The sequence below is a fragment of the Anguilla rostrata genome, chromosome 3 (assembly GCF_018555375.3).
Source record: "Anguilla rostrata isolate EN2019 chromosome 3, ASM1855537v3, whole genome shotgun sequence".
In the NCBI taxonomy this organism is placed as follows: domain Eukaryota; kingdom Metazoa; phylum Chordata; class Actinopteri; order Anguilliformes; family Anguillidae; genus Anguilla; species Anguilla rostrata.
This window is the reverse complement of record NC_057935.1, coordinates 45,862,890-45,934,978: the sequence shown is the minus strand read 5'-3', so window position 1 is coordinate 45,934,978 and position 72,089 is coordinate 45,862,890. Positions and strand designations below refer to the sequence as shown.

General features: G+C 39.2%; 3 protein-coding genes across 3 annotated transcripts; 2 read left to right on the top strand and 1 right to left on the bottom strand.

The window, feature by feature from the left end:
* Window positions 1-28,585: 28,585 nt before the first annotated feature.
* Window positions 28,586-33,675, bottom strand: LOC135250995 (protocadherin-8-like). Its single transcript, XM_064327911.1, has 4 exons — window positions 31,119-33,675; window positions 30,895-30,995; window positions 29,923-30,053; window positions 28,586-29,279 (listed from the first exon to the last, which is right to left on the bottom strand). The coding sequence occupies exons 1-4, from the start codon at window positions 33,636-33,638 to the stop codon at window positions 28,936-28,938; spliced, it is 3,096 nt and encodes a 1,031-aa protein (XP_064183981.1). The 5' UTR covers window positions 33,639-33,675; the 3' UTR covers window positions 28,586-28,935.
* Window positions 33,676-55,889: 22,214 nt separating this feature from the next.
* On the top strand, window positions 55,890-60,470 carry LOC135250994 (protocadherin-8-like). Its single transcript, XM_064327910.1, has 3 exons — window positions 55,890-58,463; window positions 58,709-58,916; window positions 59,321-60,470. Exons 1-3 carry the CDS (start codon window positions 56,037-56,039, stop codon window positions 59,662-59,664), a joined length of 2,979 nt encoding a protein of 992 aa, XP_064183980.1. The 5' UTR covers window positions 55,890-56,036; the 3' UTR covers window positions 59,665-60,470.
* A 1,327-nt stretch (window positions 60,471-61,797) lies between these two features.
* On the top strand, window positions 61,798-69,008 carry LOC135250993 (leukocyte cell-derived chemotaxin 1-like). Its single transcript, XM_064327909.1, has 7 exons — window positions 61,798-62,018; window positions 62,567-62,707; window positions 63,068-63,208; window positions 63,875-63,988; window positions 64,491-64,644; window positions 67,139-67,374; window positions 68,171-69,008. The coding sequence occupies exons 1-7, from the start codon at window positions 61,947-61,949 to the stop codon at window positions 68,393-68,395; spliced, it is 1,083 nt and encodes a 360-aa protein (XP_064183979.1). The 5' UTR covers window positions 61,798-61,946; the 3' UTR covers window positions 68,396-69,008.
* The last annotated feature ends 3,081 nt before the right edge of the window (window positions 69,009-72,089 follow it).

The window sequence follows — 72,089 nt, the reverse complement described above, 5'->3', positions numbered from 1 at the left end:
TTTCCAACTTCTTTCAAAATGTTTTTTTTTACTCTAAGCCTGAGAGCATCCCATTTCCATTCCATTCTCTCTTCCTCACTCTCCCTATTTGTTTTTCTTTCTCCATATCTCTCTCTCACACTCTCTCTTTTGGCTCTCGTTTTATAGATGGGGGAGGGGGGGGGGGGGTCATCTGCATGAAATATAGAATATTTACCAATATTGCAAATAGTCTGGAATACAATATAGTGAGCCTCGGGATTCTATTAAAATGTAGGGATTGCATTTTGCAGAGAGTTGAATTACATAAATAAGCTCATAAATGGCTTCAGCTGCAACAGCATTTAAATTCAGAATACACCTTTGATGGAGCACAGTAGTTTGACCCAAGCTGTTCTGGGTGATGTTCAATTGCAGCCTTGTATCTTCGAGCTCTCTTATTTTCAAAACAAATTGTAGGAAGACAGGTAATGCTCCAGGATATTGATTACACTTTAAAACTGGAGACGAACCCTGTGCTAGCACTCATCCCTTACCACCTCTGGCATTGATGGTCTTCCACTGAATAATCCCAAGTGCCTGAAGCTGACAAAGTATTTTACTGAAGTCAAACAGCCAATTCTGTATATTCCTAATTGTAGCTGAGGCAACAAATCAACATTAACACCTTTAAATGTAGAAGAGGTAGCTTCTACTGTTGATTTATCCTAAATGCATTGTGATTATTTTCCAGAACAATGCTATGCTCAACTTCACTAGAATCTCTAGCAGAGCTTCAGGTCCTTTTTTATTGTTTTTGTTTAAGCCATACATCTGTAAGAAACTGATAGATCAATTTTGAAACTGGTCCCTACTATGAAATCTGTTCATTCCCTGGCAAGATGCTATAGCTAGATTGCAAGCATGTATTTGCCTGTCTTGTTTATGGACAATATCCCTTTTTTCGGCCCGTGCTCATGGTTTAAAATGACCGAGTTTAAAAAAGGAAGTATGCACAAAAGATTCCTGGACCTTGGCCTCAAATCACATCATGACCCTACATGAAAAACAATATGAAGTCAAAGCCACTCAACAGAAGAAAATTAATTACTCTTTCAGAAATGAAGCCTTTTCCAGCGATACAATATTTGTTTTAATAGCCGTTTCAATAACTATTTAAAATGGATTGCATTCAATTTAAAAGCCATTTTGCAATACACTTTATGCAGCATGGACCTCATGAATGAAAATAAAGAATTCTCGTTCATTGTATTAGTCATATGTCTGCTGTCTGAGACTGAAGACGTCTGAAGAACATGATCATATGAGAAAAAACAAAAATCAAAAGGAAAACCATACGTGATTCAAGCATCTGATGGCCACCTGGAGTTTTCAAGAGATCATGAACATTCAGCTAAAATAAATGTTTATTTTGTGGTCAGACATGACTAAAAGGTTTTATGGACAGAGTAGTTTTTTTTTGGTCTGACCCAAACTAACACCACAAAATGTGCTACTTACCATCATTCCTCATCAGCCAAAGTGGTGGTAGTTTAATGCTATGTGGATGCTTCTTTTTTTGCAAAAACTAGAAAAACTTGTCTGAACTGAAGGGAAATTTGTGAGCACAAAATACAAGGATATGCTTGCAGAAAAGTCAACCTTGAACAGGACAATGATTCAAAGCACAGGGCCAAAGCTACATTGATTTAGCTCAAAACTGTAAAGGGGAATATTCTTGAGTGTCTCAGTCCTGACCCATACCTTAGGTAGTGCTCTAGTAAATGAAAACTTTGAAAAAAGTATTTATGCCATGATCTATAGAGTAAGCCTTCTTTTCTCAAATGAGCTGGAAGTCACAAGGCCCTTGGAGTCATTTACATCGTCTTTGCTAATATTTAGGGGATTTAGTTTTAAGCCACCATAGCAATTAAAGCATGTTTGTAATGGTAATGCCAATATGACAAGAAGACTCTAATTATCTAGCACTAGAATTTTTGGGGAATGTTGTGCATGAGAGGAGAAATCAGATACTACTGTCAGCCAAAATTAACTCTTTGGAGGTGTCCTGCCCCCTAGTGAAGTTTCTTATACATAAAAATAGCTCTGCAAGCTAATACCTTTGCATAGCTGATTCAACATCAGACTAAATATAACGTGTGTAAAAGACGACTCAAATGACAAATCAGTTTTGTATCAAACATTCTAGTTAATTTCAAGTTATTAAATTATAATGAGTTTTCATGTTAATAAATTAAAACATTGTTAAACAGATTAAACAAAAATGAACATAAGAAGCTGGCATCATTAAAAAATAAACAAAATATGACACATATAAAAACAAACTAAGATAAATAAGCACAATTGGCCAAGGAAAGCTTGGAAAACAATGTTAACAACACCCCCCTCCCTCTCCTTGTGGTAAATGTAGCTTTCAGGCCATAATAGAAAGAAATATTCGCACAGAAGAAAGCGCAAAGGAACTGATTGCCAATTGTACATTGATTTGCAAAGACAGTAATGAAGACTTTTATCCACAGCACGAAGCAAGACATAAACTGAACGAAATGGAGTGAACATAATGCACTTGGCAAATGACATCTGGCAACTCACATCCATGGTATTTTGAATATACTGAAGATGAAGTGAACAAAAAATAATTAAAAACAGAATTGCTCCCCCCCCCCGACCTCATGTTCAGTGAGAGACTTCCTGTAAATGAAAATACCACAGGATAGGTTTGTTGTCGTATGAAAAGAACAAGATTGGGGTTGTAAAAATGTTTCATTCATTCATAAGGTAATTATATTTCATTCCATTTGAGAACAAGAAGAGGAAAAGGCAAATTCCCCAAACAAGTTCATACTGTCTTATCCAGAGAGGTGGGAGTCGGCAACCACCACAATTCAAAGTGACAATTTAATGGCGGGCATTTGGGATTGACCGCATGGGCACTAAGAGGTTCATAGCCACCCAACACAGCAGGAACAGGAGTAGAGCACTGAGAGCTGATGGAAAATTACCAGCACAGCAAATTAAGATTGCAGGTGGCTCAGTCGTCCCCTGCAGTTTGTTTTATACGGAGCCTCGCGTGTGTTGTGTCACAAGCAGGGGCGAGAATTACAGAGCACATTAAAGCCCCGCTGCATGCTTTGAAATGTAGAGACTTCCTGATAGGTTTAACAACAAAATAAATGGAAAAAACATACCACTTTATGAATGAGATATATACAGACTGATTAATGTGCTGCACAATATATGTATGTGGGATGCCTATCTTAAGACAACTAAATCCTTTGTTCAACATGCAATGCTTTTTCTGTAGGTTGGAAAAGAAAATCTGAACAAGTGCACTTGCCCACACAATCAAACACACACACACACAAACACCGTTCTCCTTATGACCTTTTTGTGATATGTTACACACTCTCGGACTAAAATTAAAATACCGTAGAACCGTAGAAGTTTTATTTTGTTTTCAATAGTTTCTATTGACTCCCAATGTACTACTGACCCCAGAGTAGATATTTCCCGGTATCGCATAGACAAAAGTAACACAGTATAATGCTTGAAGAACCCACGCCTCGGTTACAACAGAATGGTCTCATGTATGAAGATACAGCAGACTGCTCAGGAGGAATAATGACTGTTTATCTTGTGTGAATAATAACTCATAATTGCATATGGCTGTGCAACCCCCTCAGGAGTAGGCAGCGAGGAACCCTCTGATTGTGGTATTTAACGTACGCAGTAAAATCCACAGTGTTAAATCAACACTGCAGAGTTCATATGCGTCCAGCAGGGACCAAATGTACTCAATTTCTGTTTTACCCCCCAGGCCTCTGGGCCAAATAATTGTTGGCCAATGACAAACTGCAGTGGAAATGTCTGTGGACTACTTTGACAATCAGCCTCTTATACGCAACAGCAAAGAAGAAGGCACACAAACATTGTCAAGAAACTATTAATATTGATAACGTACAGCAATTTCTTTTTTTTTTTGCCTCACTTTTATAATATTAGTTTTCTTTTTGTGCTCTTCAATGAGATCAGTTCTGGAGAGCTGCAGGTCTGTAGCTGAAGTCCCTGATTGGCTACAGAATCCTGCCACCTTGTTCCCAAACATCTAAATTGGCTGCTGATTAAAAGGAAACCACAAAAGCTTGGCAACAATATGGCCCTCCAGGACCTCATCTTGATAGCCCAGTCCTGGCAGAATGTTTGGCAGTGTGAATCCAATGGGACACCATGTGAAGTGTATCAACAGTGTACACACATCCTTGTAAATCCGTGCAGTTTGCTTAGTTCCATGAAGCATGTATATCAATCACCAAATGCTCTATTCAGTCATGCTCTATGCCGCTATGTGTTTCATAAGATTTATAAGCACCTGATTGGCTGGATTTTGGCCTAAATAGGTGTCCATGACACATTGCATGTAGTTGCAGTCGAGTAGTTCCTGCTGTGTAGTGATTGATGGTGGTACTCCAAGGCTATAGTGTATGAATTGTATCAGTTTATGTAGTTACTTTACTTTTTGCCAACTTAAGTCTGGAGTCTGTGACTCTGGTCGTGAAGAGCTGCAGGGCCTGCTGGTTTTCATTGTAACTCGGCACATAATTAATCAATTAAATTGATTACTTACATCTCCTGGCTTCCTGGGTCTACACTGGTTGCTGATTTAAAGGTGAAAGCAAAAGTAAGCAGGGCATGCAAGATCTGGGCTATAGAGGCCCTGTCCTACGTCAAATATGACCTTCGCCCATGGTCCTGTAGATTCTCTAGGCCAGTTGCAAATAATAAAAATAAGAATTAATTAATTATTATTATTATTATTATTATTATTATTATTATTATTATTATTATTATTATGCCATACAAACTGAGTCTAGGTTTGTGACACCCACACTCACCTCTGACTGTTGTTCTCGTGCAGCAAAAAGGGCCTTTGATACATTACATCAAGAAAGCTATTTTTATTCCGGTGTGATTGACAAGACGAATAAAAGAAACTGCTCGAGAGTCTTCTGTGAGAATGAAATCATGGAATCATCCTTTAAATGTAGAGACACAAAGAGTTTACAGCGTTCAGCTGCCACAATTCCTCAGGTCACCTTTCTAAATGAAATATACACTGAGCCTCAGAGTGTATTGATTGTGACTTTAGATGGCAAAGATCTATTCGTGTTTCACAGACTAGGAGAGGAAACTACGGTTCAAGGAAGTAACTCTCAGAAGTGTATATATATATATATATATATATATATATATATACACACACACACACACACACACACACACACACATATATGTGTGTGAGCGAGTGTGTGTGTATACACATACACGTCTCAAAGTTACTTTCTTGAACCATGCAACTCTTAACACAGTGGAATATGAAAGGATGCAATGTGCTACAGCACACATTATTCTCTCTGTGTGTTTTTGTTCCTTTCAGTAATATATGAAGGCTATAAAGATGGTGTGCTGTGCACTCGATTGAATAGCCCTATAAGTGTTCATCTGCTCTGCTAAAATAACATGAATAACACTTGCCCATTATGTTTGAAAAGGAGATGGAACAATTACACAACAAAAGAAACAACATTTAAAATTACTCTCATCTTCCAAAATGACCTTCTCTGACACTTCAAACCGTTATATGTTTTAGACTGAATAATGGAAATGCTATATAAAACAACATTTCTGACTTACACAGTGCTTATTGCATCTGTCTAATTTGTAGCTCTTATGAATAATGTATTTGCATTGCTTCATTTCTCAATAAATTTCCTTGCGGTTTCTCTGCAGGCCCCTGATGCAAGAGGGTTTGCATTCAAGCATGTGCCTCGTCAGAACAAAAAAAAAGATGAGAAATCGTTGAAAATTCTGAAGGATTATACAGTACTATCAGAGTAGGCATTTTGACAAATGCTCTGTGATGCATGGGGGGGGGGGAGTTTCAAGGATCCAGGCTTGCAGGCCATAATGTCATATTTGATGCTGCATTATTTCCTGCCCCATAATGTTCTCTCTTTTTTTTTTTTCTTAAACAATGTTTTACAAACATCTCAGAGCAAAGAGCTTAGCGGTCTTCAGACTGAACATTATTACACTTGCTAATGCACAGCTATCTCCTGTCTTCAAAGTTCAAAGTCTTTTTTTTTCACCTCAACTAAGGCATTCGTTTACATCCATCATTGTCACTGAAATGAATAACTTGCACTATACAAACTGAACAAATGTAATTTTATGTATGCATATAAAATGTCTCCATTTAGGATATATAAAGAGATATCCATAAAGGACAATGCTTATGAGTTTAGGGTTAAACCTAATCTCACAATAGAGGTATCCTTATTCATGAACTCCCTAAATCTTGGCCATTGACAAGGAATACAGGTTAGTACAGTGAAAATAACTACATCCATCCATCCTGAGCAGGGTCGTGGGGGGTGCTGGAGCCTATTCCAGTGTGCATTGGGCGAGAGACAGGAATACACCCTGGACAGGCCGCCAATCTATCGCAGGGCACACACACCATTCACTCACACACTCATACCTATGGGCAATCTGGAGTCTCCAATTAGTCTACCTGCATGTCTTTGGACTGTGGGAGGAAACCAGAGTACCTGGAGAAAACCCACGCACCCACGTGCGACACGGAGAGAACATGCAAACTCCACACAATAAGACCTCAAGCCGAGATTCGAACCCACAACCTTACTGCTGTGAGGCAACTGCACCACTGTGCCGCCTGAAAATAACTACAACAAAGTGAAAAACAATTGTCTAGTGAATGATCCCCGGTATCTACACACAGGTAAATACAGTATTGAACTGAGACCAAGCCAGCCAAAGCCAAGATAGCAGACATTTGGAAGTTTCCTGATAGAATGGGAGGAGTGAAGGCAAGTGTATTAATTCTCAATCGGCCTGGCTACATGCATGTTACATGTTATATATTATGATGACATTCTTCACTGTTCACTCAATAAATGCATTAGTTAGGATGACATACTCTATATTGTGCCAACAGCTTTATAAAAATACAGTTTTATGCATGTATTCGTGTTAAGACTCATACTGATTTCAAAATGGTGGACAGAATATTTATAATAACATATCATTGAAACGAAGTGGTTCAGTGGACACGTTAGTGTTGCATAATACACTAGGAACCTGTCATAGTCATCAAGGTTGCTGGAAAATGGCAATTCCAGATGGTTTCATTGTGAAGAATTAATTGAATTTGAGGAAGATTTCATTCACGTACATGAAAATGAGTATCTCGGAATATCTTGCAAAAAAAAAAGTTAATTAACAGCCACATAAATGATAGTGTTAACACCCTTTTCATGAGCATCAATAACCATTTTCATTTTGCCTTCTATAATTGGAAATTTGTTTGCGACCACGAATTTCAGCCCTTGGAAATTAAAATCTGAAAATCTCACGAAGCTGTTCACGCATTATTGACTGTCGGTTCACGTTAGGCTCTTGTAACTCAGAAGTGTTATTTTCAGATGAAGAGTGGAAGAAGTGCATCTTCTGGGCCAAGGCAATGTGATTGCAGGTGGAGGGACAGCACCAGCCCCATCCTCTAAGCTTAATAACGATCGGCGCATGCGACTACGCAGTGAAGTGGAACGGAGTGAAAATAAATTGTTATGGAAATAAATAGAAAAAAAAAGAATAAATCTGTCATCCTCTCACTCTGTGTGGGAGACTAAAGTGCCCTGCAGACTCACTTTTCCTCCAACCAATCCTGTATCTAAATATGGTGAATTGTTTTGTTTTTTTTACAACATCAAAGCAAAGGAGGGTAATAAAAGCAAGATTCAAGCCTGTTTCAGCAGTGCCAGAACCCTGTCAGATGTTTTGGAGGATGAAAATATGCTGCACATTTTGGTTTGGTAATATCAGGAGCGTATCACAGCATGGAAAAAAGTACACAGAGTACTTTATGGGTAAGAAACGGCAACACACCAAATGATAATTTCTGTTGGAGCGCAAGCTAAACAAATACATTTATCGATCTGCCACAAAATAAAAGATGCAAGATCACAGAATAGTCTACCTCTGTATTGCACTACAATTCCATTATCAGCTGTCCTAGTACCTGAGCTGAGACTAGGAGTTCTAAATGTTAATAACACCCGAGAAGATTGCCCATTCACACATTGTTATTGTTTTTACCAAGCGCTGGGGTACATAAAGATATTTACAGCTTCATTCAATGGTAATTCTATCAATAACCCATGTAAACATACCAGAATTTACTCTCAGCAAGCAGAGCAATAACATTGTGTTAAGTGTTTGTTCTCGTAGTGACAGGGAGCTGTACGCAGAATAAGCAATCAATCATGGGCTAGATTCAACGATGTTGACAGAATTACAGCCTTGGACTGTTCTCTTGCGGGGAGGGTAAGGTAGGTCTGTAGGAGCAAGTGCTTTTCAAAGCATGGGTAATTGATGCAGCTGTATTGCAGCCAATTACTGGGAAATAAACCTGGACTCTGATGACAGCAGCTTTCAAGGAACAGGGAAGGAAAAAAATCCCAGAACTGGTTGGTTGTTGGCTGTTATAAGAGCATGACATGTAGTGTTGAAACATTGCACAAGGTAAATGTTACACAGTTCTAGATGCATGCATAATTTTATAACTATGCACAGTACATAATATGCCAGTACATACCCACCCCCACACACACACACACACACACACACACACACACACACACATTTATCATTCAGGATAAACAACAGATTTTTCCATCTATAAATACAGTTATCTATAGATCATATCATATGTTTGGTTCCATCTATTTGGAATATGATATTCAGCCATTGAACCTAAAACAAAATTTGTACGTAGGTCTTACTTTCCTACATTGTTAAATGGGAAACAAAGAAGAAAAAAATCTGGTGCTTCTGCCATTATAGTCTAGCAAAATGTGTTCTACAATGGTTCCAGTCCAATCCTGCAGTTATTATGGGGACCTTTGTTTATTATACAGTGAGTGCTATGCCCCATATTTAACATCTTCCAAATAAAAGACCTGACAAAAAGTACTTTGTTTCCCTCTGTCATTTTCTGTCATAAAACTGAATTGAATGTTTTATGAAAACAAAAGATGTCAAGCCAGTATTAAAATGCTCTTATGACAACAGCCATTCTGAAGTGTTCTTCAGAACCAAATGCTGGTATTTACTTCCATTGACAAAAGCATACTTCCTATTTCTGAAAATGAAAGGATAATAAAAGTCAATCAACAGTCTCTTCGACAAGTTAAGAATGTATACAAAAATTCAATTGACTGCATACAAATAACTATGAAAAGAGAAGTCAAAATGAATACAGTGGAAAAATAAATGGTCTGCTGAGATAGTGCTTTGTGATTAAAGTTCAATTGTAAATAATTTAAAGAATATGCCACCACAATACATGCGTTTTAAATCTCTCAAGAGAGGGAGTCGGTTAACAAACATGTCAAATAAGATGAAAGCTGTAGTTCATCATATTTTAGAACTATAAATATGCGGGCCTTGGTTTTGGGGAACAGATGGACAGTGGAGCTTTGAGAACAGCCATAAACTACGAATGAGTCATTCCATGTCAGTGTGTCACATACTTATAAGCTCTCTCTCTCTACCCTGTATACAAACGAGATTGTAGTCAGAGGAAAGGCCGGAAGTTATAAACAGCAATAGAGCTGTTACACTGTGTCTACTCACTCCAACCAATACTACAAAATGAATTCACTATTTTACAGAAACGCACAATAAGATATGTTCATTATTGCACTGTGTAGGGCCAGTAAAGGAATATCAGGTCAATATTCATATATATATATATATATATATATATATATATATATATATAGTCTGTAAATATTCTTATATGTACGGTAAAAACAATCAAATTAAATTTTTTTGATTAAATTTAAAAAAGGATTGTGCCAAAGCCTGTTGTTGTTCTTGTTGTTGATTTTTATAATATGTCTTTCTTTTCTTTCATTTCGTCATGTTATCATTGTGCTGCTTTTTATCGCAAAACCATCAAGGAGCTGACTGATGGTCATTTGAGCTTTGATTTCTAAAGGCTTTTTGATGCTTTGCATATCTTTATCATCCTCATGAATCGTCATTTAAAGCCTGAAGCTAAATATTTTAAAATGTATTTTGTGGCCACAGGACAGTGAGTCAAGTGCATTTGAAGATCAAAAGGACAAGCTCTCATGCCTTAAGTACAACCTTGATGTGTACATTGTGTTTGTATGCCAGTGCAATCCATAGAAGTGTCATCATCAAAGTAAGTTAATAAACAAAAAAAGAAAGCCGCAAGACAATAAGTTTAAATTCTACATTAAAATGTTTGCTAATTAAAATACTTCAAGGGTCAGATTCTGATACCTTAGAAAACCATATTAAATAAGTCATTAAAACCTGAAAAGTGAGTTCCTTGTCTTGCTGAGATCTACTTTCAGAGTGCAAAATGGAATCTCCTCCAGCATAACAAACGGCTTTTCTGACCGTAGTGGGACTGTGACCGTTCCTGTAATCTCTCGCGGCGGCGGATGAGAACACATCCCCGAGCGGACGTAATTGTTCCATCCTTTACTCGGCTCGGACAGAAAACACCGAGAGGCCTCCCTTCGCCGGCGCGGTCCCTGCTGATATCCGGTCTGGATCAGCAGAGTTTTTCGGGCCGCGTGTTTATCGGACCGCTCGCGAAATAAGAGGGTCACGCTTCCATGTTTCTCCACAAATAAAGCGGTCACTATATTACCCCGGGGCGGTGTTCCCCTCCCGAAGCGCACGTGCGAGGGACGATGCCTATCAGCACGCCGTTCCGGAGCTTTCCATGGCGATACGCCCGCTCCGCCACCGGGTGCCCGCTCCGGCAGGATATTGCTTTGCGATATCTGTCAGACACACTCTGACCTCGCAGAGAGACATTCATTTCACACGGCAAAGCTGATAGAATTCCCTTGTCCTCTCCATCTTCCCACCTAGCCTCCAAAAAAAAAAAAAAAAATATGGAGTGGTTGTGATTGATGGTAAGCATACATACAGAACTGAGCACAGAAATCACCTTGAAGCTCTTCTCATATGAAATGTTTGGTAGGGCTTTCGTCTCCAAATAAAGTGCCAATCAAAAATTGCATTCAAATATAATTACAGCACAGTGATATTATATTTCAAAAGGCTATAATCCATTTATTTTAAAATGTTCTCTTTCACAATTATTTTTATAATGCTGGCACTTCCTTGAGCACAGCAGAAGTCTTCGGTTGCATGCACCATAATAAAAGGTTTCAACCAAAAATAATATTGAAAGAATATTTCAAGAACATTTTTTAGCCTTCCTGTGGGCAAGTTCAACGTAACAAAATAGAAAAAATATGACACGACCCAGACACTACGAAGATCAGGCCAGCCAACCAAACAAAGCAACCAAATGAGAAGGGCAGTTGTCGGAGAAGTGACGAGTGGTCAGGTATAGCACTAAGAGAGTTTCAGAGCTCATTGGCTATAATGGAAGAAATTGTCCAGTGATCAGCAATCTCCAGCACTTCACAATTTAGCCTCTTCTGGAGTGGCATTACTGAGTCATTAGAAGCCATGTTACAGACCCTGAGACTATTCTGTAAGAAGATCTTGTGGTGTTATGAGACTAAAATTGAGTTCTTTGGCCTGAAAGCAAAGCACTATATTTAGTACAAACCATCTCCCAGGTAACACCATCATCCCTACCATCAAGTAAGATGGTGTCAGCACCAGGATATGGGGTTGCTTTCCAGCAGGAGGTTCTGGGAAGCTTGTTGCCAATCATGGGTAAAATGGATGGAGCCAAATACAAGTAAATCCTTGAGGATAACCTGTTTCAGCCAGCATATCTGCATTTAGGGCAAAGATTCATTTCCAACAGGACAATGATCAAAAGCACATGACAAAACCTATAAAGGAAAACAAGAAAATAAGACCAGATCAAAATCTAGTATATGGCTGGACTGGCCAACCAATGGTGTAACTTCATAACTCGGCCGACCAATGGTGTAACTTCATCACAGTCACAGACATTTGCGGTTGTAGGCCCCAAAAAACTGAATAAAAAAACAAGGTCAAGATTCTGAATAGGCCAGGCAAAGCCCAGATTTTAATGCCATTGAAAATCTTCTACAACTAGGAAATTGCTGTCCACCAATGCTGTCCGTTTAATTGAAGCAGAATTGGAGCAGGTTTTAATGGAGGAATAGGCAACAATACAAGCACAAAAATATATTCTAAGTATTCAAATATATAGGCATGCCCAAGAACAGTTGTAATTGCTGGAAAGGCCTATCTACAAAATACAGATAATTATTTTTTATTTAAAATATACAGATATATATTGACAACATAAATGTGTTGAATAAATTATGTTAGTGAAGGGGGAAAATATTATTCAATGCATTAAAATTTTAAGGTTTTAAAACAGGACAAAATGTGAAAAGGCTCAAAGGGTGGGGGGGATACTTTCAGAAGGCACTGTACTTGTAATCTTTTTTTAAATTTTGCATTAGGAAAAGGAAGAGGATAAGTGTGTTATAAATAAGGAAAGTGCTTTGCTTTATAGTAAATTGGTATCATTACTAATGCCAGAGGAATTCTCAATTAATGGTAAAATACATTCTAACTTTATAACATCCCGTGCGATGAATGTTTTTATTAAATATCTTATGCCCAGCATCTTCAGAAAGATTTTTTAAAAATGCAATGAAAATATGACAGAACAGAAGCTCTGGCTCCCAGGGCATGCAACTAGGTTTGACAAGCCTGTTGACCTGAATTCAGGTCCTTTCTGTTTCCTCCCCATTTTAGCCTCTGCCACCACATTCTTTCACATTTTTAAGACTCTTTAACCGGAACAGCACAAGCTTGCTGTGTGTGACGCCGGAATCTCTTTAACACACAGATCATGAAAATCCGAGATGAGGCAATGTGTGCTATTTAAATATGGTTTAAAATGATAAGCCCAGGCAATGTGCTGCAAGCATAACAGAACGATGATTGAAATACCTGCCACGCTCTTGAGCAGCTGGGACGGGAGACAAGTGTTAAACAGGGATCAATTACATCTACCCTGGATGAATTACGCTCCCTGACAGTCAGATGCTCGTTTGAGGACAGGGAAACAGAAAAGGTATGAATTCTCTCTGAATGTGGATGCCATCTTCTCTTTTCTTCCACCAAGCATGACGCCAGCGTGCCAGTTTTATTCCTTGGAGAAAGAACCTAGTTTCGCATGAAAGTAGCACATATGAAATACCCATGTTCCCTATTACCATATCCCAAGGAGGAAAGGGGCAATATGTGCAGAGATGATGTTGAAGGCCCACTTATATTTATTTCAGTAGTCTTTTAAACAAGAAGAACTGAGGAGTCAGAGGTGTGTGAAATCATATTCCCAGCTCTGCGCACTTTGGGGAATTGAGTCGGCTGTGAACAGTCACCTTTCATAAGTTCTCTAAAAAAAGTTTGCACTATTTTAACCACAGGTGGAAAGAGTAGTTCGGAAAATGATATCGTGACAGACCAAATTCAAAATAAAAGAACTACTAAATGCCGTTAACAAGAGATGAGCTTCTTTGAACTCATAATAGGTACCTTTAATGGCATTTGAACCAATAAAACTGTTTCACTGTGGCTAGCAGTGTTTCAGTTTGCTCATATGAGTGTTAATTCATGCAGTTAATATTACATTTTTTTACTATTACTTCAATCATTTTTAAACTGTCAGTAATGAATTATTGAATTTTCCCCTCAGTCTAAGAATGTTTTATATGCTCAGAACATATAGATTGGATGAGGATGAAGCTGGAGCATTGGTATCTCTCTCATTTCACACCACGCTAGCTCTTTAGCCCCATTAGCACAGCACATGCTCTACCAGCCCAACATGCATTTGTTTGTTATCGCATCGCTTAAAAAGACTTAGCAAGCTTGCTTAAGATGTAATCTGACAAACAGCATGCTAGCCTGTACATATATAAATATACACATATAAAACAAAAGTTGGAAGTAAGGGGGAGGTGAATGAGAATGTGGAGACATTGCTTCCATTAAAAACATTAAATATTATAATGAGGGAGCAGTTCTGAGCAAGTAGGTTTTTGCAAGTAAGCAACTGTGCAATAAAATCCAAGCATAAAGGTGATACATAAAATTAAGCACAGCTCACCAGCCCTGGATCCTGGGAGCTGGACAGTGTACTGGCTTTCATTTTACTCAGCATTTTACTGATGAACTAAACCAGTTACTTAGACAGCTTATTACTCTTCACTCAAGTGATTGGTTATGAACTAGTTGAGGAGACATTGTGTGGTATGGTAAGCATGATAGCGTGGAAGCTGTTTTCAGGCCTATAGAGTCTCTGTGGACCACGCCTGTTCCCAATGTCAAGGCTGTAATGGAACCAGGAATGCAAAGGGCCAACACCATTATGTCCCACAGTCATTCCTTCAAACCATGGACATGCCTTTCAATGGTCATTAACGGGGAGGAAGAGTCTTCGCAATGATGTTTCAATGCACTCATGACCTTCTGACGTCAGGTTAATCTGTGATTAAAGAGTTGTAGATTTTACATCCTACATAACTGGCACTGCATGCATTAATGTGCTGAATGATATATTCATTCAGCACATTAATGCACACAATACCAGTTATGGATTTCTGTCAAAGATGGGATAAAAATGATACAAAGACGCCTTTAATTGTTGTCACTTATGAGAGGCAAAAGTTGAACTTTAAATGAACTTGAAGTTGAACTTCAAATATGACACTCTTAATCTCTCAGCTTTTCACTGTTTAATTCAGACATGTGCATTTGTAGCTTCTCTAATAGTATTCATATTGAGCATGGCAGACAAGAACATGAAATAATATATTTCATGTCTTACCCTTAATGTATATACTGGCGGAAAAAGACTCCAAGACATTGGCCCATCACACTGAGTGCCACAGAAATATGCTGAGATGTCTTATAAATCAGTATATCAGAACGCTGCATATTGAGTCAATGGCTAATAACTATCTATGCAAAAAATGAAATATATGTCATGTATGTGTGTTCATACAATTAATTAGGATTAGCAAGTACATGTGCAGAGAAAATGGCTAAACCAAACAATGCATACATTTTAAAATAACATTTATAGCAACAATTGCAAAATATTCCAGGTACCCCAGTATACCCTGTATAAATACTGAAAAATGCATTAGAGAACATTAGGCATGAGTGTTATACAATCTGCTGGTCCAGTATCATTCTTATCTAAAGCTATTTACTTGTTTTTTCATCATGGTGCATTACAACACATTTTTGGTTTATGGACAACCAATCACAGACAAGATTGAATCTTTGCATGATATGCAGCTGTGATTAATCTGAAAGGAAACAAACATGTAAAAATGTGTGCAAATAAAATATACTTTCTCAATTGTAAGGCTGAATTATACTTCCCAGATTGCAAGGCTGTTTTAAACGTAATTCTAACCAAAGTTTCCAAACTAAAAAACCTGGCCTTGACTATTAAAACTTTTGAAGATTTCACCATATTCTGGCCAGCAGGTATCTCTTTAGTATTTCATGGATACCACATCCTATAAAAAAGTGTTTACATTTTTGTCACTTATTTGGCTCTTAATTGTATCCAGTCAACATGTTGACCTCCTGTTGTGATCAAACCAAATAAATAAATAAATACTCCCAACATATCTGCATTACTAATAATGTGTTTTCACCTGACTGGAGTCGTTGCTGAAAAAGCAGCTTCTTAATTAAATTGCTGGCTGCTGGAATCTTGCCATTTCCAGGCCTCTGAGATGTGAATTCTCCTATCTGTTTGCAGCTTGTTGGGAGCTGTGCATCCATCTCCTGCTACGCTCATCTTGGCTGATAACGGCCACAGGCGTGTTATCAGCTTCACAACAGTCATTAAGGACACACAACCATTCCACTTTCAAAGCTGAAGAGATATAACATTATGTTCTCATCCTTCTGATGTACACATATTGACTTATTCCAAAGAATTATGCATGTGGTTATTTCCGAGGGACAATATACAAATAATTTATTAAATTTCATTTTAACGCAGAAGTCTTTGTTCATTGAAGTAAACACATTCCTTTGATAATGTGAGTAGAAGAGGCAGGCAAAAAAAGAAAAGAAAATGAAGGTGCGACTTTCGCAAAGGCTCAAATTCTTTATTATTTTTGTGAAAACTGTGTAATTAATTCCTTTATGTGCGCTATGACAGTAGTCTTACATTCTTTCTTTCAGAGCGCATGGATTAGAATGAGTCACTTGTATGGTTGATTTCATATTCCTCAATTCCAACCCATTAGGACTTGTTTTTTTTTCCAAATTAATGTGCTGAGAAAATGTCAAGCAACTGTGAACCTCAGTCGTCATACTGGGCTCTCCCATTGCTTCACCTGATTTCTCTCATCACTTCCTGCAGAGGTCTCTCACCCCCCCCCCCCCCACCCCACCCCCCACTCCATCCCTACCCCCCATTCCCCTTCTGAGTCACAGGCCTGCTCTCAACTCCTATGCAGAAGATCTCACTCCAAACTTTTCCATCTTGTTACAACCATTCCTCTAGACCCCAAGATATGTGCCTTAATGGTCTGGCTACCAGGAGAGAAAGGTCTAACAAAAGTGTGTCTGTCCGGAGCAGGGGAGAGAAAAAAAAAAATCAAAAAAGCATATCATGGCCGAGGCAGTTTCCCCAAACTAATCAGGGAATAAGATGAACTCACCTCAGCCATAGGAAACCGACATTACCTCCACACCAGTCCAGCCTTCAGGTCTATTGTCAGGGCCTAGTGTTTTCCTTCTTTTCTTAATTTTAGTTTGGAACATTAAGGTTAAAATGGCCGCTACAAATTGGTTTTTGAACAAGGAGAGGGCCTACAGACATGGTATTCATCAACCAAAAATGTGTGGGGCTCTAAAAGGTTTTACGTGTGCAGACTAGTGCAGTTGATATCGTAAAACATAAAAGAACCCACATTTTACGTCATCCCTCTCTTTCATACCCTGAAAGAACCTGGTACATGGCTAAACTGAAAGCATGGTAATGCACAAACTAAAAATATCCAGTTACACAAATAAAGCCAAGCATATTTCTTATGTCACAACAGGTAGTGCAGCTCTTCCTCTTTCCCATTTCCACTCTCCTCAACAACTCCTGTTCTGTGCAACATTCATAACACCAAAAGAAAATAAAATGTCTATGCATGCTTGTGTGAGAGAAAAGTTGGAACTCCTAAACTTGCATCTTTATTTTCCTTGAGTTTGTTAATCCATGAATCTCTCCCTTTCTGTTTTGCTGAAATTCAAGAATATTTCCAAAGAATATTCAGCATAATATCACCTCTGAGCTAGTATGCCTAATTATGGTCATTTGGTCCCTAGTGGTCTCACATGAACTCTTTTTTTATACACAGAATTTATGCTGTTTATACACTCTTCACATATCTTAACACATAACTGTCTTTCCCTCGCTTGTGGCTGTTGTTAACCTAATAATCCTTTAATTTGTCCCTTTTAAAATGGAGGCTCCAGTCAGCTCCTTGTCCAGACTGTGACAGTTCCACTATATCAGGGGTATGCAGCACTGTTCCTGGGGAGCTGCATGTGCTGGTTTTTGTTCAAACTCAGCACTTAGCTGATCAATTAAAGCAGCTGATTATGCAGCTATTACCTTGCCTGGTTTATTGGATCTCCTTTTCCTGTCTGATTTTTAAAACAAAACAAAAAAACAAACCACCCTGTGTCTCACCGGGGTTGGGGTAGTAGACCACTGCTCTTCACTGCAGGGTACACCTGGTAAATTGTTGAACAATGTAGGAACATTCCATTTCTCTCTCTCTGCAAATACCTATCTGGCCTTTTTATCTCAGTAGAGGGAGAGGGGGTTCATCTTTCTACCGTCCTGAAATGTGATTTCATACAACTTCACCCCAAAGAGAAAGAAAGAAAGGGACCAAGACTCCACCAATGGGACCCAGACAATCTTGTGCATTGGCAGAGCTGACCAAAAGTACTGAAGGTGGGGTGGACTTATTATTCACACTAAGCTGATCAACACTAATTGTTGACATAATGGTCCCAGAACATAAGACAGTTTGAGGATTTTGTTTTAACTCTGAATGTGAGTTGGCTGCATGCTCTTGAACTCTACGTCAGTTCCTGACAATAACAGAAAAGGAACCAGATCAAAATACAGATCTTACCTTTGTGATGAATGCTAACTAATGTGAGGCTTTGTCTAGTAGGTTGCAGAGTTTCTCTTTCAAAAGCCTTGAGGGGACCTGCACCCACCAATCAGGTGAGATGGCCACCAAAATCCTGACCAAAGCACCTCCATTAACCATTAACACCTTTGTTTTTTTTATGGGCACTTGCTTACAATGCAAGTAAGCACCAGCATTTGTAGGAGACTGGCTTTTGTTAGAGACAATATCTATTGGTGTTCCTCTCCTTAAGCAGGTTGGCTACACTCCATTTAAAACTAGACTACTGGTATTGCAACTGTCAGAATATACAATAGGTTTACACAGATATGCTAGACATTTTAATTTACCTAATGACCCAAATGACCCAAATGATTAAAGACGAGGAGTACTGTATTTATCTATACATACCAGTAGCATAATTATGAACCATCACTGAACTTAACATCTTGTCAGTTAGTTGTTTATCCTGTGGAATATTTCTGAAATAGATACTATCTAGCATTGGTGGGCTGAATGGCCTGTTCTCGCCATTATGTTACGTCACGTCAAGTCATGTTATAATTTAATGTCATATTGTATATAAGCTAAATGGCTGCCAACATTGACAAAGTTTTCTCCTAAATTACCCTCGAACCACTTCAGAGGTAGGTAAGGGTGGAGCAATTTATTTAAGAACCAAGACCATGACAGAATCCTCTGAAATGTATTAAGGTTAATTTTTCCTCAGCTTGTAACCATTTCTCAACATTCTCTCTTTCACAGTTCTCAACAATGCTTTGTTGTTGCCACTCATCTTCATTTGAAAATGTAGGTCCTTGGTTACCACTGTGTTTACCTTGCAGGTGCTCTTTATTTTCAGTGGAAAATATCATTCCTCTCACCCCACATTTGCTCCCCTGAGATCAGTATGAACTGGCTGAATGTCCCTCTTATCTCTCACTTTGCCAAACTGGAAGTCTTGATCGTTCTCCTCTGTATCTCCCCAGAGGTGGAATAAACTGCCTTCCAAATGAAGACCTGCCATGTCTCGCATCGTCTTCTGTCATTTTTTTTCTTGAGACGCACCCCTTGAAGCATCCTCTCTCATTTACCCGAGCGCATCTCACCCATGACTCAGCTACCGTAAATGCTTCTTACTGCTGTTTTGTATTTGTTCAATAAGCCATATTTAATAGAATGAAAAGCAATTATTCTACTGCCTGCGAACTTTTGGATTCCATCAGACCTGATAAATGACAAACTACCGGTATTACGTTTACTACCTAGTCAGACCTGGGTCAAATACGTATTTGTTTTGGATTCCAATACTTTTCTACACTTTACTGATCTTGTCTGGTGAATTGGAACCAATGAAATACTCTCAAAAAGTGCAAACCCTGCCTTCTAGTCAATTACATCAGGCAAGATCAATGGAGCACAGAAAAGTATTTGAATCCAAAACAAAAACCCAGGTTTTCACCCAGGTCTGTACCTAGTATTACTACTGCAGTCTCTGCTACTAATACAAAGCAAAATATTTGTTTTTGAATTAATAGTGATACCTCTTGGACATGTATACACTTGTTTTGTGGTAAATTCTACCATACGCTATACAATAGCATTAGCAACCTGATGTTTGATACCTTAAAATTCAACAGTATTTTGTTGTGCAATGCCAACATAGGTGTTTCCATCTGCAATTTTGTCCAGAATAAGTCACTGGCATAAGGCAAGTTGCTGAAGAGCCCTTCTTCTCAGAAAAGCAGACATTCACAACATGACACCTACAATACAGTTCTGAGATGAATAGATATTTCTGATACAGACATTCTTCAGAGGAAGAGGAAAATAACCCTTAAAATCACCATAAAATGTCAAACATGTATAGTCACTATGCAGTCAGCCAGAGGAAGATGCATGCAATATTCTGATCAACAAGACAATGCTAGTAACATTTTGAGAAATCACACATTATTACATAAGTGAGGAGAACCCTGACTCTGTGCTACACAGAAATTTGAATAGTTTTTATTTATATCATATTTGGTCATGCTAAAAACGCATGTGCGCTGGTATTCATGCTATCTGCTATATGTCATGATTTTTATGGATTTCGAAATCAATCACTATACACATGTGGTTACTTGTCCTCTGTCTATCAAGAAAATTGGCATGTCAGTATAATGTTCCTGTCTTTTCTTATGTATCTCTGTTCATTGCAGAGTCATTCTATGTGGCATCTATGAGATGTTGGTGAAATAGTTGATGGGAACTGTGATACAATGAGATATTGGAAGGGCAGTTTTGCCAGGCAAGGCAAGGTTTTTAAAAGCCAGTTTTATTACTTACTTACTGAAAATAAATAAAATATATATTTGGCATTGATTACAACTTTTCTTTAATAAACTTTCCTGTAATATTCATTAGAATGGAATTATATGGAGACAGATAGTTTAAAAAAAGATGCAATGCTGTCATTTTTTTACTGAAATTGTATCATGCGGTGTACCAAAATTAAATAATGGTATATGGAATGTGTAGTGTTTGATAGTACAGCAATACAGAGTGAGAAGGGTACCCCTTGGAGAGAGAGAAAAAGTCAACATTTAACGCACAGGTCTCTACCATATGTAGAGGTTGGAGCAAGAAGCCAACCCTTCCAACCAAGCTACAAACCACTAATGGTCTGAGGGTACACGAGGAGCACAGCATGCAAGCTAATTACACAGCCCAGTCACTTAGATTAATTGATGGACCATATTAGTTTTCTCATTTCCATTCACCCTAGGGAAGAGGCGGGGGAAGGGGGGAGGAGGGGTACAACATCTTGATTTGCGCTCGTTATCTGGCCAGTGGCAGATGATCTTGAAGAACTTTCCCCAATAGCACTTTGAGAAACTGTAGCTGACCCCACCAGCACAACATTATCATTTTGTCAAAGCCTAGATCTGGACTTGGCTTCCACATGCTATAAATCGAGCTGGTTAATATGGTGCGTTGTTCAACCACATCAGGCAGGGTTGTCGATCATTGTCTGTCATAGAGAGGGGTGGGATTTTATCCAAGAATTCAGCTACTTCTGTTTGACTTCATAATCATAATGCAAACAGTCACACAAATGTGCATATTGGTGAACACACTTTTCATGTAAATAGGTTAAAGGTGAAGGGTGATATGGCCTTTGCTACAGCCACCCTGAGACTGTTTCTTTTCATTATGTCTGAACCCTCCATAAACACTAAAATCACTTCTCAATTCCCCTGTTTTTCCCCCTTGCCTTTTAGCAAGATATGTTCTTGTTCTTAGCTGGATTTTTGTATATTATTAGTGAAATACTTTGTATTTTTGTGCATTACTATTGTATTTTTGTGCATTATTATTTTCTCCCCTGTTTTACACACCTGTGCATTTAATAATTGCACAGCACTTTGGTTGACAGTCATTTTAAATGTGCTTTACAAATACACATAGCTTGGCATAAGCCTCTTTCAAATGACAAGCAATGCTGCATTCAACGGCGAGTAAGGCAGCGACTACGCGTGAGAAGAATCGAGTGCCATCGGCTGTTGAGACTTGACATCATCCATCTTGAAAACTGTGATAGTGGTGATAATAGTAAGTCGTCCGCAGTATGCTAAATGCGAAATTGTGACCTTGCTTTGTGAAACCAAAAATCCTGGGTTTATCCCAAAATGCTCTTCCATGTTTACGTAAGCCTGCTGCATACAAAGTTGTGATGTGATTGGACGTGCTATGAAAGTTCAAACAATTACAACTTTGAGGACCGCAACTTGACATTATTTTGAGCTGTGCGCTATGCCAGGCTCAGCATTGCAGCCAAGTCAGGCATCAATGCTCCCTCCATAGGTATTTAATGGTTTGGCGCCATGTTGAGCGTTTTGATGCTTGTCAAGTGAAGGCATCTTTAATGTCAGTGGTGTAGCTGTTGTTGTTCTTCTTCTTCTTCTTCTTCTTCTAATGTTTACTGATGGTTTTTGAGAACTTGTAAACAATATTTGATAAATTGCAGATCACCTGAAACCCTGCCCATTGCAATCGCTGTGAAGAGTGGGCGTGGACTTTGGAATGTGTGTTTCGCAAGTTACAAACAAAATTTCGGAAATCTCTCCGACCTTCCGAACAGCAGTTTGTTTGAAGCATCATATGCTTAGCATAGGGTTCATGGGAATGACCAGCGTGACTTTGGTTGTTTATGTGATGGGGGCTGGGGGTTGTTTTGCTTCATTCAGAATTCTCCACATGGGAGAATGTGAGATAAAAATTATATGAGCACGATATGTTTTGGATAATATAGCAGATAATAATCTTCAGATCTAATAGTCCTTTGATCTTCCCTCATATGGTTTAGTCAGTAAAATCATCAGTAGATCAGACTCTTTTAATGGGAAGATTTTCACTCCGAATCTATTGGAAGAATGAAGAAGAGGAATTTCAAATTAATATATTTTAAATTTTTTAATTTTAAATTTTTTATTACGCCATTAGACAGGTATACTGCGCGCACTACCTTCAAAGGAGTTATGATCTACAAAAACATGGTAATTTCTCACAAATCCTTCTCTTGTTCGTTTTGATGTGGGCTCACTAAACAAGAAATTGCATTCTACAAAAAAGGACACAGATGCCGTGTCAAAGTAACATCTGTAAAAACAGATTTGAGAACTATCAAGTACTGACCTGTATCAGTGGAAGAACTCTCACACAACATTCACACAGCACTTCCAATGAAAAAAAGAATTGACAGTATGTGCCCAGACAAGCATCTTATGAAAATTACAATTCTATACTTGAAAATCCATGAGGAGAACTATCTCTACTTATACATACTGTAATATCCAATTTGCTCACGAACATTCATACCCAGTGTAGAGAAGCTTTACATGGACCCAGATTTAATTTAGCCTCTTTTCCAACAACACTGATTAGAAAATCTATGGTGCAGGCAGTTGCTCCTTACCAAACACATCTAGTTGGCAGCATTCTGTAGATCCTGAAATCTGCTTCTGAATTTGCTATTTTTCTTCCAGGACACTGTATTTCATTTTCTCCAAAAGAAATAAATCAGAACATTTTCTTTCATCGAGTAGGTTGCAAATCTTTGGTTCCATTTACCATCTGTTTTGCCTGAAAAACTCAGTCTCTAACTTAAGTTCGCCGCAGACTTTTAAAAAAGTGGAACACAGATGAAGGATGGTTGTATAAACAGGCTACCAGGAAACTAAGGGTCTGCTATTGTAAGACTGCGTAAGGTCAGATACAGAAATGTGTGTGTGTCCGCACTCACAAACAAACTGCGTGTAATACTTTGGCTTCCCCTGGTGGTAAAAGTGATTATCACAGTAAATAAGGACAGAGTGATTCAATTATTGAGAGAGGTTTATGTAGCATATGTACATCAAGGTATTTATTAATTACTTTATGAATTCATCCATACATTTATGTGTTTGTGTGTGTGTATGTGTGTGTGTGTGTGTGTGCTTGCTTTATAATTTGCATAGTTTTTACTATTTACAAAACAACTGTAAGTACATTATAGAAGATGGGTGCGTCATAAGTCATTGCTATGTGTGAAAATCAACAACATGGCGCATGTTCCTTGTGACTAAATCTGAGTAATAACTGACATCATTTTTGTCTGGTTTAAATACTGTACCACTAAACTTGTTCATTATTTATTCATTTATTGTTGGCCCCAATCAAAGTGTCAAAGTGGGCTTGCGATGCGTATATTGGTGCATAATGGTACAGTGCATTTTTTTTTTTTAGCTATGATAGCCTAGTGATCCTATTTATGTATTTCATGAAAAGCAACTGTGATACTGCCTGTGATATCACACTATGTACATACAACAAAAACTTTACATTGTAACTAAGTACCCAATATCAATACATGCAGTAAAACCATTTATTTTTATTTTGACAAATGTTGATTGAACCCATATTATCTGAATGCTCATGTGTGTTATAACAAAATAAACATGCTGAATGTAAGCATGTGATGTCCTGTGTAGCTTGGAAATGCATAAATATGTTTTAGCCATAACAGGTTTAAAGTGAATTGACAAAACAGATGAATGAAACCCAATGTATAAGATGTGTCTTCAGATAATTCTCAGATCAGAATAATGGTATGCTTCTTCACATTTTAAATGCAGAGGAAAACCCAGTGATCAGGAAGAGCAGGTTTCTCAACATCAATCCATCCATTAACATCTATTAACATGCAAGCATTCCAATAATCAGGAGGTAAAGCTACAAAAGTGTGTGATTGAACAAGGCCATCTCTCATTTAAAGTCATTTCATTTACTTTCATTCCCTCCACACGTGTTTATCACCATGGTAATCCTGATGTTAATTAAAACAGAACAATCAGGTTGCTGCAGAAAATGGAAGCAATTGTCTGAATGCTAGACACTACCAGTGATCTTAATCAGTAGAAAACTCATTAAAGTTACACTCTTTAGCAGGGAAAAAAGTGTTCAATTTGTATTTCTTAATTCCCAAAGTTTGCAACAGTGACACCTTGTGAAATTGTGCTCTGCATTGACTTTCAGGTACATTGAAAGAGTGTGTTAGCTTGTGTCTTTTAAAATAGGGTAATAGACCCATTATTGATAATGATATTTGTATTTGTGGCCAGGTGCAGGAAAATGAATGCCCCAAAGTGATAAATACTACTTCATAATTCATATGCAAGCAAATATTTTATTTTCACTTCAATTTTACGCATTTTCATATTAGCTTCTGAGAATTAACTTCTCTCAAGTTACCATGAGATTTGGGGATAAATCCCTTATTTCTTTCTGGCAGCGATCACACTTTCTATGATTAAATGTGCAGAAAAGGTCACATTTCAACATGATTTTCAAACAAAATATTATGTGTTCAAACCCCATTGTTGGGCTGTGCTGTTGAACTTCCTTTATCCATCCAGCTGCAAACTGTGTAAGTAACCAAGCATAATATCAATTGCTGAGCATATAGCATTACATCCAGTATGAAATTAATTCAGTTATTTCTATAACCGCCACTAGATGGAGGCAGAGGAATAAGAATATATCTGCATACAGAACCCTCATAATGTTCTGGAGAAATGTGAAAATATATATTTTCTTGATTTGGCCATACACCCCACAATTTTAATATTTGTAATCAGACAATTCACATGTGGTTAAAGATTGTATTAAAGCCTTTTTATGCATTTTGTTTTCAGCATGTAGAAATTGCAGCACTTTTTAACACTGCCTACCATAATGTTTGGATAATATTTGGGACATATTAATGTTATGTAAATAAAATTAGTCTTTTTTAGTCCTTTTGTACTAAACATGCAATGACTGCTTGAAGCCTTGACCCATAGGCATCACCATGGGGATCAGTATCTTCTCTGTTGATGCTCTGTCAGGCCTGTATTGCAGCCATCTTCAGCTTGTTTTTTGAGGCTAGTTGCATCATGTTTTTTTTTTCAGCATATGTAACACATTTTCTACTGGATTTAGATTGGGTGAATGACTTGACCAGTCAAGAATTTTCCTTTGAATCTTGGCTTTGAAAAACTCCTTTGTTGCTTTATATGTTTGGGATCATTGTCTTGCTGCAAGATGAAGCACACATTCATTCTGCTGCTTCTATCAGCAGTTACATCATCAATGGAGACAAGTGAGCCAGTACGTGTGGCAGCCATACATGCCCAAACCATTAAAAAAGGGAGCTATCAGATTATGTGGTTGTGACAAAGTGAACGTTCATTGGGATTGGTGGGTATTTGTGATCATGTCCATTTGAATGGACTTGGAATATTGTCATTTCATCCTTTCGTAGACAATTGGCTGAACCCAAGTGGCATTCCCTCATCAAAGTCAAAATATGAAACTTTTCGATAGTCAAGTGAATATTGTTTTTGGCCTCTTCACAGCATTATTGCTATATACAGCACCAAAAGATGGCAGCCATAATTGAGGCTTCATGCAGAACTCATTTGCACTTAAGAGATTTGTGTTCAAAGCCACCAACAAGTGTATTGCTTTGTTTTCTGCATATGTTATATAAATCATTATACTGTACTTGACTATTTTCACTTTGTTAAATACATATGTTTTCCAATGCATGGTAAGCAGCAATAATTGCGGTAATACATTCACAATGAGTTCACCGTTTAATGTAACAATAATGTTATATAGTCTCCCCTTCCAGACACTTTGCTATACCTCTTTTCTATCAGACTGCCAGAGAAATAATAATAATAATAATAATAATGGGCACCTTTCTGAACACTCAAAGTCACCTTACATGGTAATGGGCAAAAAATGACAAGACACTGCACTTACAGGAAATGGATTTTAAAAAACAAAATTAAATTAAATATTAGTAATAAATGAATAAATAAAATAAATAAAAGTGCCATGGGGAGAGGATAGCTTTGTCCTGTTCAGGTTAAAGCTAGAGTGAGGAGCTTTTAAATGTTTCTTAAAAGTGGAGAGTCTCAGAATTCCGGATGTGGGGAGGGAGTGTGTTCCAGAGTTTGGTGCTGCATAGGAGAAAGCCCAATCACCAAGAGTGGAGTGGCGAGATTGGGGGACAGTTAAAAGTCTTGCAGAGGAGGAGCGGAGTGAGCGAGCGCATGTGTGGTCCAGGAGAAAATCAGTGAGATTGGCCAGAGCTAAACCATGAAGTGCACTGTAGGTTAGCAGGAGGGTTTTGAATTGTATTCTGAATTTTACTGGCAGCCAATGAAGTTTGTACAGGATTCGAGAGATGTGATCGAATGTCTTTGTGTGGGTCAGTATTCGTGCTGCAGCATTTTGAACTATGCTAGACCAGTTCTCTTTGTCAGGCGTTCTAAGCGATGGCCATGGGACTTCATCAGTCGTAATTCAGGAGCGTACCAGGGTTCAGCGCAAGTGAAGGAAACTGTGCAATATTTAAGAGGGGCAAGTGATTGTAGATATGTGGAGAGAAGGTCATTATAGTGAGAAACTAGCTCATCAGTAGGGGTGGAGACAGGATCAGGACATTCATTTAAAAGTTCCATCATTAAGTCAAGGTTGATGTTTTTACATTTATAAAGCCAATAATACGTGTGGTGTTGTTCAGGGACAGAGGTATGAACATTTCAAACAACATAATCTTGTGATAAGAAGAACATTGCCAGTGAGATTAGAGGGAGTTACACCACAGGAGCATACCAGATCTATTATATGTCCCTTGTTATGTGTGGGGGAATTGACATGTTGTTTAATGTCAAAACAACCTAGTCGGGACAGGAAATCTGTAGCAGAATTACATTCAGCAGAATCAACATGAATGTTAAAATCACCCAGCACTAATACATTTGATGACATGGCACAGACAGTGGTCAGTAATGAGAACTCGGAGAGAAATCCAGCAGAAGGTCGTGGAGGGCGATAGATTACTGCAATATACAGAGGTTGAGGACCGGATAATTTTACATTCAAACGATGAGGGACTTGGTATGGCAACAGCATTCATTTCAATAATACCGCGGTGTACAACAACTGCTCCTCCTCAATGGCCAGAGGAGAGGGGTTTTTCGATGAATGAGTGCCCTGGAGGAGTCGCCTCGTTTAAATTAATAAATTATTGAGGTGTCTGCCATGTCTCAGTTAAACACATTTTATCTACGTTTTTATCTGTAATGTAATCATTTAGGCTATCAGCGGTGTTGTGTTGTTCAAAGACCGTACGTTGAAAAGAGCTAATTTGAAACAGATATCCTCAAGATCGGTCTGTGCGGAAGGCATCGGGCAAAGTACACTGGAGTCCACCCCACGTTTTGCAGCATTGAGTAGTGCGGAGCGGGAGGTAGACCAGGGAGCCGCGGTGGAAATATTTTGGACAGGATACTATGTCCAAATCACTGCATGGAAGCAAGGCAGGAGGAATTCTGGTCTTAGTCGATTGTAAACAAAGAAGTTCTGTAGTAGAGTATTTTAGTGCCCTGTTGGTAGTTACCTACAAGTCTTTGGACTGTGGTAAGAAACCAGAATACCCGGAGAAAACCCAGGTGGAACTTGCAACACCACAGAGAAGGGCCCCAGCCTTCAAACCCGGGACCTTCTTGCTGTGAAGCAGCTGTGATATATCACCATGCCTGTGTGGCATATCAAGAGTTTTGATGAAGTGTATTGACTCAAAGAGAAAACGAATTCAGTAGTAATCTCATTCTAAAGGGTCAAATGAAATTAAATGAAAATAGTTTGATATTTATCATGTTATAATTATATATATGTATATATATATATATATATATATATAATTAAATGTCAACATACTACGTAAAATGTATTCACCACACAATCCGCAACATTCAAAAAAATTTTATTTACATTTATTTATGGAAAGATTATGAAAATACTGCAAATATATACAAAATAATATATACAGAAACAACATCTATATAAACATTTTATACACCTAAATATTTACAGTCATGGGTAATGTACAATGTGTGACTAAAATGTTTTATCATATATTAGTAGGAAAAAGTAATTGTATTTTAAATTATGGTTGTATTTTAAATAATTAACTTATTCATTCCAAGAGAAGGAAAGTTGCTGTGTTGCATAGCAGGGATACAGCACACAGAAATATTGAATGCTCTAATATTCCTCACCTCAGAGTTGTCAACTTTACTTAATAAGCATGGCTTAACAAGTTAAATGAAGTTTAAACGACCTCTGATAGAGTGTGTACTGTTGGAATACCCTGGCTCTGATGGGACTGATTATCTGGTTGCATCATCGTCTCCTTCTTGTGGCGGTAGACATGGGGAGATGGGATGGTCGTCCTCAGAGGCATCCGCGATCTGTGAGAGCCCACTGCTTCGGGAACATTAGCGCCATAGCCGCGGTCCCTCCAGGAAGCAGGATTAGCAAAGGTACGGCTGTAGACCGGCGCATGGGAAAAGGCTACTGTGTATCCATTCCTGCAGGAGGCAGTGGCGAGATTCGGGATTACACAATACCTCCCCTGCTGAGCCACAGCGATGGTGTTGGCAGGGTGGAAAGAACCTGAAATGGAACACAAATTAATTTAAATTCAATATGAAGCAAGCAAGGAAAGAAAAGGATTTGTGGGTCTATGCAACAACAGTACAGGCAGAATGATTTCATTTTTTTTTTACTATCAGAGATCTACAGTCCTAGCACACTGCATTTTCTGCAGACACTGCAGCCTATTGACATTGCACAAAATGCAACATTGCAGTATATGCTCTACTTAATAAGGACCATCTTGCAAAATATGTGTCAGGCAGATGTAAACATGAATCAAATTTTACTGCTTATTCATTATGAGTGACATATTCATATAAGAATTCATTTTATTTCTTATTTTAGAAGCAAGTAATTTTACAGCAAGATATATGTTTGTGTAAAAAAGGAAAACGGCACTTTGCTGAATGTAAGTACTTAAATGTACAAAACCTCAAACATTAAGTTCCTATTGATATACGTAACCACTTCTGCACGGGAAACCTGGTCTTTGTACAATTTAGCCCATAAAGACAATTGGATTTACCAATCAAGTCTGTCCATTCTGAGATCATTTGACAGTATAGTCACAGACACATGCAGATTTACACTAGATAAATCAGTTTTTAGAAAGTAACATTTGGCAAACATAATAACAAAAGTGCGGAACTCAGAAACTCACTGTTTTCCAATGGACATGAAGTCTTGGGATTCCGTCTGCATCCATCGCTGATGTCAGAGCCACTGTCGTTGAAGTCACTGTCTCCTTTTCCGCTGTCTTCTACACTCAGCTGATCTGTGCTCCCAGGGCCTCTGTGAATGTAAGTACATACATCAGATGCTGAAATGCTGCATCACATAAATTATGTCACTGCTGTCTAAAAAGGGATTCTGACCAGGCCAGGCTCATGAAATCAAATCGGAGAGTGCTGAAACCATATTTTTCAACTGTGGGCTCCCCTGAGCTTGTTCTTTTTTGGTGTAATTTGCAAGTGTGTCAGTTTGAATAGCTATCAAATCTCTATGGCTGAGTAACTTTTTACTTGTTCCACCCACAATAAAATGTGCAATGTTAAATCATCTCTGGTATAATACATTAGATACTGATTCATCCTCTATAAACTTTTATATAAACAGTTTGAGGTAAATTAACACTGAATATTTTACAGTATTATATTTACGCACTATTCATTGCATTACTAATTATAACAAGATTTGGTAAGAGCACTCATTATAGCATGAAAATGCCAAATGTTATTTTCCTGTGGTGAATCCTTAGTTAAAATGTAAGATTGACTGGCCTATTCCACATTCTCCAAATAGTATGTAAAGAGATGACATTTAATTAATGTTGTACAAAAGATTTGAAATATAATCTGATCGTTTTTGACACATTGAATATTTACATTGTGATTACAGGCCTTGTTCACAGACCTAGTACTCAGCTTACAGATATTGCTGACAAGGCTGTTCAGTTATCACTGTTCTCCATGAAGATTGAACAAAAAATCTTATTTTTTTTTAACTGAAATTGCGTTTTAGTGACCTTAAATGGTTTATTTTTAGACAAAAGCATAAGGCCAACAATACAATAAACCTTCATGTCTAAATGCACAACTTTAATTGATGTAAATTACATAGTCATTTGACTTACCTGTTTGGTGCACTGTATTTGTCTCCCTGCCATAAGGATACTTGTTCAAAAGGTTTCCTATGAAGGTTTTCTGGACCAAAAGACTTTGAAGGAAAGAAAACCTGAGGAATTAAAACGAAGCATTAGATTGGTGATACATCCATCATATTAATTTATTCACCAGTAAGGAATCATAGTGCATTATGTCAGCAATATTGAAACCGTCATTTGGTGAGTAGTCTTACCGTTGTCTCAGTGTCAGCACTTCTCTCCTCAGAAAGGCTGTTCGACTCGTCCAGCGATGACGTAGTTTGGTCATTGACCAGATAACCAGCTTCGGACAACACACTGGAATCCCTTGAGTTGTGAATATTTTGGGAGCTCCTTTCAAAAAGGCCAGGAGTGACACTTTTCTTGTCTTCGTGGTTTCTGCAGTTTCGTATGTGCTTGCACGAGACGGCAACAGTCAAGATTGCTATGAGCAGCAGGGCACAACCCCCGCCGAGCATGATAATAACAACAAGAGAAATGTCCAAGCTTGAATATTCCTCGTCATTTGACGGCAGCACGGCAGTAATTCGATCTTCAGAAGGCAACATTTCTCTGACAAGGAAGCGGATAGTGGCACTCTTTGAGAGCGGCAATCTCCCCGTGTCGCTTACTGCAATCTTGATTTCCAGGATCTCTCCTGGCATGACTGCCAGGCCGTATTTTAAAACAATTTCTCCGCTGTCTTTGTTGATTGAAAAAAGTTTATTTTTATCCTCTAAAATTCGGAATATAAGCTCACTGTTTGGGCCTTCGTCGGCATCTCGAGCCTTGACTTGAAGCACAAGGTAACCGTAAGGTGCATTGTAAGGGATAGGCACGTCGGCAAAATCATTGTCCAAAACGGGATATGAAATATATGGCGAATTATCATTTTGATCAACGACTTTGATTCTAATTGTGGCGGTACCTGATAACTGTGGGGAACCTTTGTCAGTGGCCACAATGTTCACTTCCAAGAGCTTTAGTAATTCGTAATTGAATGATCTCACACAATATAAAGATCCCGTCACTGGGTTTACAGAGACAAGAGTCGATAAAGGCACTCCTCCTAACACGTCTCTATCTATTAACCTGTAAACGACTTTTCCATTATCACCTATATCAAGGTCGCGTGCCACAACTGTTGTAATATAAGAGCCAGGAGAATTGTTTTCGATAACGGAAACTTCGTAAACTGATTTGCTGAAAAGGGGAGCGTTGTCGTTTTCGTCACTTACTCTAATCGTGTATTGCTTTATGGTTTTGAAGGGGGGAACCCCCAGGTCTTCAGCTTCCACTGTCAAATTGTATTCTGGATTTCTTTCCCTGTCCAAAGTCGTGGTGGTCACAATCATGACGGCACCACCATACGCCTGCTGGAGCTTGAAATGCTCGTGCCCATGTAAATGGACGCGCACGTTCCCATTGGAACCGGAATCTCTGTCCGAGGTTCTGATTAAAGCCACAAAACTCTCCGTAGCTGCGGCCTCGGTGATACAGGCCACTCCATCAGTCATTGATGTCATTGGTTTAATGCGGATTTCTGGCGCGTTGTCGTTTACATCGGTTACTTTCACAAAGACTTTACAGACGGATGGGGATGAGTCTACGCCTAAATCATAGGCGTTAATGTTCAGTTCATATGAACGCCTTGTCTCATAGTCAACTGCAGCTTTTAAAGTCACGGCGCCAGAAAACTGATCTATTTTAAACACTCGCGTAATCTCGGATGGTGAGTCTTTGACAAACGCATACACCACCTCACCATTAATGCCGTCGTCAGGGTCGACCGCCTTCACCTTTAACAGAAGAAGACCGATGGGAGCGTCCTCGTGAAGCTCGACTTTGTATGAACTGTGCTCAAACGCTGGACTGTTGTCATTGGAATCGAGTACTTTAATGTGAACGTTCATGGATCCCGAACTGGGAGGACTTCCGCCGTCTGTTGCGGTCACTTGAATTGAATAGGCGTCCTCTGTTTCTCTGTCCATTGCTTGTAAGAGTACAAGCTCAGCGTGTTTAACTCCGTCCTCCCTGGCACGCACTTCAATTCCAAAATGGTTGTTCGAAGAAACTTCATAAGTTTGAATATAGTTGTTACCGACATCCTGATCCACTGCAATGTCCAATGGGAATCTTGTGCCCACGGCCAAACTCTCTGAAATTTCTAAATGTGATTCATTGTGCGCGAAGCGCGGCGAATGGTCATTTATATCTATCACCTCGATTTCCACATGAATTAGCTGATACTTTTCTTTGTAGAAGGCGACAATGTCAAAGTTGATGAGGCATCGCTCTGACTGAGTGCAGAGCTGCTCCCGGTCGATGACCTCTCTGACTGTTAGAAGTCCGTCGGTAGGTCCCAAGTTAAGCAGTGACGAGTTTGCTTCTTCCATAAAGCGAAAACTTCTCTGCGTGTTGTTCCCCGGTTCTATCTTCAGATCATGAGACAGGCTCCCAATCTCCGTTCCGGGAGCATCCTCCTCATACGTTTTGTACTCCAATGTTGTACATTGCACCGTACGGAGTACAGTCAACAGCATTATGCATATATTTCCTAATCTAATTTTTCGGCAACTCATAATTGATTGCTTCAGCGGAAAATAAATAGTCTTAATAACTAAGTAATAAATAGGCCTACATAAATAAAGTTCTCTTTGGTCGTATTTGTTCCCAACTCGAGAGGAGTTGACTGCCACTGACTTCTTTGTATCACTGAAGGTGGTTGTTCCCATTGGATTTAAGTCGTGGTTTATGCAAATAAGTTACTCTGCTGACCAATGATCACCGTGTTGTCCACCAAACGGCACTTACCCCGTGCTGTGCCGAATATGGTAGTTCGTCGCATTTGTTGAGGTTTTAAATTTGTTCTATTCAAATGGGTCCATGGATAGCGAAACATTTTGAAAAGTATACCCATTAATGTCCGTCAATCAATGTGTTTGATATCCAATGTGTGCTGTGTGACATATGTGAAAGCATTTGATGCGATGTGTTTTAGCACGATGTCTCCAGCCTATGCCATAATATGGAAATTGTCAACCTTGTAACCTGTTGCATGCTGCCCCCCGGAACTAGTATTAAAAGAATGTTAGAAAACCCTTGAATAAAGACAAAACATTTACTGATTCATAATTTTTAAGTTCATTGGGTCCTTTGAGTTTGTATTCTGGTGTCCATCCCTATGCTGATTGACTGTTATTATTCACTTCCTGCGTGCACTACTTGCTCAGTATGAATTTAACACTATAGTACATGAGGAATCGCATGCATTTTGTCCAAGTAAAATGCATTCTATCAGACTTGATTTAACATTGAACATTTTACCGTGTAAATGGTTGGAAATATTCAGGACCTGAAATCATGCCGTGTTTATAATTGAATCATGGCACTTTTGCTTTTGCTAAAATATTGAAGACAATAACATGACACGCATCCACAGGATTGCTAATGAAAAAAAAATTCAGCATATGCAGATCGGGTCTACAAGTAGCATGTGCATAGCCTCTAAACAAATTGGGCAGTTTTAGGCTTTATATCAGATGGTTTCGCAATGTTCAAAACAATTAAACCACTTATTAACTTATTAATAATTACAATTACAATTAATTAATTTAGTAGGTACTTTTAGCCAAAGTGACTAAGTACATGAAACATGGTAAGCAAATGCCACTTGGGCTAGATATAGAAAAAAACGACAACCAATGAAGTTCCACTTTTGAGATGCATGCCTCATCACCTGCTTCATAATACATGGTAAATAGTGCCCTCTGAGAACATTTTACAATAAACTTACATGACTTTCAGTGTATATATTTTGCTAATTAAGGGAAAGGGATGATTTCCCTGCTCTGGTATGAATATATATATATATTTTAAAAGGCAAGGCTAATAGTATGCTTCAATAAGTTGGCCCCATACTCCAGCTTCAGTACATTATTTGTACATATTTTCTCAGTTTCAAACAGTTACAGTCATTTTGACAATTCTACCTACGATGATTAGCACTTTGAGTGCATGCATCACATATAACCCCAATTCAAATCTGAATTTGGTAGGGAAATGGGCAAAGTGGTCTGCAAGGGAACAACATGAAATGTGTTCAAACAATGGGAGCTATTCCCCTGAAATGTGCCAGATCCCCCCACAGGCAGCCAATGCCTTCAAGATGCATCCAATGTTTGGATTACCACTGGGACAAAGCCAAGGAATTCTCCTGTTGGAAGAAATCACATGAGCCCTGCTGAGCTCTCTGATCTCCTGTTATCAGACATCCTGTGCATGGCAGTGTAGTATAGCAACAGGCAAGGAACAGTGAATGTCTCTAGGCTAGGAATGCTGGAGAGTCCGATTAGCTCAGAAGGTTCAGTAGTCACTAGAAATTCATATATGCACAACTAGAAATAAATAAATAAAGGCAAAATGCAACATCACTGTGATAACAACTCAGTCAATCTGTTTCCAGTTCTGGTCTCCAATCCTTATCAGTTTTCCCCTTCTTTAATCTAAATTGCTCCTATAATAGGGGGGGTACTTCCCCCCCTAGGCAAAACAGGGACAGTTACAATATCTTGAGGCAACAGTTAATGTAAGCCATTTGGGTTGTCTGGGAGCCAGATAAGGCTTAGGCACAGCCAGATTGTGGAGTGAGTTTGTAACAAATGGGTGGGTGTGTGGAGCAGATGTAGACGTGTCAGAACAGACAGACTGGCTGTGTCCTAGGTGTCATGACACTTCTGGTGATGGGAGGGGTAAGGGGCAGAACAGGCACATTTCACTAATCTCAACCAAATATAGCTACCCCAGTGTATGTTATTGCTGCAGCAAACCTTTCATTGTAAAAACAAACTCTGAAACTGGGCTATTATGAACTCATATATATATTTTTTCAGAGATATTCAAAGACCTTGGTGTGAATGGTCATTGAATAATAGATAGAACTGGCAGTTTATTATTATTAGTATTTAATGGCTTTGGAGAAGTAACTTTTTCTTCCAACTCTGGTCCCCTTGAACAGTGAGATCATATCAACACCAGATGGGAAACAATTTCATTATGCAGTATGTTTAGAATAAAAAGAAAAAAGAAAGCATGATATCTTGTATATTTAGACACCAACATACATGTTTGAGAATTGTTATTCAAATCAAAACAGCTACTATACTGTTGAATTCTGGTTTTGTAAGCAAATGGCTGCTAAAATAATGCAATTCAAAATTAAAGTCCCATATTAATAGTACATGAAAGTCATTTTACTTTATTTTTGTTTACTTGGATAGAGGGAAAATAAACTAAAAACAAAATGCAGAATATGTCCCTTTGCAGATACTTCCTGAAGAATGCTAGATTACTTATACAACTGCTTTGTGTGTCAAGGAAAACTTGAAATGGATTTGTACAACAAAGACCAATTATTCTAATGAAATGCATGAGACATTTCGTAAATATCAATGTTAATTTCTCATGTAAAATTAATTAGGCTTTTAGGATGAACTTGAAAAAGACAGCCAGTATCTCTGCAACTGTTTCTCTGTGGATTTGGAGCGGTTAAATTAAACGCAGTACAATAGACAGTGCGTGCTTACAGTATATGCATGTGTGCTTTTTTGGTAGGCCTCAAAAGGCCTAACCTAATGAGAAATTGAGAGGGACAGAAAAAAAGGAATTGGCGTATGATCATATTAAGTCTTTTGAAAACAGGAGGAAGATCAAAAGACACATTAGCATTCTGAATGAAATCACGCCTGGCTGCTTCTCTGTGCCCCTGCCTGCTTCCCAGTCGTAGACTCCCCACTGCATCCTCCTTCAAAGGCTGGCTCCGACAACCCAAATTTCACCCACTGCTGTCTGCTTTGGTTATTAATAAATGTGGAACCTCCTTTCAGAAAGGACAAACAGAATTCTTGTCTTTTTGTTTGGCGGGTGTATGCGATACTCTGCAGAGTATTCAAGCCAAGAGTTATTTAGAACATGGCTGGTGTGCTGTGGGGCCAGTAATTTTGAAATGCTGTCTTTAGTTGCCACACTGGGTTGTGTTGAAAATAATGCAAAGTAGATCTATGCCAAACTGTAAACCTAAACAGAAGAGATGTTAAACAACAAGGAGGGGTCAAGAGAAATAAAGAAGGGAATAGAAGGCAAGAGGCATCCAAGCCATCCAATCTGGTCCTTTTTGTGATTTAGGTAATGAATTTAAGAAAGTATTAGCTTCATGCATCTTACACATCATACAGTATGAGAAAAAATGGTAAACGTCTGCCTTCAAGCATTTCTGCCTGAGTGTTCTAGTTTCTAGTTCTAAATGGTTTCTGGTTGTTCCTCTTTATGTGTATGAACTTTTGTACACTGACAAATACAAGTACCCTGCATGTCTGTTTGTTTCTTTCTTTCCTTCTTTCTTTATTTCTTTCATTTAGGGAATTGTCCCAAGGCATGTCACCAATACTCGCTGCCATTAATCTCATATATCTCCTTATCAGTAAACTCTGCCAGCACCTGTTTTCTCTAGGTTCCTATCTGATAGTTGTGAGCCACCACCTTGGATCCAGGGGGTTGCTTGAACTATGGCTTTGCAATGCTTGGCTGAGTTCCCCCCTCCCCTCCCCCTCTGTCTGCTGTGTGGCCTGCACAAGTCTCCCACACATCAGGAGTCACCACGAGCCAACTGGCAACTGTGAGGGTGCGAACAAATCTCTCCCATAAGGTGAAGAATTTGGCACCAGTAAAGGGCACCCCAACCAGGCACAGGGGGAAAAAGACATTTGGGGGGAAAGCAACATAATGTGGAACATATGCAGCAAAACTGTATCATGGCAAATGTCAGATTTTCATCATTGACAGTGTGGCTTTTGTAAATGATGAAATTGTATATTTGTAGTTTAAAATCCATTGTTTACATTTCCCTGTCATTAGCTGTACTTGTATGGTACTGAAATCAAGATGGGTTCATGCAAAAATATCAATAACCGATAGCTAGGCAAATTCATGAAAATATTTATTTATTTCTACAAATCTTGAAATGCATCTTTGGTGCGTTTTATGGCAATTATGAAAAAGTGTGTCCATTAACTGGCACAATAATTGGGCAGATTTTAATAATTTAACGGATAGCCTATTGAAGATAACCCATCCTTAATCTAATTTCATGGGAAGTGCAAATATCTTGTTTAATCAGCGATATCGACCGCAAGGTGGCAACAGTGAGATTTACGTGAAACAGTGGGATATTTCCAGAAGCCAGGGCACGTGCTTTAAAACCAATCTTTTTTAGAATAATTAAGACAACAACGATTGTTTATTAACACATCAGTAATGCTAATGTCATGTATGTATTTTTTTACTGAAATAGCCTATATTTGTAGCTAGCTATAGGCTTATATTCCAGTAGGCCTTGTTGCCAATTATTAGCCTACTTGTTTAATGAAACATATTGCCCATATTTGATCAGCAGGGTGCACAAAGTCAGCGTTTTAGGGGTAACAGAGAAGCATAAAAGCGTCAAGAAACGTGTAAGTGCATATAGGCCAGAATACGCTGAGTGATGCATTTAAATAAAACTGTAATTGTACACAACCAAAAAGGAAATATTCAGACAGTTAATATTATTGAAGCGCAGTGCCTTAATGTATCAGAATAGCTCAGTCTTTGTACCTGAATTCTCAATGCTGGACATGTGAAATCCAGGTTGACAGATGTTTTGACATGTTTTACCTATGTTTTACCTATATAGCCTGACTTTAACTTTCACATTTCAAACCTTTGCCGGTTTTCACCAAAGGTAGACTATAGATGGTATATGCAATCTAAATGTTCGGTAAAAAAAAAAAAAATAAATAATTTTATAAATAAATAAATAAATAAAAACCTGCTATTTTATGGATGACTACATTGATTCTCAGTACAAACCAGGGGAGCCATACAATTATAAATAAACACAGCGTTTGCAATAGGTTGAAGGATGAAGCATAAAAGGAAGTGCCTTCCAAGCAGGAAATTGATTCATTGATTAATCTGCATCGACGCGCAGGGAACCAGTTGTTCACAGTAGACCTAGTTTCCTATCTTGTCCAGGCGAAATGAGCTATTGGGTTTTTATCGCGCTGTCCGTATTACTAGCTACGTTTACATGGAGCCTCATATTCCATGCCTACTCAGATGGACATGGACAACCCAATCAGAATAAAAATGTCTCACGTAATCACCGCAATCGGAGGTTATCCCATTCCGACTGAAATTTAATTCGATTTGATAGGGGTGGTGTTAGGGTTAACCCGGTCGATAGGAGAATGTTCCCGTGTAATCGCTTGAACCGACTACTCTATTCGAATGTAATAAACTTTATGCTCAGAAATAATTCTTTCTGCGCATGTTCAATCACAGAAGTGACGTCGACCAAGAAACAACTGGCCTCTGAGCGACTCAATTTTCTGTTTGGAGACGTGGAAATACAATGGCATTCTTTAATGGATTTACAAATGAACTGCCCGCCCCAATCCCTTTCTACATTGAGTGCCCAAAGAGGGAAAGAGCATATATTTAACTGGTATAAGAAGGGATGTCTCAATATTTGCATATTCATGTAGATGTGATGAATTCCTACACAGCAAACACATAATCTATGCATAATAAAGTCCTATTCTAAATATTACTGAAAAAGCAGTGTTATAAGAAATGCAGAAGTTGTCTTTATGCGGCTCTGAGAATCGGAGATTAGCTTTGAGGGGGGTACTCAGTTGGAAAGGTTTTCCTTCTTTGTGTGTACTGCAGAACACATTCGAAGGATTAGACTACGACCCGGCTGGATCCTGTGGTATAGGGAACGATTCACGTTCGGCTGGCAGTGGAGGCCGCCATTGTAGCATTGAGAGGCTCGCAATGCACTGCGATTGTACTTGGAAGAGGAGGTTAATCAGATCCCAACACCATTATGGAGAGCAGTTATTTCAAAAGGGGTTTTCAGTGGAAATGGGCTCTAGTTAAAATGAATCAAACATCTCAAAGCTTTCTTGGAAAAAGAGCAGACAAAAGAGGCCCTTTGTGGATTTCTTAAGAGTATCTCACTACTCTTGAGTTCTGCGTGAAGGGATTTTAAGCGGCCTTAGTACTTAATTGTCTCAGTTTAAGTCATGTTCTCTGCATGTCTGTTGTGTACTCCCCCATGTGTACATCGTTTGCAATGCTGAACAACCAAACAGAGCTTTTAAAATAGTGTTAATTCCACATTCTGGTCTAAGAAGTCACATAATGAAGCGTAACCTCATTCTGTGTTCATGTACGAGAAAGCTTCATGTTACTTACACTGTAAAACTAGCATTTGAATAAGGCCATACGTTTTCTTAATTTTCTTAATGAGCAAAGCAATAAAATAAGGTAGGATGAGAAGAAATAGCTTGTGAAGAGCTCTGGAGAGTTATTAAATTATAATGAATGCAATATGTGGGGGAACCTGCCACCGAGAGTAATCACAAAATATTTATTTAATGTATAATATAATGCAGTGACTTAGTGCAATTAAAGGGGACACAAATTAATAATATAATAAGTATTACGAGACTGTATTTACCTTTTCTTCCCAAAAGTGCTATCTTTATGTTTACCAGTTGAATAAAGGCTTTATTCTCTGCCATCTATTTAATAATAATGAAGAGTAGTCAGGAGGGAATTTTGTTAACAACCCAGACAATACGGCTTTGTGTTTAGAGGTATTTAAGCAGTGAAGATCCAGCGAGATGGAAAATCTCATTTCCCTGTGAGGGTGGAGAACACAGTGGGGCAGAAGGTGTTGCTGAGCCTAAGCTGTCGCTGCGACTGCAGACTCACTCTGATGAGGCTAGCAGGTTGTGCCAACTTTTAGCCCTCTCAGTCTCCCAGGAACAGGCTGTGAACAACATATGCAAAGGGTGGAGAGGGTTGGAGTGTGTGTGTGTGCGTGCGTGTGTGCGTGCACGCATGCGTTTGTGTGTGTGTGTGTGTTTGTGTGTGTGTGTGTGTGTGCTTGTGTGTGTGTGTATGTGTGTCCGCATGTGTGTGAGTGCATGCATTCCATTTGTGCATGCGTGCATACATTATGGAGGAAAGGGGGAGGAAGAATTAGAAAATAGGAAAACTGCCCAAGGTTTTCCTCGAAGTTAATCAGGGCTTCAGCATAATTAAATGCAAATAATAGCGTCGACCAATTCTAATTCTCCATTTAAATCTAAATATTACATCACAGCTCATTCGAGATTGGAGGGACAAGCACCAGCTGAGATCAGGTTGAAGACCACATCCGTTATACCTGTTGTAACATATAGCTTATCACACTTCCTGGGATGGTATAAGGCCTTGTCCCATTGTGTAATGTTCGCTTTAATGTAAAAACAATCTGACAGTATTGAGAAAAATAATGGGAATGTTGCTTATCACCTCTTTAAGTAACAGGAAATGCTTCATCCTCACTGTGCTTTGACAAGGCTTGGTGGAACTCATCAGAACATAGCACTGGTAAATGAATGCACAATTCACATACATTTTTTTATATAGTTAATAATTCATATCAATAGATGAGCATTACATTTTTATTTTATTCTTTTTCCAATTGGTTGTAAGCCTTTCTCAAAATCTAGTTTCACAACTCTGCACACAGCACTACAGTAGTCTATGTGGACCAAACTGTGAATGATTTTTCATTGCTTTGATACAGAATGCATTCAATGACCACAAATACCACATTGAAATATGTTCTAAGTCCAAAAAAAGTATATATTATGGAGATAGAAAGTAAAAACAAAAATAAAACTGTGGTTGATGTTATGTAAGTGAGACCAACCAAAGCTGATCTTCCCATGTCAGTTTGAGATCTAACCTGGTGTTTTCACTTTCATGTACAGTAAAATGAGACATCTTTAGAATGTTTTATTTATTTATTTATTTAGAGATTGACCCAGCTAGCGATAGAGAAGTGGCAGACTGAAGAAAAGTGGCCTGGAGTGGGAGAGGAGTATGCATGTGTGATGGAGGACAACCGAAAGGAAGACCAAGAGAGCTGTAGTCTCAGATGACTTTAGGGCTACTATAAATGATCATGTGGTAACACATGGCCTATCAATGAGGGAGCTTGGTCTGAGGGTGCAGCCAAATCTGAACCACTCAATGATGGCATCTATTGTAACAATTTTCCAGCAAACCAACAGGTAAGATATGAATTCTGCAAGGGCATGTGACTGCACTGTATAGTAGATATGATCGATACATCACTTATTTTATCAACAACAGCAAAGGAAGAAAATGCATACAACAAAAAAACTAGAGATCACAAAATGATTTACTCCATCAAGACTGACATAGATCGACGCAACAACACTAATGCTACCTTTTGTTAGGTCATTGTGTTGTGAGTGACAATGTGTTCTTGTTGGGAGAAAACTAGACTGATTTGATTTTAAGACATGTATGCAGTGTTTTTGGTTGTTTTGGCTCATTTTGGGCATGGAATTAACTGTTGAGCCAAGCTGCATGTTGGTGCTGAAAACTGTGTAAAGAGTTGTACTTAAAGAACTGTAATTTTAATGAGCCATTTATTAACTTGGTGGATATCATTGGCACTTCCACTAAGATCATGTGTTACTTGACAGCATCTTTTCCTAAAATGTTTTTTTAGTAATACATTGCTTTCATTGATCAATTAAGTGCTGAGTAACAATGAAAACCAGCTAACAGTTCAGTTCTGTCAGATCAGGGATGAGAACAACTGATGTACAGATTCAATGGGCCAAATTAATGATCATTAACCCAGTAAATTAAAGTGGACAGCAATGGTAATGAATATCTTAGTCTTCATAGGCATCACTATATAAGTAATTTAGCCAGGATCATTCCATTATGGCGGACAGTAAAATCATTGTGCAAAATGGGGAAATACAGCCTCTTCTTAAAGCCAGAAGTTACTGCTTATGCCATGTGTGCTCTTGTAGACAAAGAAAAATGTTGCTTTCTTTGTTAGAATTCAGTCACACTACCTTTCTGCTTGAATAATGTATCCTTAGTGAGTTACTTCTGGCTTTCCCAATGTGAGCAGTCAAACAAAGCTCAGAAATCAGGATGCACAGAAATGGCATAGGCCTCCTTCCAAATACATTGAATATTTCAATAGTCTGTTCTTTTATGTTATGTCCTTAACTCCATCCTTACAGTTTCTATTCAAAAAGGAAAATAGCAGTCAATGATCTTGCCAATTTTCATATTTTCTTCGACAGGGAACCTGTTGACTTCTCCACTGATATCTATAATGTATAAACTGAGACCCTTTTACCTAACTCTTATCAGCAAATTCTGTATCAGTTGTGCCAAAAATATATATATTCAACAGCTCTCCGAGCTCATGAGCCGTGAGACTTGTTTTAAGTAGTATGCGCTGAAGGAAATGTATTTTAATATTTAAACCTGGCTTCTGCTTCTGAGCACCTGAGATTCTCATCCTTTGGAAAAAAAATCCTTCAGTTCCCTTCACATACTACCCATACTCGAGTGCTTCTCTGCAGGAACGGCTCCCTGCTGAAAATCTAACTGTCGATATCACCGCGTTTGGAAAGTTATTTAGTGGGTATTGATTGACTACTCCATCCCTACATAAGTAATGCAACCATTCTTTTTCAGTCATGAAAAAAAACAAGCAATTCAATTCTGATTATCTCTCATTAACAAGCCTTCCGTTCGGTAATGTCGACAGAAAGAACAGATACTCATAAATACGAGGTCAAGACATTGATGTGTATGTGTAACATATTTCCTCTAATGCAGGAACCTCAGGTGGTGGATGTACAGTAAGAATTTCAGGAGCGCTGAGCTGAGATATTTTGGTGCACGGTAAACAGTATTCCTCCATATTTTAAATCCGCTTGAATTCTCAGCACAAAAGCAAGGAAGCCGGTGTGCTGAAAGCTTACTAATTTAGAGCACTGCTGGCGTATTTGTTTTCCTTGAGCTGTTTCCGTGTGGTTGCACACCCTGTTTCCCCAGCTGCCCCCTCGCACCGCGCGGTTGGAAGCACCTTTATGTCACTTCTTGCATCATCGCTGGGAGCTGGTGTCACTGTGGATGGAGCCATCGACCGTGAACGGAGGGAGGGGCTTTCTGTCACTCCTCATCACTCCTCGCCTTCCTCTCCCGTGCCTCCAGCTCAATCGTTTCACCCTCCTTTTTTACCTCCAGCCATGCGCCACTCTTCACAGCCAATTATATTTTTCGAGCTTCTGAAGTCAAAGCCCCTTCAAGTGAGAGAAAAGTCAAAGATCATTTTTTAAAAGGCTCGCTGAAGCTTTAGCTGTAGCCTGTTTTCATCTCTCTTCATTTTAAATCATCCCTTCAGAGGGACGGCTGCTCACTCGCCAGCTTTCGCTGATCACAAACCACTGCATTGAGGGATTGTTCTTCTTCATTAGCACTGACGGTTGCGTTCATCTTAAAAGGGCAGCCATGTTTGTTATGCAGGGAAAACACAACCCAGGTAAAAGGGGTTTGACTGCATTTATAGATCCACCATTTAAATACCACTCATGCTATTGGCGTCAGTTATTGTGTGCTTGGACACAGCAGAGGACACAGATGGTGCACTACCTCTGTGTCCTCTGCTTAATTTTCAAATATTTACTGGGAAATTTTAAGACATTTTCATAAACAGTAAATGTGTTCCCAGTGAAAATAAAATGTGCATGTTATAAACACTTTTAAGGCAAACACCATAAGCAAAGTTAAGCTCTTGCATTTGGATAATGTTTAGGTTAGGAAAGGGGGAATTTGTAATCTATAATCTGTCCTGCAGTGCAATAAAGCCTCCCTCTGTGCGTGTGCAATCTGGTTTCCCAGTTTAGCATCACATGCAGCTCTCCCCATCTTCAGCTCCGGCAGAAATGGGAAATAAATTATTCCGTGTCCAGCCGGGCTCTCATCCCTTCCCTGCCAACGAAATTCCGTGCTCTCCCGTGAAATGGCCTCGGCGCGCACAGCACCTCGGATATCTGGGCTTTCCATCTCGAGGAGACGGAGGCACTCTGGACGGCGAGCCTCTGATGGAGACGGCCAGGGATCGGCACCGACGGACCGCGAGCATTACTGACGCGCTCCTTCTCTCACCGCATTCGGAATAAAGATCAGCTCGGCTGACACTTGTTATCCGAAGCAACTTCCCCGGGGATCATCATCGCCCCGTCTCATCCCGTGCTTAAACACAAATCCGGGAGCTTGGGCACTTCGTCACAGCGCTGTTTTTTTTATTTTTTTATCAGCAACACATTTAATAAAGGGGTCAAAATAAATATGGAAGTAAAAATAGCTACCCTGTATTTTCGCATGTTCTGTACTACTGCATTTATTTCCAAATAGACCATGTAGTACACGGTAAAAAAAAGTCCAGTGTTAAATAATATCTGATACTTTTGAACTCATACAAACTCTGCTAGGGTTAAACTAAGATTGAACATTTTAAAAGGTAATGGATTTGTATAAATATGTGATGAGGGGGAACATATGGAACCTTAAACATATGGGGCTTTAAGCATATGGAGGTTTTAAAATGCCTTGTGGAGGGGGAAGGAGAGTTTATTAGGTGATGGTAACAGTTGAAATCAGTCAGACCTGTCGTACAGTACATGGGAGCAGGCAGGGCCCAGATGCTGTTTCCCAGGCCCAAACCGACATATGGCCGGGGTCGAGGTCAGACACATAAAATGTTGCCGGGCGCCGACAATGGTTAACAACACATGAATAAAATTCTAACACATCTTTACACTGTCGCACATAAATGCAGAGGGTCGAGGGGAGGGGGTGGGTCGGGGAAGGTTGTGCAGGAAACGCGGTCAACTGTCCCCCCGCCCCTTCCTTTCCACTTCATTACTGTCATTGTGTGAGGGGCGAAACGGGGTGTTTTGTGTCGACTCCTTGCAATCTGTGCCTTTCCCCGTTGCCAGCTTTCTAATGACTTTCGAATGATGATTTAGGAGGGGAGCCCCCCATCCCACCATTTTGTTTCACCTCTTGAGAATGCAGCTCCTTTCACAATCCCTCAGTCTTTGTGTCTCTGTCCGGCTGAGCGAACCGGACCTCACACACCCCCCTGTGCCCCCTTCTGGGGGTCACGGGGTCACCCTGGCAGAATAGATGTGGCGCAGCTTAACACTCGTACCCCGTAAGATTCACAAGCGATTTGTAGCAGCGATGGCAGGAGACCACCCTTCCCAGCCTGCACCTTTGATGACCGTGATCCTTTCTGTTGAGAAACCAGAGGCGGTGTTGTCTGCAAACACCACCGCCTGGCACAATCCCGTCTTTGTGTTTTAAACAACAAAGAGAGCACGCCTCTCGCCTACTGAGGCTCAGTCTACAAATGCCTCCCCGCAAAAGCAGCTTTTTCATTCTCTGCAAAGCACCTTAAATCACACTCTCAACGGGTTGCAGTTTTTCTGACATAACCCTGATGTAGTTATCTGTATGTCCATCTTCATTCAGATTTCTCCTCATAATTATGATATATTGTTTGGTATTGAGCTATATGGTGACAGAATTGTGTGTTAGTGGTAAGGAAGCCTAGCTTGTGACCAGACGGCTGCTTATTCAAATGCAGGAAAACACTGCCGATGGTCTTTGGATAAAGGTACTGTACCTTTGCAGGAAAAATTCCTCTTAGTAAAGATTCAGCCATACATTTGGGTAGAGTGTAAATGAAAGTCACACTGGAAGAAAAGGCTTTTCTACAGTCTTTGCCAGTACCACGATATTTTACTTACATATACTGCTCAGTTGTGACAGTAAGAATAAACATCATTTAACAGCACATATATAACACACACTCCGGCTATATTATAAAATTTATTGAAACATTTCTTTCTCACACAGAAGAAGAGAAAAGAGAGTTTTGGTGAAACTTTTCTAGATGGTTTGTCTAGATTAAGATATCTGAATTATTGGTCAGTGCAAAACCCATCTGGCAAAAAATATCTAATATATGATGCATTAATGCACATGTATCGATATCATTTAATATACATCATGTGTAGATCCACTGATCCTTATCTTATGTGGATGGACTGTGAAGGAATACAGAACATGAGTAGAACCACCCCAGAAGCTCAGATACCATTAACCCACATTGCTTTGCCTCGTGTTGACAGAGATTTTAACTACACTTGTTACAAACCCCCATGTTTGAATGTCCACACAAAAGAGCATAGAAGTGATAATATGGAATAGAATTTTGTTTTAAAGCCATTTATGCGATTGATCTTTGGAGGATGTATTCACCTTTCAGACCAAAGACATAATCAAAAATGGCCTACAGGACAAACGCATAAACTTCATACAAAGTGTAAAAAAAAAAATGTTCATAATTTATGTTACTTGGCTCTGAGTTATGAGATAAGTATGCCAACATCACTGTGACAGCGCATTTAAATATGGATGACAGCACAGCACAGGTAGAGTGGACTCAAAGGCACATTAGTGGTACTCAGGGATATTGTGTATTAACATGATTGAACAGTACATATGGGCCATATTTTTTTCAGGAGAGAAGGGAACGCAAAGCTCCCCATAGTTAAACTTTAAAGTGATGCCTTTTAGATTGAGTAGCAAACTAAAAAAATAAAAACATCTCCAGCTTTCTTCACCGATTCCAGCTGTACAATCATTTATTTTTGTTTGGGGCATGCTCACGTGACTTGATATGCAGTTTAACCCAACAGTGTACATTCAAGGTTAAGACATTACTCATGAAAATAATATAGAAGTGCAACATAATTTAACTTGCCCAAAAAAAGGGTCACTGTCAGTTGATCATAATTGCTTCAAGTTGCGTGCAAAAGGCAACATGATTTTTACACATACTTAGTTATTCTGAATATAATTTAATTAAGTTTTTATGACAATGCTGTCAAGGAGAAACGGGCCTTGAAGGCATTGATGGGATTTCGGTGTTTAGGTGTTTTCGTCTTTCTCTCCATGGACAACATGGAAGTCACTGTGTGTGCTAAAGTACATGCAGAAACATTAAAAATGCAGCAGATACTTGTACTGTTTAAATGCTATAAAAGCTTCCAAAGGTTTTTTTTTTTCTCTCCTGTGCCTCATTGACCTGGTATGCTTCTGGCTGAAGTCCAGTAGACTGTAACCTACATTTTAACATTAACAAACTGTGCATTTTTAATGGTATTGTTTTGAGATTACTTTCTCAAACACTGTTTTCTAATTGTGTTTCCGTTTATCTCCTGTGTTGTTATTATGTTTTTAACTACCAGACAGTTTTTTTCTTATTCTTTATTCTTGTATTCTGAAGCTTTTGAGAGTGAACAATTTAACATTTACTCTGAAAGAACTGAACTAAATCGCTTGCCAGTGTTAATGTCAGTTCTCATTTTTTTCATATGTAAAAAAAGAAATCTCCATTTGAACACAAAAAAATGATCTACACATTGAATGTACAATAAGACAGATGCTCAAGCATTTCTGAAAGAATTTCTGAAACAGCCCTTACGGTGACAAAACAGTCTCCAGTAGTTCAAAGGCTTTGGAGGGAGAAAAGAGATGAGGATTGATGTTTGTGCAGTAAACCCAGAATGCAACTGGCCCAGGGTGTAATCAGACAGCCCCAGCCCCCCCACCCCCCACTCCCCCCGCCCCCACCACAACAACCCCCACCCCCACCACCCCCCACACAGCCTGAGGATTTTCTCTCACTATTCAGCCCTGAGAGATGAGCCTTGCTTTGTATTTCATCCTTGCACTTTCTCTACACTGAAAAGTCCATTCATCCTGGGAAAACGTGGAGGAGGAAAAAAACTTTAGGGCGTTTATTTTTTTTTTCTTCTTCTTCTTGGTTGGGGTGTCACACAAGAGCACTCCAAGCCTCCTTCTGTCAGTTCTCGATAAATTGTCTCCTCTTTGTCTCTTCCCTTGCCTCTTTCACGTGCTTTGACTACTACTGAATAAAGGGAAAGGGAAACATTGATTTACTTCTGTGGTTCCCCCTAGAATCAAAAAGTGTACCAGGTTCAAAAAAGGAGACTTGCACGCAGTGGTTGGCATACCCTATGGAACTGCTAGAAAAGGAGTCTTCTGGGACTACCTTTTTTTAATGAAAGGATTGTTTTGATGTTTTTTTCAGTCTAACTGTGAATCAAAGAATGCTCCATTGGCCAAACAGATTTTCTTGCAGTCTCCCAGTCTGGCGAGAGTAATGAATGTATCCAGTGGCTTTCTGCTGAGCATAATATGTCATTCTCCATTCCTAGGACACCCATTCAGTTTCCTGTGCTGCCATAAAAATGTCAGTTTCTGCTACCTGAAAAGAATCTTTAACCCCTGCAATGGACTGTTTCCTGAACCCGATGGTTGTCTGCCATTTTGTTTTCAATATTTGTACAGCACATGGACCCTCCTCCAATCAGGACTGTACTGTTGGAAAAAAAATGCTTGTTTGCCTTAAGCCATGCAAAAAATTGTGTTTGCTGCTGCAAAAAAGATGTTTATCTCAGCACAACACACCCAACTGGTGTTTTGTCCTTTCTGAAAGAAGGCCTTGCTACAGCTACGGTCAGGCCTTTACCTGGATCACAATACAGTTTAAAAAACTTGCAGAATTTTGCCACTGGTAACCTTGCTGTTGAGTAGGATTCGGCAGGATTCCACAACCTACCGGTTATTATGTTTAACATAGCATAGAGTGGCACCATACTGGTGAAAATGTTTTTTATTTTATTTTATTATTATTATAGCTCCATAAGCATTCTCAGGATTCTATTTCACATTAACATTTGAATGAAGTTAATGAAAATTGGAGTTGAAAATTGAACTTGTGGGCTACTTTCAATTATGTATAAAATGTGCATGGAAACACAACACCTTTAGTTAGATATCACAAGAAGGGCCTTTTTTGCCCTCTGAGATATTTGGAATGGCAGGATGTGTACCTGGTGACTGTGAGTTGTGCAACTGAAAGAAATGGCCATGGCTATTGCCCTACCCTGAATAGCTTCAAAGGAACTATGAGCAATGTATAGTATAAACTATCTAAGTCACCCTTGATAATGAAATATTGAAAGTAACTAGCATGTGACAATAGTGATAGCATGTGACAACAAAATATGCTTCAATTTTGTATCAAACATGGATGGTATATTATTGGACGGCTCGTGGATATTATGTTGAATCATGGATTTTGTGCATTTCTAACAATCTTTCTGAGCAACACGCCATTTTGGATGCCAATAAAGACATTTCATATTTTACTGCAGAACACTGTCGGTCTTAACATATGAAAAGCCTTCTGAAAATGATAAGCTCATTTATGTCCCTCATATTAACATTATAATTGTACTATTCCTTGGGTTTGAGTAAAATGCATAGGCCTGTTTTTTCAACAATACAATGGAACATTATTAAATCAATCAAACAGAGTATACTGCTTTATGTGCAATGAAATGACACAACATGGCAGGTTTAGTTCTGGTTTAACTATATGGCACACCTCCTGTTCACCATTTAGAAGAGTCACAGTATTTATGTTCGGTGATTAAACATTGTTTCCATGTGCCTGGGTCTAAAAGATAAATAATGGTCTCCCATTTGATGAACAGATTGCACTTTTGTGGTCAGGAGCACCTCAGTGGCAAATGTACCCAGCAGGAGGGACTACAGGGATATATTTCAGGACCAATTTACATAATCATCTGTCTCTTTGTAAAATGCACACCACCCTTTCAACAGAACACTCTTAGCACTTACCCTGTGAGCCTTGGCTGCCATATTGCTTTTAGCAGAAGAATGCAAGCAATTATCACATGTTTAATCCCTGCAGAGAAGAAATGCATATGACAAAAGCACATATAGGTCCCACCTGTCAAATTGCGAAGATGCAATGACTTCATTTTCAAAGACACCCATACCCTCTTGTGATAAAATTGGAATATAATAGAACTGGAATGTTGCAGCGTGAACTGTATTTTCACCATTAGATACATCAGGGTTAGGATTTATGTATAGGACTGCATGAAACCACAGTCTTTTAAAAAAATCATGTACATTGGTAAAACATACCACCACTGTATTAGAATGCACTATAGTCATTATTCATCTCCGAACACTGCATCATTACAAGTACAAATTATGCTGAACTTCCATATCATCCAGGGCTGTACACAGCCTCTCAAAAAATACACACACATTGTTCACAACAGCACTTACTCCAGAATAAATTAAAATGCATAAATATATGATGTAGTACTTATTTGTTTGTCTATTCTGACTTTACACAGCACTGGTAACAGGGTACTGGGATGTCAAACAAATAACCCCCCCTCTCGAGAATCACTGCAAGCTGTGCCTAAATAAAGTCTAAATAAAAAATATACATTTGGTACGGCACCAGACATAGACTCACAACGACATACAATGTCAGAGTGGTAGATGAGGTCATACAAGCTTGACAATTTCCTACCACACAGAAAGCCAACCCAAACCCAGAAAAGGCAAAACACGCTCATGGCAGTGGATTTTGTTATGAGTGAGCAAAATGTTGGCTTATCTGTGTCAATAACAAGTCCTTATGTTATTAGATTTTACTTTTCAGACCAAAAATATAATCTCTTTAAACCTCACAGTTGCAATTTCCAACAGACTTTCTGTACAGTAGCCTAACATGTTTTCTGTGTAAACACTAATGTATGAACTCTTGTTAACAGTATAATAATCCCCCACTTTAGCTGTAGGCATAGGAGACGTCAGATAGAACAACGGCAAGCTGCGATCTTTTTTAGCTTGATTAGCCAACAGTTAAGGGGAACAAATGTGCCTCAACACAGAATATCTCTAAGCAGTAAAATAATTCGCCAATTCCAGACTGCAGGATATATCTGTTAAATTGTAGCCCATATTTTGCATAGTTCATTGACATGTGTGTTTGGAAACAGGCTTTAGCCTAGTTGTTGATGTTTGTCTAGTTAGAGCAGATGCGTTCAGCCGCACGTAGGTGACAAGTTCAGACTTTCATTAAATAAATAGCCCAGTCTTTGTCTACGGTTGTTTGGGGAATAATGGACGTCGTGCTGCGCTCACCTATTGTACGGCGTTTAGCGAGGAAAACACCATAATAACCTTTGTCTAAAACACTTTAGTCTCGCTTTAGTCTTGGCTCATTATCAGAGTTAACTGTCACCTGCTTCTAACGGAGAGGCTTAATTTACTCATTTAACTTATTCAAAGACTGCCTGGACCGAATATAAGCATTGTTCTTTCAGAGTCATGTGGTTAAATGTAAACCGGATATTCGATTTGCCTTTAACAAAAACAAGGTTAGTGGTCACTAGCCTACATAATGGAAAAGGTTGGTAAAAAAGCAATAGGCTACTGAGATGCTCGTGAGTTACTCGCGAACGTTGATTGACGAAGTCCAGGCCGGTTAATTCATGACGAGGCCGGTTGCGGTTATGCAGTGCGTATCGCAGTTTGACTTTTAATTGGAGATTTTACGGATTCAGTTTTCATGAGGGTTCGCTAATAAATAGATACATAGGTAGGCTATTAGGCTACAGGAGCAAAGTGAACTGAGGGACAAGTGACTTAGTTGTGTGTTTTCGTTATGTTAATTTTTTGTTTATTTTTTTTAAGACAATGCTGCACGTGTGTGTGACGACCTCATTACAATGTGGAAAAGCTTTGCTCACTTTGTAAGAATATATAGTAGGCCTATAGGCCTATCACTGTCCATTTTTCCACGGCCCTACTATCTACTCATCCATGAAAAGTGATGACGAACATATTCTAAAGGTTACAGACGTTTATGATAACCTGCTAGCTTTACAATGGGTATTAAGGAAAAACATTTAAACCAACTGCAAAGCAGTTGTACAATGACGCTATCCAGAAGTTGCAGGCATGTGTATAAAATAAAAAAGTTTAAAAAAAAAATACTTTACTTTAATACACATTATGAATAGGCTAAATTGAACTGGGAAAATGTTCTATTTTCACAGGAAATGGTCTGGCATTCTGTTTTGGTAAACAGCTATGAATAAGGACATTCTTTCCACAAACATATTGTCTTTCTTTTATTCTGTTTAACTTGTGACCTCCTGTTCCTACTGCAGTTTTCACAAAAAGCCAAAGCAATGAAGTCAATGAGGTAAAAATTAGACAAAGCGTGATACAATTCAACAGGCCGCTGAAGAATGAAAGAATCTGAGATCTTAAATCATCATTGGAAAATCATTAGAAACCTGGCGGGGTGGTCAGCACAGATTGCAGTGATAAAACACAAAAAGCTGTCTCTCTGGATAATGCTGTAAATGAACTGGAAGAAAAGAGGGTGTGCTTTTGAGACATATTTCTTGGGTTACACCAGGCTCCTTCCACACTGTTTAATAGCGGTAGCATTTTCATGAGGTGTTAAGCATTCTGTCTTTTGATTGGATCTAGCCTGGCCTTGTATTTCCACTTACATGCACCAGATGGTAGTAGCCTAGTAATAACCTCTACTTCAGCCAGAAGTTATCCTTTCTTAACACTAAATAAACAGGTAGCTTTAAGTGATACATAGATTCTATGTATGATGCCATTTAAATCACCTTTCGTTGTCAATATCTTGTAAATATTGAATGTCTGCTGGCCCACTCCGTTCTTGATTTATAATTTCCTTAGATGTAGTTTTATATTAGCTAAATTAAATATGAATGAGCCATGTTATAACAGCTAACATGATTAAGGGAAAATATGTGAGATGGACATTGCTTAATGTATTTAGTGCATGTTTAGAAGTGCATCACAATAGGTTAGAGCACTTATTTAAAGTGTGGCAAGTACCCTAATTCGTACAAACGCCGCAATTTGCTATATGGAAAGGGACAATTATGGTATGGTGTGGTGGCACGTGAGTTAAGTATGCGGAGGTTAGCGGGGTTGCGCCAGATTCTGAAGACGGACGATTTCACAAAAACGCCAAATCCATTCATGGGCCGGTCGTTTAAATTCTATTGCCCCATCACTCATCGTAGCAACAAAGGGGCAAATCAGCTCGTTATCATACCAAAAGGCTAAGCCTTAAAAAAAAAAGTACGAACAGCTTAGACGCCACCGCCTGGCAATCATGAGAACAAACGTTGCAACAATGGCCGGCTTTCCCCATTTTTAAAGAAAAATGCAAATGCACACCGAGAATAAAGGATGGATTTTTGTGGCTCAGTCTAATTCTACCATTGTACAACTCGCGTGCAGACGGCAAGATTGACACAGCGATCACGTGAGGGAATAGCTGTGTGCTGGAGTTCTAAAGCCAGTTTACAAAAGGCAACTCAGTCGGAGCAAGTCTGCCTGGCATTCTAAAGTGATATTAAAAGATCTCCCACACAGCAATATCATTCGTCCGGAGAAGAGCCAACACTGTGCTTTTTATTTGATATTTTCTTAGAAATTGGCATTATTTCTTTCTTTTTTATTATTAAAACATTTGGATCTTAATGCAAGTCAACGCCTTTCTTCAGACAGATGGTGCAGTGGTATAATTAGAGAACCAATAACGCATTGTTGGGAAGAATCCGAATTTATTGGCTATTGTATTAGTAAAATGCTCATTAGCCTATGCTTTCGCATTTAGGCTTAGGACATATGCAATGCATATGACTTCGAGTGAAGTCCATAAACAGTCCAAATCACGAGACTCAATCAGTGCATTAGTTTCTTCAGAAAATCCTTAATCGATGGCAGGCTTGCACGCAGCATCTACTACGGTCTCTATTCCAAAGTATACGGCCTTCGTATATGGTTGTCTCGGTTACAGGTAGGCTATTTTAAAAAGGCTACCCCTGCCTGTTCCTTGAGGGGTGGGCAGATGGACTGATTAGCTACAGTTGGTTCCTGCCAACTGATATTTTGCCGTATTTTGGTGGCAAAGTGTTCCTCCTCGGTGAAGCAATAACAGAAAATCCAGAAATATAGCTGTTACGGTCTGCATTATAATGCCAAATCGTAATTTTGCACAATTCAGCCCCTTTCATTCGTTTAGTCAAAGAGATACGGCAGTGATCAGAGCGCAATGAAGTGCCACAATAGCTGCATGTGGCGCTTGTTCATTATATTCAATTTAAGAGCTGTGCTCCGTAGAAACAGTTGGACGTTTCTCTCCCTATAGGTTGCCATGCTCTAATACAGACGTTGATGCTTCCAATGGGATACCCCACTATGCTATTATATCGCTACTGCTAACGAGGGCTTCATAAGTCTTTGATATAATCTGACTATAGAAATCTCGTCTAAATCTTCTGGCGCTTAGGCTAAATCCTATTCGAAACGGGGGTTCCTTCACCTGCTAGCGGGAAAGGTTAGAGAAAAGCCGCATTAGCGGTGACATGCATGTTAAAACTCCCTAACAACAGAAACCCCAATAGCAAATTACAGCCATGATCACGAGACGAGCAAATCACACAAGTCCAATTTTAATGAGATCACTTTTAGAATTGATGTTTATCTTTGTATAAGGAGGAAAAATAACTTAATTGCGAGCGCTATAGTTGTCCGAAAAATCATCAGAGACGCAATATCTTACCGTGCCAGCCATTCAAATGACGAGTAACAACGATTAATTTTATTTATCGTGAGTACTACTAGCCTGCTACCAGTAGTAGTATTACTACTACAACTAACAATTATAATGATAATAATAAAAATAATAATAGTAATAATAATAGTGACAGTCTCGTTTAAAACAAAAATAGTAATAATGACATCATAGACTGATTAATTAAAGGCGAATGCAAATTAGGCACACATACAATATGAAAACAAGCATTGCATTTTTCTTCCCTTTGCCAAGTTCTTTCCTCATTCAAGGAATTCAGAAATAGGTTTAGAGCTCTTAAAAGTCCCGTTTCTTAATTTCAAAGCGGGGGATTGGTCACGCTTCGTCTCATTTGCATGCGGCTCACTATAAACCACCCCGCCCCTGCAAGTTTTGGACTTGTGTGAAAGGCTTCGGAGAACGAACAGGGAAGGGCGCGTTTTGAAGCAGCGACTTTCTTTCCTGGTTATAGATTTGCGTGCGTCAAGCACAAATTCAACTTGACAAGTGCTTTGTTTTAATAAATGGTTAAGCTTCGTTGAGTGTTTAGTTAAATAACAATATGGGTCCAACGAGAACATCAGGTACTTTAAGTATACAACAAAGATGGGCGTTCGTATTTATTTTAGTGTACGCTTTGGTTGTCTTGACTTTTTGTGAGGGAAAGACGATGAAATACCAAACCTATGAAGAAGACGCTCCCGACACGGTAATCGGAAATCTCGCCAAGGATATCTCTATAAATCCCTCATTGGGTAACAAGATCAATTTCAGGATGATGAAACAATTCAACGCTTCTTTTATCAGACTTAGAGAAAGCGATGGGCAGCTTACAGTGGGGGAACGAATTGACAGAGAGAAAATCTGCAAGCACACGCTTTTGTGCCTCATTGCCTTTGATGTTGTCAGTTTTTCCAAAGAACAGTTCAAATTAGTACACGTCGAAGTGGAAATCAAGGACATCAATGACCACTCTCCCGAGTTCCCCAACAAGGAATCTATCTTGGAAATTTCTGAAATCTCGGCGGTTGGTTCCAGAATTCCCTTAGATGTTGCTGTTGACGAGGATATAGGCTCAAACTATATACAGAGCTACCAGATTTCAGTAAACAGTCATTTTACCATTGACGTGCTGATCAGAGCGGACGGGGTTAAATATGCGGAGCTTGTGCTAATGAAAGAGCTTGACAGAGAGACCCAGTCTTCCTATGCTCTCGAGCTTGTTGCTACCGACGGCGGGAACCCTCCCAAATCCGGTTCCACGAGGATAAATATCAAAGTTCAAGATTTTAATGACAACAGACCGATTTTTGATCAGAACAATTTCTCAGTTGATTTACTCGAAGATTCGCCGACTGGGTTCCTTTTGTTGGATTTAAATGCAGTTGATCCTGACGAGGGTTTGAACGGGGAAGTTGTCTATGGATTTGGAAATCAGGTGTCGGCGGAAATCAGGCAACTTTTTAAAGTGGACCGTAAATCCGGACGATTAACACTTGAAAGCCCAATCGATTTCGAGAACAAGAGAACGTACGAATTAGACGTACAAGCGTCTGACCTAGGTCCCAATCCCACCCCTTCCATTTGTAAAATTATTATTCACGTGCAAGACGTGAATGATAATGCCCCAGAAATCAGTATTACCCCCATGACTTCCACGACGGCTGGCTTCGCATACATCAGTGAGGCGGCAGCCAAAGACAGCTTTGTGGCTCTAATCAGCACCTCGGACAGAGACTCAGGCGCTAATGGGAAGGTTCACTGTACGCTATACGGACACGACCATTTCAAACTTCAGCAGGCTTATGAAGACAGCTATATGATCGTTACGACTGCACCCGTGGACAGAGAAAGGATAGCCGAATATAATTTAACCGTAGTAGCCGAAGATTTGGGATCCCCGCCGTTCAGAACCATAACCCAATATACGATCAAGTTAAGTGACGAGAACGACAACGCCCCTCTGTTTAGCAAGCCAGTGTATGAAGTTTCGGTGGTAGAAAATAATACACCTGGCGCGTACATCACCACGGTTGTGGCAAGGGACCTTGATCTGGGGCACAATGGCAGGGTGGTTTACAAGCTTTCAGACACTCATATCATGGGCTCTCCAGCCTCAACATTTGTATCTCTAGATCCAGCGACAGGTTCAATCTATGCTCTGAGAAGTTTCAATTATGAGGTCATGAAACAGTTGGATATTCGAATTCAGGCAATCGACGGGGGTGTGCCTCCTCTACACGGCAGCGCTGTCATCAATCTAAAAATAGTTGATCAAAATGACAATGCGCCCTCCATCACACAGCCCGTTCTGAATAATGGATCCGCTGAAATCCTTCTACCAAAAAATGCACCTACGGGTTATATTATTACCCAGGTAAAGGCTAGGGACGCAGACGAGGGTGTGAACGCAGAGCTGTCCTACAATATTGCCAAAGGTGAAGACTTATTCTCCATTAACAAAGTCACGGGGCAAATCAATTTAAATCGCGAAATCAATTTTAGCGTTAATGAGACCCTAACAGTTTCAGTCACTGTGAGTGATAATGGGAGACCTTCATTGGCTTCCACAGCTACAATTTATTTCATTGTCACAGCTGGGGGTCCCACAGTTGACCAAACTATGGTCAAACAGAACATTGAGGAAGATCCTGCGCAGTGGGACACGTCAATCATAATCATTGTGGTTCTTGCCGGGAGCTGCTCCCTCCTTTTGTTAGCCATTATCTTAATCGCGACTACTTGCAATCGACGCAAAAGGCAGAAGGACAGCGGCGGTTTCCCAGACGAAGTGAACATTCCGCACTTGGAAGGAGCGAAAAACAACGGCGACTCACTGATCTCCGGTCACAGTGCCAACATGTTTGAAGTTCGACCCTATTCACCCTTTACGCATTCTAACAAGGCCGCGAGTAACCTGTGTGAAGAGGACAGCCAAACTACACATGTATATGAGTCTGAAAATAGGACAAGGGCCTCAAAATTCGAGGTGCGTTGCTGCGTATTACATTTTGAATAATATTTGAATCACATTTTCATTAGGTATTGTACAGTAAAATCTTCTGTGTTAAATCTACCTTGACAGTCTACTTTTTTTTTCCTTACAGTGCATATTTCATTCTTCTTTCATTCCTCTTTGATTCTTCAGCTCCTCAGAGACAACGCAGATCATTTTATATCAATGCTGTGTTATGTGATGTGATATCTGTACTTACCAGTTCTGTCTTTTCGCAGGGCTATTCCACACTACCTGGCTATGGAAAGGAAGGTGTCAGACCAATAACAATATGGAAGGGGAACTCGTATACAACCATCTCAGCGAGGGACCCTCAGTTCAGTGGAAAAGATAGCGGGAAAGGTGACAGCGACTTCAATGACAGTGATTCTGACATCAGTGGAGATGGCCTCAAAAAACACTGTCCTACAGCTGATCTTCAAAGTGGTAAGAATTACAATTACATTATTTCTCATTAATCCTTTTTATGATTAAATGCGTGAAGAAATTTTAGATAGGCTGCATTTAGCAGGGCCGCAGATGGGGGGGGGGTGGGGGAAACTGGGACATTTTGTACTGGATTCAGGCCCAAGGGGGGTCCAGGATTGGGGGGCTCTCAATATATTTTGTCCCAGGCCTGAGAATCCATAGCTGCAGCCCTGGTATTTAGTATTACATATGTGTGTGATTTCAGTAATTATTTTGTCATGGAATGTGGGGTGTTTCATTGGCCGCTAATTGAAAGGAATCTTAAAGGATCTGGTTCTGATCACTGGAAGCATCCACCATTTTAGTAGGCTATGATAGGAGTATCAAAAACCTATTTATTCATTTTTTCATCCCCTTGTCAGGTCTGTGGGCATGCACGAGTGAGTGCAAGGTCCTTGGTCATTCCGACCGATGCTGGAACCCGACAGCTATGAGCACCAATGCCAGTCACCCTTCTCATGGACAGCAGATTCCGCCATTTGACACGACAGCGTCACTGCCACGAGACAGCTTAAGGCGAGACAACTATTACCAAGCACACATACCCAAGACTGTGGGCCTGCAGAGTGTCTATGAGAAGGTTCTGCACAGGGAGCATGATTATGTTTTAGTTTCCACACCACGGCCTGTCAGGGTACAAGAAATGAATGAGATTACAATCCCGGTGTACGCGCCTACAGCACAGTGCTCCAGCAATCAAGTTTAATATAATCCGTAATCGAAAGATTATTGAGTATAAATGGGAAATTATGCCACGAAGCAGGGTTTTAACGGATGTATTTGTTTTTTATTAGAAAATATAAGTTAATATTTGTGTGTTTACATTTGTAAATCTCTGTGTAAGTCGTTATTTGATTGTATGCAGTCTGACTTTGTTAAACATACTATGTATATTTGAAAGATTTTGTAAATACAGAGCATATTTTTACAATGACGAAAGGCTAAAGATATGTAAACTAATCTAATGTATTATTGTCAATTTTCAAATGCATGCTTACTATTTACAGGAGCCTGAATTCATTCTCATGCTAATGGACCTTTAAGACTATGAAAATCTTTATCAATTTGATAACACGCAGTGAAATATGTAATGTTTCAACTCTAACCGAGTTATTATTGAGTTAACTCTGGCTATGGTGGATTTGTTTAAACTTGGTAAGAGTTGATTTAACACTGAACATTTTACTGTGCAATATGAATTTTTGGAATGCAATATGTGACTGTGTTTGTTATAAATTTGTATAAATAAAGATTGGAATATCCTTTTGCTGTCAACTGCTAACGGTATATATTTTATATGTATGGATTAATTTCAAATTTCCCAACAATCAGCCTGTCCACATGATGGTAATGGCTCCTTTTACATCTGTCTACCTGCATGTTCATACACAGACAGTGGGGGGTGCTGTTGGTTTGAAGGATGCAAACATCTTTGGAATATAATGTATTTTATCTCTTGACCGAAAAAGTTCTTGCGTCAATATAATTGCAAGACATTTCGTAATTGTGATACTAGTATCGATACTAATAAATGACCAGTTTAAAGAAACGTCGTAAAAGGCATTTTTTATGCATGTCAAAAGGAATATGACGAAGACATCCTGGTCAAAAAAAAAAAAGTAAATTGCTCTCTTAGTTTCATTACAGCATGAAAAAACGTGCATTCATTGAAAACAGTAATGCGAGCCTTGCATCAAACTGCATTAACTTGAATATTTGACCGCTAAGAGTAAGCATAATGTCTATATTTCACTGGAAAAAAAACGTGGTTGAGGTTTTAGTTATAAAATATACACCATACATGTGTGTGTTGAATAATTTTGCATAATGCTTTTAATATGCTGAAAGTGCACACTTTTCAACAACATATGTATTTATTTATTCACTGGCAGAGATGTAGGCAAAACATAATGCTTAATACTACCAGGATGCATTTGCATTTTTGGTTGTATCAACTGGTTCAACAACCAACTGTAGATGACTTAGTTAATGAACAGGGTTTCCATTGTCAGGTCTTGAACTGTTTGTAAAAGGATAAGAATTGTGTCAGTTGGTGAATTCAACAACCAACACACCATGAGAAACCAATGCACTTTTTATGTTTCAGCAAAGGAACGAAATTGCGAAAGACTATATTGTGTAAATAAGCAATAGCTTTAGGTCACAACATGTGTGGAAACAGTCTGGGATTATTTTTCACCTGGGAACACAAGAATCGATTGTAATGTGTTTTACATTAATCTGAAATGTTGATCTGATGAAAGAAGATAACTTCAGAATTTTCAAAAGAACATTGATTTCATATAGCCTAGTTATGCCCACTTGTTTCATTTGGTTTGCGTTTACAAGACAACACTGCACAGTGTGACTTTTGGGTCAACGCCACCTTTCTATATACTAAACGAAGTAAGATGAAACAAGCTGTGACTAATAAAAACAGCAACATATCTGAAAAAAGATATGGAATAGAAATGTACGTTTTTACCGCTGGGTGACTTTAACTGACTCTTATTCATCTTGACAATGAGAAGAGTAAAATTCCCAGTTTACACAGATCATGTATGTGGCAGGATAACTTTCTTCAGAGCGAGTATTTGTGACCGGGTGCCTGCATTCAGTCCCGAGGCAAAATAAACGCTTTGATCATTTGTGTGCAATAATTGATTTTAACCCTCCTTTTTAAAGTTTTGCTATATTCAAACAGAATCATGAAAATGCGGCCTAACTGTGACTGAAATTGCCGACGAAATCGTCACCTGTATGACGATATGCAAAACGTATCCCTCCGCCTAAACGTACTAGTGAAACAAAAGTGGAGAGTGAATTCCTCATGGGCGAATGAATCCTAGCATTTTCTTTCTCAGGGATAGATTCTCACAGGCAGGTAATATAACACACTGTGTGTCTACTACGCATTTTCCCCACGTTTGCGGGGAGGTTCAGAAAGTGAACAAGTGGACTGCTCTGGCCAGAAGTCTTCACGAAGCCATGGCAGGGACTTCGGAGAAAATCCCTATAGCTATGGCTGGACCAGAGGATGTGGAACAGAGCATGCCACCTGTAAGTAGTTGAAATTTATTTAATGGCAACAGACATATTATAAATGAGAAGCAATTGCTTTAGGAAAATGCCTAGGTTATATATATATATATATATATATATATATATATATATATATATATATATATATATATAGGCTTGATGAATATGAAACGGAATCGCCATACAATAGTTTTCACCGAAGTCTTGAAGTGACCAGATACATAGATCATTCCGAAAGTAGGCTATACGTTATTTCAAAGTAAAGGTGGGACATCAATGCACACTGAATTCTAAGTTTAGCCCATTAGTCTTGAAACGACCGAATACATAGGTAATTCCAGAAGTACCGGTTATTCCAAAGTAAAGGAGGAAAATCAATACACACTGAATTTTGAGTTTAGTCAATTAGGGCGACGCGTTTCCAAACAATTTTTGGCAAGTATGGTCACATTATAAATCAACATAATACATTTCAGTTGGCAGTTTAGAAATAATTTGACTCTTTATGCCTGTCCATATCACCATGCATTTAACTACTTAGGTTATTTCCTTTCTTGGTTTCAAAGGCATACACGGCGGTAACGGTAAAACCATCTAATAGTGGACGTCTTCTGAAGATTGGGGCAGTGGTTCTTATTGCGGGAGCCGCTCTTCTGCTTTTCGGAGCTGTTGGCGCCTTTTATTTTTGGAAAGTCAACGACAAGAATGTAAGAGTTTCATTTCACATTATCGCGTTTATTGGGTCTATGGGGATTTTTCACACGTTGTCTTTGTAAGACTGTACCCGAAATGGTCTTACGGTAACCCTGGGGTCGAGAAGTGAGTCCATTAACTTTTTTGTTGCTCTTAACCTAAACTTGCCAAGCTAGTTTCTTTGACGGAACTTTATCAAAGCAGCCTCAAAGTAAAGTGACTTCTGTAACTGACACGTTATTCCTTAAAGTTAAGTGGAACGCCATTTGTGAAACTTTGACGTGCGTCATCACTTTAAATAAAGATAAGTAAATAAATAACTGGACTAGATCGTGGTTATACATTTATGATTTACTTGACGGTTATCTCGGCAGGTTTACAACGTTCACTATAGCATGAGCATCAATGGAAAAGTTGAGGAAGGATCTATGGAGATTGATGCCAGAAATAATTTGGAGAGATTCCGAACTGGAAGCGGGGATGAGGAAGCCGTGGAAGTTCACGATTTCCACATTGTGAGTTTACTCAATTTGAAAATTCATATTTTGAACAAATTGCAGGACTGCGAATGGACATTTATGGAAGGAAATACATTTTCACAATTTCTCGGTTGGCTTATTGAATGTATTCATACGTTACACTGTATAGATTACACATACTCGAGACTGCTCTATTAAATGCTACAAATAAAGTAACATGAGTATGTGAATATCAATAATGCATGTAGAACTCATTCAATTTCATGTGAAAACATGGAGATAAAAGATAAGTTAGCTATGACAATAGGTTATTTTTATAACAGATGTATTAGAAATTGCTTATATTTATAGTGAGTTCCAATCATGCCACTGCTGACTATGGCCTGGTACTTCCACAATCAGTTTATAATTGGGAGAAACATCGCCATGGGAGGGAAAGTATTCAGTCGGTGGAATTATCCTGCACTCATCATGTGCAAGTGACACTTTCATGGATTGGGAGCGTGCAATTGTGCACAGAGAGTACAGCTCCAGCACAATGGTTGCACAACTCAGCTGTTGCTTCATTGTGCAAAGAAGCAGAGGCTGGCAGCATATGCTTTTCTGAAGAGTATATGCTTTTCCTGCTCTCGCACATTAAAATTTAATTTTCAGTGATGACACATTTGGATATTTAATTGATTTTGCTGACTGTTGTAATAGGGAATCACAGGAATTCGGTTCTCGGGAGGGGAGAAATGCTACATTAAAACACAACCCAAAGCTCACCTTCCTGAAGTGGAGACACTGAACAAAGAGTCAATGGTATTCGACTTGGTGAGTTGTATGAAATTCTCACACATCCATGTCACTTAGAAAAGTGAAAAGTATGTCAGAATGAACTGACCAGTTGACATTTTTAAGTAGGATTCATTTTCGCCATGCACATTTTTTATTTTTTTACTATTATTTTTCACAGTAAAAAATTAAACTTAAGACGCACATACACCCCCACACACACACACACACACACACACACACAAATGCAGTGCTGTGCAAACCTGAGGGTTGTGTTCTGTGTCGACATCCAATCCAGTTTCACATACACACATTAAAACGTTAGATCATCCATCCATACAAACAGATCCCAGTGCAACTGCTACTGCCGAAACAATGTCCACATTCAGACCAGAGCTTTTAGATCACTAAACAGCTGTAGCAGAAGAAAGACCCACATGATAAATTCCCTTCTACATTCAACAGGCTGTTGACTCACTGTCTCATTACATGTTTTTATGGACTTTATAATGAGATAATGAGGCACATTCCTTCCCTACAGGAAGATGAGATCATGCCAGTCAAGTTTGATGAGGAGTCCCTGATCTGGGTGGCTGGGGACCAGCCGCTGAAAGACAGCAGTTTCCTAAGTGCGAAAATCCTGGACCTCTGCAGAGATCTTCCCATCTTCTGGCTCCGCCCCGCATACCCAAAAGGTAATTACCCATGGTGTATTTTTATTGAACCAGGTAAGCCAGTGAGAACACTTTCATTCCTCTATAATGACCTGACCTAGATGCTTTCTCACACGGAAAAATGTGTTAAACTAACAGAGTTTGCATGGGTCGAACAGGAGTAACATGTACCCCAGCAGAGCAAAATGCAAAATCAGTTCATTTTACACTGAATATTGCACTGTGTACTAAAACAGATGTGATGTGTAATATGAAGTTTGGACTTTGTGCAATCACAAAGAAATAAGTAAGTAAATTAATAAATACTCATAGATTAAAACAGGCAGAGCAGTTGCACATGACAGTTGGAAAAAAAATCTTATTCATAAATGCTGTTACGGATATGCAGGAGTTAACCGCAGTCATGAGCAGCTGCAGAATGTAATTTTTTTCCCTCCTCGTGGTAGTGTGCAATTTATGATGGTACAAGGCCTCAGTTGATCATTATTAATTTTGAGATGGTTCATTTATTCTACATTAATTAACGCATTATTTCTTTATTTTTAGCAGTTAATATATTTCTCTGCCTATTACCTACAACAGGGTATGCCTGAATGAAGAGAAGTACACACAAGTGAATATGAACAAACCTCAAACCTGAAGAAATAAAATAACACAATACATCACATCCTTAGCCCACAGCATACCAGTGAAATGCAGTGCAGTGCCTATTTGGGCAGTGCCATAATTTTTGTTTTTTTGGCTCTGTACTCCAGCACATTGGATCTGAAATGAAGCAATGAATGTGTTGTTAAAGTGCACTGTCTGCTTTAATTTGAGTGTATTTACATCCATACCTGGAGGTCCGTGTAGGAATTGCAGTCCTTTTTATACATACGACCCCCCCCCCTTTTTTTTTAAAGAGGAGCAACAGTAATTAAACAAATGAACAAAGCCTTCAGTCTCATCTTCAATAAGTTAACTGCATGTTCAGTTGGATTCAGGAAGGGTGATTGACTTAACCATTCAAAAAATTCAACTTGGCCCTGAAAAACACCTTGGTTGCTTTAGCAGTCTGTTTGGGGTCATTGTCCTGCAGCAAGGGGAAGCACCATCCAGTGAATTTGTTGGAGGAATTTGGTTGGATCTAAGCAGATAAGATATTTCTGTAAACTTCAGTATTCTTCCTGTTGCTGCTGTCAGCAATCACATAATCAATGAAGACAAGTGAGCCAGTTTCTGTGGCAGCTATACATGCCCAAGCCATAGCACTAGCTCCTCCATGTTTGACAGGAGGGGGGGGGGGGTTGCTTTGGATTGTGAGCAGTTCCTTTCTTTCATCACACTTTCCTCTTTCCATCATATTGTACAGGCTAATACTCATCTCATCTGTCCATATGACTTTGTACTAGATATATGTAGTTTTTAATGTACTTTTTAAGCAAAAGCTGTTTAGCAAAACTTCGGTTCTTGAGGTTTCCCAATGATTTTCATCTTGAGGTGAACCTTCTGAGTTCATACTGGTTGAGTCTTCTTTTAATGGTAGTCTTGTTACATCTATGCCTGTATCCTGGAGAGTGTTCTTGATCTGTTCGACAGTTGAAAAGGGGTTGTTCTTTGCAACTGAAAATATTGTTTGGTCATCCACTACAGTGGTTTTCTGTGGTCGTCCAGGTCGTTTGTGATTTCTGAACTCACCAGTGTGTTCTTGCTTCCTAACAATGTATCAAACGGTAGACTTTGACTCAACCAATATTTTTGCTATGTCTCTGATCACTTTATTCTGATTTGTCAGGCCCATGATGGCCTGCTTAACTGGCATTGACACATCTTTGGTCCTCATATTGAGAGACAACTGCAACAGAATCCATATGAAAATTCCAAATATCTAATCAATTCTAGACCCTTTGTTACACATAGCTTTTTTGTGAAAAGACTAATGATGCTACAACACACAGTTGACCAAAAAACAGCTGAGCAGCCTGCTGTCCAATTACATTTGATCCCCTAAAATGGGGGAACCACATATAAAAAAAGGCTGTAATTCCTACACAGATCACCCAATATCTAAATACCCTCAAGTTAAAGTAGACAGTCTGCAGTTTAATCTCATATCCATTGTTTAATTTCAAATCAAATATGCTGGAGTACAGAACCAAACCAAGAAAAATTGTGTCACTGTACAAAAACACTGCACTGCACTGTACATTGTGCAGAAAGTTGCGTCTGACTGCAATTTTGACATAAGTAGGAGAGCAGAACTGGAGCAAATACGTATTCGTTTTGGATTTTCTGTGCTCTATTGATCTTGCCTGGTGTAATTTAGCCTGCAAATATGACCAGAAGGCGGGGTTTGTACTTTTTGAGAGTATTGTATTGGTTCCAATATACCAAACAATATCAGTAAAGCGTAGAAAGGTATTTGAATCCAAAACAAATACCTATTTGACCCAGGTCTGCTGGAGAGTAAGGGCAGATGTCCCAAGGAGTGTTTCAGTTAAGCATCTTCCATAGCTTGTCACGGCTGTGGTTTCAGACGGGCGGAGGAAACGGAGGGACATTTTGCGGGCAAAGCGCCAGTCGCAGCCCCGCAGCTACGACATGCAAACCTTCGAGGAGGCAGCAGAGGAGCGGAACACCATCAGCCGCGGGCTCGACACCACCGCCAAGAGAGCTACGGAGGAGGACGACAATGACAATGGTGACGATGATGATGATGAGGAGGAGGAGGAGGAGGAAGATAGGACCTACAACCCAGAGAATCCCTACCATGTGAGTGTCTGTGCGGAGCCATGAGCATTCATTGCATCAGAACATTACCAAGACAATTCCAACATAGTAATGTTGTAGTTTCCCCATGTTTATGTATGCCCCCATTTTAATCACAAAGGCAATGATATGCTACATTTTGCTCATTTTTTATGCTATTTAACGTATTTAACACAGTGTGTGCTCTATTCTGATTTGTAGTTTAAAAGTGCCGTTGGTGCACCAAATTCCACTCATGTAAAGCTTGCAAAGTCACAGTAAGTCTTCTGGGGTCAATTTTAGGAGCTCTATGCTCAGACTGTCCATTCAAATCAGGCAGAAGGTTGCTAGCCCCGAGCAATGGTGACATTGCGATTTCAGTGGTTTACAATGTCATGCAGCGTTCCAGGCAGTATGCTCCGCTCCAGCTCCATTCGAATAAGCCTGCTATAGGGAGCAGCTGTGTGTAGAGGCCCAGCTGCTAAGGTCACCCATAGAGGTAATGGTTGTCACCCCAAGTCATTTTCATGGCCTCCTTTTTGGGTGGAAGGGACAACCCCCATTGTCCTCTCTGTCATTATCTGTGATAACCCTTAGACATGACCATGAGACCAAATGGGACAGCAGAGCACATAGAGGCACATGGGATGTTGAGTATTTTTTGTGCTGTTTGTGCTGTTATCTCTTACTATTCCAAATAAGCAAAAACAACAATAGGGTAAGGGTTACGTTCTTACATCCACATCCCTCTGTTCTGAACACACACACACACACAATGTTGTTCAGCAGTGATCAAAGCTTTCTACCTCACTTCCCGCAGCGCAATGCAGAGGGAGAGGAGGGGACCATGGTATTTGACCCCATGCTGGATCACCAAGGAATCTGCTGCACGGAGTGCCGCCGTAGCCACACCCACTGCCAGAGGATATGCGAGCCATTGGGCGGCTACTGGCCCTGGCCCTATGACTACAGAGGCTGCAGGGTGGCCTGCAGGGTCATAATGCCATGCCGCTGGTGGGTGGCTCGTATATTAGGTATTGTGTAAGACCTCCGAGCTACTCACAATAACAGCTGAAATCCGATTAAGTATCCTGTCATTGTCATAAAAAAGTATTTATATGCAGATTTATTTCTTTCTCCATCTTTTGAATGTAAATATAAATGAGTACCAGTAAGCTCCAGTATGTACGTATGTATGGATACTGATGTAGCTGCTTTTCCTTTAAGGCCTAAAGATAATTTTTTTTTAGCACACAATGCCTAGGATAAATCTGTGTAAATCTCTTATATGTCAGCATATAGGCTATATTAAATACATAGGGTATATACATAGTTTCACTGAAAATTATAATTCCTCCAAATGTTGTTTTTCATGTACTAATAAAGCCCTACTTTATTCCTGGCTGTCCTTCATCAAAAATCTATTTTAATCAGAATTTTTTATTTTACAATTTTAACTGAAGGAAGTACTTTGTGCACACAGTGTTTATATTTTTAACAAATCCTGCATGAACATTTATCTTCTTTTATCCGGCTTTGTGTATGTATGTACAAATGATTGTTGCACTTTTTTTGTGGAGATTGTATAGCAAGAAGGTATCATTATGGTATGTACAGCTTTCAGAGCACAAGAAATGGTTAATAAATGTGAAATATGATTTTGGTTTTATGGTGACTGCATGGCCTGAAATGTTAGCTACCCATAGAGCTAATTACACGGCTTCTTTTCATGTCAGAAAGAGGCTTTAAGTAGGTGGAAAAAAAACTGTTTGGGTTTTAACTGAAGCCACAAATCTCTTTTTGATCAGCGGGAGAGATGAACGTCAGATATGAATTAAACATTCAACAGACTGTCACAGGATTTCATCTGTTGGTGGCAAATTCATATTTATGTATTAGCGTGATACTGCAGTTAAAAATCACCATGCTCAGTCTTATCACAGCGGTAGATTTGCACAGATGAGGGTAATTATTTTCAGCTCCAACTTCTTCACTGAAGTGGACTAATACATGATGAGTGCCAGGTCTCCTGAGAAATCACATGGTTTGGAATGAAATGAAGGTATGTTTATGTCCAAGGGATTCAGACGAGCAAAAATTTTGTTTTGTTAATATTTCACTCATTTGGGAAAAGTAACTCAGATTAACTATGCATCCATTATCCAGCCTGCTTGTTCTTGGGTTGCGGGAGGCGCCTAGGGCCTATCCCAACATACATTTGTCCTCTCATCCAGAAATACATTCAATCCATTACAGAGCATGCTCACCATTCACTCACTCATACCTATGTGCAAGCTATACTCTCCAGTTAGCCTGACCTGTATGTCGTTCAGTGGTACGGCATGGTGGTGCAGTGGGCAGCACTGTTGCCTCACAGCAAGAAGGTCCTGGGCCTTTCTGAGGGGAGTTTGCTCTCCTCATTTCCGTGTGGATTAGGCACATATAAGCCTAACGCCTTCATCTTTGCCATATTTCTTGCAGCTTTAGTGCCTATTTTACTGACACTACAGGCCAAATGGTATTAGGTTACTAATACTATATTATACATGCAAACACACATACATTCTTGCTAAAATAAAACAGATAGGCATGGATTCATTCAGTTTTCCTTTATGATTAATTACAAATATTGAGTATTGTAGACCATGTGCTCTTTTATAGGACTGTACAACAACATTTTTGATATACAAGGTTCTGGCCTGAGTCAACATTTGTCCATAAGATGACTTACAAGTAATGGCAAGTTTTGATATTTTCTTCACAAACACAGTCTAAAAAATAGTTTAGTGATTACTGAACTTGCTGACCAAAGTTAATTTGGTGAATGCTGAACTCACAAAGCAAACTGTATACACCTGCATATCGCTGTGAGACACAGTTGAGTACAAATGTTCATTGAATCCAGGCCAGAATGTATTTATTTGCTAATTATGGATACCGGAATACTAGTGAGCCGTTTTTTTAGCATGCTGTCTATTAATAATTCAAATGGAGCTGGATCACAGCTGAAGTGATATTCTACTTTCACAGTTATGGAGTGTCCTTGCTGTTTTTGGCCCATACAAGCTTGACAAGCTTTATTATTTTGGAATCACAGCTGAACCATATTCTTTCTCAAGGCAAAATTCTAAATATTTTTTGTCTTTGATCACACCTGCCCACACTAACACTATGTGTCCTAATTTGTAGGTAAATTAACAATAATGGTCTCACTGTTAGGCACAGGACACACCGAGAAGAGTCTTTCTGGTATGACAGGTCTGAAAGAAAATGCAAAACGTGTCATAGACTGAGTAATAAGAGCTTTTCATTAATGCTGGACCTATCTCTTCAGGCATGCCTGGAGCAACTTAAACACAAAACCTCTGAATTAGTACTGCCCTCTTACAAAACTCTGTTAATTTTAAGTATTAAATACTTGCGTGATTAAAGTCATCTTTAAAATTGGACTGTTCAGCAGACTGTTCCTAATAGGTTCTGACTCAAGCGTAGCGGGTTGAGTAAGTCTCTTTGAAGTAGCCTTATCACAAATCAGTATATCTACTAAAGCAGACACATCAAACAGGCCAGATCCAAATGAACGAGGCACCTTTCGCTTATGAAAGTTTTGTTTATAGCGTGTTTGGCTCTTTCAGAGCTGGAAGAGCTTTTTATTCCTCGCTCATTGATTCCATCCACAATGTACTAGTTTCAGGCATAATGTCAAGATGGTGGATACTAGCCTCACAAGAACAAATAAATAAGCTTGTCTGTTCACTGATATGATGTACTAGGTACATGTGGATAGTTGTGGTTAAAACTGGAAAATGTCATGGTTAGGATTCTTAGTTTATCTTAGTCTGAAAAAGTGATGCATTGACTAATAGCTTCTTTCATCATATAAGAGGGAAATATGTTTAAATTGTAACAAGCTCAGCTTCACATGCATTGGGATCTAAATGCAAGTTTTATGAAGGCCTGCAAAATACCTTCTTGCCAAAGATCACACTGCATGTCAGTGTGAAAACCTAGCAACGGACACCTTCATAAATAACCTCCAGATAATAAATATAAGAAAATAAAGAATAATAATTTATGTGATCTATTATATGTTGGGTTGGGTACATATCAGACAACCAAAGGCAGAAAAACCTCTTGAAGGTCTAAGAGAGAGTCTCTGGAATATTGCTTGCAGGCTGTAGATAAGTACAATAAGCATCACATAGAATTATGTTGGGTGGGGTATCCCTAAATCGAACAAATGCAGTCATCGTACATGGAACAATTGTGTTCAGGGCAAACCGAAATATTTCTATCACGGTGGTGAAACTTTGCCATTGTTAACTAGTTGGGATCGGGGCTGGGGGTTAAATGTAGTCACAGTTTAGGCTCAGATTCTGGATTTCCATATTATATTCCCTGGGATGTAAAGAAAACACATTTGTCTCTGCGTCAATCAGCACATTTCAGCAAAAGTTGAAAAGGACAGCATATTTACATATCCTGGCAGTGTGATATTTTTTTGGGCTCCGTGTAGAGGTGGGTACACAGAGCTGATGAGACAGGCCCCAAAACATCCGTAGGCTATATAATATTAATACGCTTCCTGGGCCTGCACTTAAAGGATGGTGACAAGCATGACATATCCAGGACCTCCTGACGGCTCACGCGCAGGAGCATGGCAGCTCTTACTCCTCGAGGACACGCATTTGTAATTTTGCGAGCGGGCAAGAGTTGCCTTTCCCTCCAAATTTCTTCTC

Bases quoted from the DNA above. Each gene is read 5' to 3' on its own strand.
- LOC135250994 (XM_064327910.1), top strand. From the start codon at position 56,037: ATGGGTCCAACGAGAACATCAGGTACTTTAAGTATACAACAAAGATGG. The intron at 58,464-58,708 runs GTGCGTTGCTGC...GTCTTTTCGCAG, and splicing joins CAAGGGCCTCAAAATTCGAG to GGCTATTCCACACTACCTGG. The intron at 58,917-59,320 runs GTAAGAATTACA...TCCCCTTGTCAG, and splicing joins TACAGCTGATCTTCAAAGTG to GTCTGTGGGCATGCACGAGT.
- LOC135250995 (XM_064327911.1), bottom strand. From the start codon at position 33,638: ATGGGAACAACCACCTTCAGTGATACAAAGAAGTCAGTGGCAGTCAAC. The intron at 30,996-31,118 runs GTAAGACTACTC...TTAATTCCTCAG, and splicing joins GTGCTGACACTGAGACAACG to GTTTTCTTTCCTTCAAAGTC. The intron at 30,054-30,894 runs GTAAGTCAAATG...TTACATTCACAG, and splicing joins AAATACAGTGCACCAAACAG to AGGCCCTGGGAGCACAGATC.
- LOC135250993 (XM_064327909.1), top strand. From the start codon at position 61,947: ATGGCAGGGACTTCGGAGAAAATCCCTATAGCTATGGCTGGACCAGAG. The intron at 64,645-67,138 runs GTAATTACCCAT...CTGTGGTTTCAG, and splicing joins CCGCCCCGCATACCCAAAAG to ACGGGCGGAGGAAACGGAGG. The intron at 67,375-68,170 runs GTGAGTGTCTGT...CACTTCCCGCAG, and splicing joins ACCCAGAGAATCCCTACCAT to CGCAATGCAGAGGGAGAGGA.